The sequence below is a fragment of the Cololabis saira genome, chromosome 4 (genome assembly GCF_033807715.1).
Source record: "Cololabis saira isolate AMF1-May2022 chromosome 4, fColSai1.1, whole genome shotgun sequence".
Classification (NCBI taxonomy): Eukaryota; Metazoa; Chordata; class Actinopteri; order Beloniformes; family Belonidae; genus Cololabis; species Cololabis saira.
Genome location: NC_084590.1, coordinates 19,000,093 through 19,070,701, shown reverse-complemented (window position 1 = coordinate 19,070,701; position 70,609 = coordinate 19,000,093). Strand labels below are relative to the sequence as shown.

General features: G+C 39.7%; 8 protein-coding genes across 8 annotated transcripts; 2 read left to right on the top strand and 6 right to left on the bottom strand.

Annotated features, from left to right (window-relative positions):
* Positions 1-5,224: 5,224 nt before the first annotated feature.
* snrpd2 (small nuclear ribonucleoprotein D2 polypeptide) lies at positions 5,225-8,743 on the bottom strand. The gene is made up of 3 exons (XM_061720262.1): positions 8,634-8,743; positions 7,080-7,259; positions 5,225-5,634 (listed from the first exon to the last, which is right to left on the bottom strand). Coding segments are annotated over exons 1-3 (357 nt in total). The 5' UTR covers positions 8,636-8,743; the 3' UTR covers positions 5,225-5,459.
* A 3,118-nt stretch (positions 8,744-11,861) lies between these two features.
* foxg1c (forkhead box G1c) lies at positions 11,862-13,815 on the bottom strand. The gene has a single exon (XM_061720514.1). The coding sequence runs from the start codon at positions 13,813-13,815 to the stop codon at positions 12,616-12,618; it is 1,200 nt and encodes a 399-aa protein (XP_061576498.1). The 3' UTR covers positions 11,862-12,615.
* A 2,235-nt stretch (positions 13,816-16,050) lies between these two features.
* pglyrp5 (peptidoglycan recognition protein 5) lies at positions 16,051-19,603 on the bottom strand. The gene is made up of 4 exons (XM_061720261.1): positions 19,456-19,603; positions 19,174-19,369; positions 18,927-19,045; positions 16,051-16,885 (listed from the first exon to the last, which is right to left on the bottom strand). Exons 1-4 carry the CDS (start codon positions 19,601-19,603, stop codon positions 16,710-16,712), a joined length of 639 nt encoding a protein of 212 aa, XP_061576245.1. The 3' UTR covers positions 16,051-16,709.
* A 3,880-nt stretch (positions 19,604-23,483) lies between these two features.
* Positions 23,484-28,511, bottom strand: polr2i (RNA polymerase II subunit I). Its single transcript, XM_061720260.1, has 6 exons — positions 28,355-28,511; positions 28,163-28,217; positions 27,138-27,211; positions 26,305-26,379; positions 25,781-25,832; positions 23,484-23,828 (listed from the first exon to the last, which is right to left on the bottom strand). Exons 1-6 carry the CDS (start codon positions 28,414-28,416, stop codon positions 23,766-23,768), a joined length of 381 nt encoding a protein of 126 aa, XP_061576244.1. The 5' UTR covers positions 28,417-28,511; the 3' UTR covers positions 23,484-23,765.
* A 644-nt stretch (positions 28,512-29,155) lies between these two features.
* On the bottom strand, positions 29,156-29,788 carry LOC133442293 (complement C1q tumor necrosis factor-related protein 5-like). The gene is made up of 2 exons (XM_061720259.1): positions 29,730-29,788; positions 29,156-29,646 (listed from the first exon to the last, which is right to left on the bottom strand). The coding sequence occupies exons 1-2, from the start codon at positions 29,770-29,772 to the stop codon at positions 29,252-29,254; spliced, it is 438 nt and encodes a 145-aa protein (XP_061576243.1). The 5' UTR covers positions 29,773-29,788; the 3' UTR covers positions 29,156-29,251.
* Positions 29,789-35,928: 6,140 nt separating this feature from the next.
* Positions 35,929-51,292, top strand: lbhl (LBH regulator of WNT signaling pathway, like). Its single transcript, XM_061719073.1, has 4 exons — positions 35,929-36,346; positions 46,558-46,633; positions 49,245-49,512; positions 50,322-51,292. Exons 2-4 carry the CDS (start codon positions 46,562-46,564, stop codon positions 50,390-50,392), a joined length of 411 nt encoding a protein of 136 aa, XP_061575057.1. The 5' UTR covers positions 35,929-36,346; positions 46,558-46,561; the 3' UTR covers positions 50,393-51,292.
* Positions 51,293-52,305: 1,013 nt separating this feature from the next.
* Positions 52,306-55,060, top strand: c5ar1 (complement C5a receptor 1). Its single transcript, XM_061719071.1, has 2 exons — positions 52,306-52,748; positions 53,317-55,060. Exon 2 carries the CDS (start codon positions 53,329-53,331, stop codon positions 54,391-54,393), a length of 1,065 nt encoding a protein of 354 aa, XP_061575055.1. The 5' UTR covers positions 52,306-52,748; positions 53,317-53,328; the 3' UTR covers positions 54,394-55,060.
* A 252-nt stretch (positions 55,061-55,312) lies between these two features.
* Positions 55,313-70,241, bottom strand: LOC133441600 (dapper homolog 3). Its single transcript, XM_061719070.1, has 4 exons — positions 69,734-70,241; positions 61,033-61,165; positions 60,537-60,647; positions 55,313-59,335 (listed from the first exon to the last, which is right to left on the bottom strand). Exons 1-4 carry the CDS (start codon positions 69,965-69,967, stop codon positions 57,846-57,848), a joined length of 1,968 nt encoding a protein of 655 aa, XP_061575054.1. The 5' UTR covers positions 69,968-70,241; the 3' UTR covers positions 55,313-57,845.
* Between the last annotated feature and the right edge of the window lie 368 nt (positions 70,242-70,609).

Genomic DNA, 70,609 nt, shown 5'->3' with positions numbered 1-70,609 from the left:
CATCTGCCTTCCTGCTCACGGACCCCTCCCCAAACAAAAAGAAAAGAAACGAGTGAAAGTAACACAGGAAGAGTGCGCGATGATGACACACAACAATTGAACTTTCCAAAAGTTGGGCCGCTGCCGGGGATCTATGTCCCAGGATGCTGCAGCTAAGTTTCATTGTTGAGATGTGTCATTTGACCCAAAACAACCTTTGGATGTCCCTCCGAATGTGCCACCCGAGGTTTGGGCTCTTTTCATTTTCAGCAGGATCAGCTGCTATACGCAAATACACATTTTACAAAGTTATTTAGAATGATTAATTATATTTACAGTTTTTTTTTAAGGGAAGGCAAGTTTATTTATAATAGCACACTTCAACACAAGGTAATTGAATGTGGTTTACATCGACATTAAAAGCGGCAAGACATAATTAGACGGTAAATAACAAATAAAATTAAATAAAATTATGAGAAAAGAAGGTAAAATAATAAAAAGCACAAGTTGCTGATTTAAGAGTATGCTTAAATAACAAATAAATGAAATAAAATGATAAGAAAAGAGGTAAAATAATAAAAAGCACAAGCACAAAAATAAGGGCAGTAGAGTACAGCAGGTAAGTATTTAATTTAAGATTAACTTCAGTAAACAGTAATGTTTTTAGGCCTGATTTAAAGGAGCTGACAGTTGCAGCAGACCTCAGGTCTACAGGAAGTTTGTTCCACCGGTGAGGAGCAGAATAACTGAACGCTGCCTCACCTTGCTTGGTTCTGGTTCTTGGGAACCACAACAAACCAGATCCAGATGAACCTCAGGGGTCTGGGAGCTTCATAGGAACCAACAGATCAACCATGTATTTTGGTCCAAGACCATTCAGTGCTTTGTAGACCAGCAGTAAGATTTTAAACTCTATCCTTTGACTCACTGGAAGCCAGTGTAGTGATTTCATGACCGGTGTAATATGGTCCATTTTCCTGGTTGTTGTAAGGACTCTGGCGGCAGCGTTCTGGATCAGCTGCAGCTGCCTGATAGATTTCTTGTTAAGGCCTGTAAAGATGCCATTGTAATAATCCAACCTACTGAAAATGAATGCATGAATACGTTCTTCCATGTCTTGTTTAGACAGAATCCCCTTAATTCTAGCAATGTTTTTCAGGTGGTAATAGGCAGATTTAGTGATAAACTTTAGATGGCTATTTAAGTTCAGGTCTCAGTCAATAATTACACCAAGATTTCTGGCTTGATTCGTAGCTGTCAATGACATGGAGCCAAGGTGAGCGCTGATCTTTTCCCTTTCATTTTTAGGGCCAAAAATGATAACCTCTGTCTTTTCTGCATTTAGCTGGAGAAAATTCCGGCACATCCACTCATTGATTTGATGAATACAGTTACTCAATGAGAATAGGGGACTGCAGTCATGTGGTGACACTGAAATATAGAGTTGTGTGTCATCGGCATAAGTATGGTAGGAAATGTCATGATGTTCCATAATCTGAGCTAGGGGTAGCATATAGATGTTGAATAGAAGCGGTCTGAGAATGGACCCTTGAGGAACCCCACATGTGATCTTGGTTCTCTCAAACTCATGGTTTCCAATTGACACAAAAAAGGCCCTATCTTGCAAGTAAGATTTGAACCATTGAAGCACAGTGCCGGTAAGTCCCACCCACTTTTCCAGTCTGCTGAGTTTTTTTAAAGAGCCTCAACCACTAGAGTTGTTGTTCTGGTAAAGTTCAATGACTTCAAAAAGCCTATTTAGTTTCCCATTCTCCTCAAGGTACAACAGGAAATACCTGAATCCAATTATCTTAAACCCAAATAGAACTCAGTTTTAATTAATATCATTACAAACATCTGTTCGGGAAAGTCACCCTAAAAATACTTGAAATGTGCCTGGTTCTCAGGAGGGTCACGAAACACTGACTTCTGCCAGTAGAGTCCTTTTGTTGTGAGCATTTTGGGACTTTGTTTTTTGTAAGCTGCATAGGGTCTTGAGATGGACTTTTTCTTTGGCTGATGTCAGTTGTCAGACAAATGGCCAATAACTGAATATGTGATTAATTAGCCAACTGCCAATTTGTCTACCTCTTAATTTTACCTTTGGTTCTTCTGTTTGTATCCTAATAAAAAGACTGGAAAATGAATATGGGTAATTATTTAAGACCTGCAGGCGTACACATATGTGGACGTCACATATTTTGTTGTTTAAATCATCATTTGTTAATTCCTTAACGGGCCCAAACAAACAAAAGAAGAAATTTCACCGGGTCTTGCTGGGTTACACAAAAGTGAACCTGATTTATCCCCACATTCAAACACAATCAGCTTTGGAAGATTTTGGTCGATTTCTAAACTGCACTCTCCTCCACCTACACGCAGGACTTCCACAGACACAGGTGACCCACATGTTTGCATCTACGTTTGAATTTAAAACAAAGTTCTGCTTTCTGTTTGTGTTGTGTCTCATTTACACATTGTGCATCATTTCATAACACTTTGTGTGCATTTATCTGTGGTTGTTTTGTGACCAAGCTGGCCTCCATTTTTTGGCCCTTCAGACAGATGCATGTTTCTGTCCCTTCTTTGCAACTTTATATCTCACACTTTTTTTCACATGCTTATGCTGTTCCTTTTACAGCTAATCTCAGTTTTTTGTTTCAGTTTGCCCTCTTTGTGGCATTTATCTCACATCTCCTCCTGAAGGGATCTAATTTTGTATTATTTTGTGGCCTGCCATGACTTGTGTGTGCATGTCATTATGGCTATTTTTCATTTTGGTGCCGCCGTTTTCCCTTTTTAAAAATGTGTTTGTTTTGAGGCTATTACTCCATGGATGGATGGATGGATGGATGGATGGATCGGAATATTTTATTAGACAAGAGTATAATAACAGATTCAGGGCCTGTACTTTACAGGCCTCTTCAGAAAATTATCACTGCATAGCTTTTGACACCTATTTTTGACATACAGGTCCATTCTTGCAGTTTGAAATGTGACATGCGTGGAAAGTAGCCATTTCCCCCAGAGATTACATAAATATGAAAAGGAACATTCGGCATATTCTGCAATATTGTAGATATAAAGAGAGGACTTGTACTGTAACAATACCAAATATCTTTTTTATCAGTCAGGTTTTTTCTTCTTCAGATATAAACTTAGCACAAAAAGTAGGGGAATTTGTGTTTGAAAGAGTATTTCAACAATGCTTCTTGGCAATCATTTTGATACTTTACTTTGAGACAAGTGCAGTCATTTTGTTGGCACTGTGTGTATGGCACGCTACTGAGACTCCTGTTTGATAAACTTCAATCATCCAATCCACCAAACAAAAGTCAAAGTTGTTTGGCTTTGGCAGGGAAGATGTGACAAATTTTTCATGGGAACAACCACCGTACTCAGCTCTGCTGCTCATCCCACAAGTGCATGTTCCTTACAAATGTGTGACCATTTAGAAGGGAAATAAACAGGCATTTCAACAGATTTATTGCCAAGAAACATTGTTACAAGAGATACATAATCTACCAAACTCAAATTTCCTCACTTTTTGTGCTTAGATTAGTTCAGTAAGCAAGTTCAGTGGAGCACTGAACTGGCTCACTGATGTGAGCCCTTGTGTCCAATATCACCTTTAGCACCTCTGCTAAAGTGACTTCTTGAATGTTTGAGGAGCAGCAGCTGGAAAGCAGAAACGATGTTCCACAGGCGGTTTAGGACACGCAACAGCTGCTTATGTGACCAACACGAAGACTTAAATCAGCATGATTTAAGTCCTGCCCTGCCTCGGGCCGCCTCACCTGAGAGCTGTAAATTAGTGGCTAAAGATGTTTTCTCACACTGAAGCTCCACAGGTGGTACGGCCTGATGGACACATCAGAGTTGAGTGTTATGTAAGGAATGAGACATCAGACTTAAAAATGTAATGCCCTAACACTGCAGCAGAGAGAAACACTGGAGGTACGTGTAAGTGAATTCATTTACATACATTAATCTTTTAGTACTTTTTTGAGAAAAAACATGAAGTCATTTGAACATAGTACATCATGGTGCTGGGAAACATTGAACCAGTTTAAACGAGCTTCCCTTGTACGGTAGCTGCTGATGAGAATGAGGTTCAGTGTCGTGGACCTCATTCAACAGAAGAGTCTTTCTTCTGGCAACCCTCCCGAACCGGCCGTAACTGTTCAGTGTTTCACATGCTCATAGAGGCTTGTAAGGTCTGAGGCGGAGGTGCTACAACATCCACTCCTGGTTAGCAACCGTCTTCAATAACTTGTACTTATGAATAATCTTTTTCACTGAAGATCTTTTAATCAGTTTTTAATTTCATGTGCAGCAACAATTCTTTCTCCAAGACCACTATTTGTCTTTACCTGTTTGGCACTGTTAACACGAGTGCTCCAGAACAGCAAAACACCCAAATCTTTGCTTTTAAAAAGGGTTTTCACACATTTATGATCAGTTCATCATGGTTGATGAACAGCTCCTTGCTCAAACTTTCCGTCTTCAGTCCTGTGGAAGCAGCAAATGAGTACTTGGTGTTGCCAAAGTGACTTTTTAAAATTTTAATTAAATAACAGCAGTTTTTTTTAAAAGGAGAAGAAAAAAATAAAGTTACTGTTGTTACAGCCTAGGTAACCTGTAGATACACTCAAAATGTAAAGTCTACAGATAAAACGAGAGGGGAAATAAAGATCCTTTTAGAAATGAACAGGAATTGAGTGTCAAAAACCATAAAACACATTCATTTCCACTTGAGGAATAAATCTGAGAGGGCCAGAGCGCAGAGGTTAGATGCCAACGGCTCAAAAGAAGTAATGTGACACTCACTGTTGAGCTATTAAGACAATTAACAAAGTGGTCTGGAGGGGCTGAGCGGCAGAGAGGAACAGTTTGAAATGAAGAGATGAGGGTGTGAAGTGACAGTCAGCACATCTGGTCTCATCAATAATGCAGTGGACCTTTAAACGGCAGTTTGTCACATATTGAGCGCTTCTGACTGAAATCAAGCCTGACACCCAAGAAGCTGTCAGGGGAGAGTGAAAGGGTGTCGGGGATGAGGGTGAAAGGAGGAGGAAGGAAAGAATATCCGAGACAAAATAACTTCTCCAAGGTGTTCTTATATACGTTTGGTTCAGTGAGCACTGCACGAGAGACAGGAAATACTGTGATTAATCATTAATAGTAAACTAACCTAAAGATTAAAGATGATGATGGGGAAGATACAAGCAGACACATGCAACGCTTTTGGATCTATTCATTTTATTATTAAAATGAAAAAGACAGACAATGCAAAAGAAAACATATCAGCCTGACTGTCTATAAGAAACACTGTTGACAATGTTTTCCATCTCAATAGCAAGCACGGTGATCCCACAACAAATATCAAAACAACAAAGTAAAACAAAAATCTCCAAAATCCAAATTGTAAAAAGGAAAGAAAAAAACTTAGCCACTCAGCTGGGTCACATTTAAAGAGTTCATTTTCCTGAGATCAGAGGATTTCTAAGCACAACGATGACAGAGTCTCCCCTGAGGAACATTTTAGAAATGTAACGGTCTTTATTCACGGGTTTAGACTTCTTCTTTCCCTTTCCACTTTTGGGAACCTCCGTCCACATCTCCTTCACATTCTCCAAGACCATGTTGCAATGCCTGAAACGACAGCAAGGACACAGCTCGTAAAAATATAACTAACAAAAAGACGGTTTATGTTATTACACACATATACACACATATATATATATACATATATATATTATGATGTAACACAAACAGTTAGAGGTCGCTGGTTTAATGCAATAAGTTCTTGATATCAGTATGTTTTTTTTTATCTTAATTTTATTCGTGCATAATTGTATTGCTCGTAACCTTCTCTTAAAACTTTATTCTTTTTTAATTACACATCAGTTCCAAAGTGCTGGTTTTGAATGCAAATCAGATTAGTAAATTAGTGCATCAGAGACTACTGAATGAATAAATAAATAAGCCCTATAGATCAGTGTCAAGAAACTCAAACTTTGAGTAAAACTAGTAAATTAAAAGTTTAGAGGCCTTATGTCCAGCCATCACCACGTGACAGCTCTAGCAATGTAAAAAGTGTAAGGAGACTTGTAGACTTTGTGCAGAAGCATCATCAAATGATATGTGCTACACCCCTTTTTAGGCCTTTTGAGCCCACACGTAGCCTGAAGTGGAAAGCTGGCACAAAAAATAAATAAACCAATTTTACAGATTGTCGATGATCCCTGTCACAGTCCTAATAACGTTCGATATCATCGTAAGTGTTTCTCTTGCAAAATCTCGCAATAAGCAGGAGTCTGCGGAGCTGGTGCCATAGTATACCCCTCAAAGTACCTTCAAATGTTGGCACAGAAGCAAAAAATGTGCACTCACCCATGACTGTCTTCACAGACTACAAACGGTGTTTTCACAAACATTAATTTCTTGCACAAGTGCAGCAGAATTAGAATTCTTCATTTTCAAAAAAGCTGGTTCCAGACAGCTTTTTGTGTTCCCTGTTCCCCAACTATATCCCATTTAATATTAAATGTTATAAAACAGTACGATATTGCAACAAAGATGAAATGATATGGTGGCTATGACAAACATGGCCTCCAGTAAAAATTCACACAGTCCTATTTGCTTAGATTAGAATGAGATTTTGGAAGTCTAATTTGCTTTTAGTGATGTAAACTTCCCCCGTTATCCCATTCTCTGTGCAACTGTAAGCTCGACTACACAGTGCAGACTTTTCCCCCAATTCTTCAAATCAAGAGCACGCTGACAGAAATCTACTGCGGGTAAAACACTTTACTTGATTACTTCACGCAAGCAAATTTAATGAAAAGAAATAATGCATTTTTAACCTAATTTTGTATAACAGTATTGTTACCACAAAACAGGTATGGTCAGATAAATTCTGACTTGCATGAGCAATTATTAGCTCCAATATTATTCTTGTTTTGCCATCTCATTGCAACATGATATATATACATTTCATAACACATATTTAGAAGAACACAAAAACAACCCTGAAAAGTATAATCCAGTCTAAACTCATGTCTTTTCAGTAATAAGTGGGTACATTGAGTGGGTACCTGTCAAAAGCTTTCACTCTTCCAAGCAGCTTCTTATTGTTGCGACAGTTGATGAGGACTTGCGTGTTGTTCTTGACCGACTGGGTGAGCACCGAGAGGGGCCCGGTGTTGAACTCCTCCTCCTCCCGTTTCTGCAGCTCTTCGGGAGTCATCTCTGACTTTGGTTTTGTTAACAGACTCCTGGAAATTAAACCAAATGATCATTGAGTTAACAAAGAATTGACTTCACAAAGAAACATGCAGGTAAAAATGTGCGTGTGTTATCCATCTCTATCACAATGAATGAATGAATACTTTATTACAGACTCAAAAGGTTCCATATAAAATACATAGAAATTACAGGTCACACATTAAAATACATGCAAACATCTGTTCCAATGTTTCCATAGTCCAGACGTGAACCTTGTATCACTTTGTTTGATGTTAGTGAATGCAGTTATTAGACACTTTTCTGACTCATGGAGTCGACACATAAATTTAAACAAAATTCCTCAGCAGAGCATGGAAGGTGAACATAACAATTAACAAATAAAGTGCTTGCACTTGTCCATCTTGGAAGCTTAAGGAGGATCCTGAACGCATCATTACAGGACTGTCTCAGAAAATTTGAATATTGTGATTCTCTGTAATGCAATTACAAAAACAAAAATGTCATACATTCTGGATTCATTACAAATCAACTGAAATATTGCAAGCCTTTTATTATTTTAATATTGCTGATCATGGCTTACAGCTTAAGAAAACTCAAATATCCTATCAAAAAAAATTAGAATATTCTGGGAATCTTAATCTTAAACTGTAAACCATGATCAGCAATATTAAAATAAAAAACGGCTTGCAATATTTCAGTTGATTTGTAATGAATCCAGAATGTATGACATTTTTGTTTTTGTAATTGCATTACAGAAAGTAAATTATCACAATATTCAAATTTTCTGAGACAGTCCTGTATATGCTACCTGCAACTTCTTTAGTGTCAATATGACACGGCTGCACTTCTGCTAAATAGAAATATTAAATAATAATTAAAAAACATATGTTAAATAGAAACCCATCGTGCATTATAGTCGTATCTGTGATGCTTATATTTTTATACAAATTATGATTAAATACTAACAAAACGCATATTGTCCCGGGACGGCAACTAATGAGCAAACGTGGAACAAAAAAGGCAATAAATACCACTAATACACGAAAAGAAAACGCACGAAGTATCGTATTGTTAAACAAAGAAGATAATAGTTTTATTGTGAATATTAAAACATCTCTTTGTTTCTCATTAGCAGTTAGCATGTCTCTATCACTGCTGAGCCAGACTCCACACTAACTCCATTTCGCTTTTCAGACGTATTTGGCAGTTGCGGTGCCGCCACTGGAGCGAAGTTAGTAACTAAAATTACACTAATGTAAGAAACCGCAACACAAGAACTCGTGCGAACGGGACCAGGCTAACTGGATTAGCTTCCTCTTCAGAGCAAAACCCCGCCGTTCAGCTGCTCAACCTGCGAGACCAGAGACAGAGCTAAACACTGGAGAATTATCCAACATACTAACATGGTTTGTTGTCGATGAAAACAGCGTTTTGAGGCGGTGATGAACGCGTGTGCTCCGTCTTCGTCAGAGAAACGAGTGTGTTTGGAAACTACTTCCGGGTCATGCTCAGCGCGCTCCTCGGTGTGGTTATCACTTCCGGGTGAGTGGAGAAGAAAAAGAAGAAGAAAACTGTGTTTCCGTGAAAGGTGTCAAATTGTGGAATTGCTGTGATAAGGATTTAAGAATGTGTACCTCAATTTATGTTTTCAAAAAAATGTTTAAATATAAATATAAAACGATAAACAGTTATAAAGAAATCTGTTAATTATGTTGGTATAGCCTATTATAGATTAACATGAAAATAGCACCACTATATACCCCTTTTTGCATTATTGGTATTACAATTTTTATATAACATAATGCAATGGCAGTTTCTCTTTGTTTTCTTTTTATATATTTCATTTCTTATTTGTGTATTATCATCCACCGGATGCCATATTGTGTGAATGATACACACTGCACAGGATAGGCCATAATAAGCCCTTGGCTTCAGCCTACTCCTTTTTTCTATTTACCTTTTATTTTATTTGTGAAATGAACATGTAAATGTCTCGATGTATTCTGTCCGAAATAAACCATTCATTCATTCATTCATTCATTCATTCATTCAGTGGTTATTTTAAACAATATACCTCTGTTTCAATATCATATTATTATGTTTAATGTGCAAGCACGTTTGTATATTGTGTACACGAGGGTAGATTCTTTTGTAAAAGTGGATCCAACCTGAAAGGCTTTAAAAATGATTCACACATTTTTCTTAAATCTATAAAAAAAGGAAAAACCAAAAAAGATAATACTTTAAGACTCTTTCTTGCTTATATATGACACAATATATGATTTTTCTCTCACAAACAGACAGAGAATGCTTGTCTGTTAATAGACTGAACTTGAATGAAGATGAAAAAAAGTTAATATGGACATAAGATAAGACCACACCATGTTCACGACAAAATGACTTTACATGCAAAAGTCAGTGTTAAGTGTGACCTCTGTCAGAACCAAAGACATAGTACTTTTCAGGGAGGGTCTCCCATGCAAATATTTGCAGTGATATTAATTTTCCACTTCTGATCTGTTCAGATTTATGAGAACCAGGTTCTTCTATGTTGACATTACTTGAAAATCAATTATCATTGTTGCATTACAATAGTACTTTGATAAGACAACGAGATTAAAGCATATGTACATATATATATATATATATATATATATATATATATATATATATATATATATATATATATGTATATATATATATATATATATATATATATATATATATATATATATATATATGTATGTATGAATTTTTTTTTGTTCTAAACCGTTTCTCAAGAAATTGTCAAGGAAAAAATAAGGCTACACTGATACCTTAGACCAAACAGCTAAGTCTTTGTTAGTTCACCTCTTTAACAAAGTAATGCATGTCAGAGAGAGAGAGAGAGAGAGGGAGGGAGAAAGAAAGAAAGAAGGAGGATGTGTGCTACGCAGCAGCAATGAGACACTAAGAGATTGGCTTTCTGGCAAGAGACAGACAGACGCCTATGAGCGCCCAACCCACCCACCTTATTTCAAAGGTCACATCTACCTGTGGAAATCACTTGCCCCAGATAATGGCGGCCTGTGTGCTGCAGAGAGAGGTGAGTGCATGGGATTGATTTCCACAGTGGTGCTATACCTTTATGAAGTACATCTAACCCAGCCAAGAGACATGCATCTTAAACCGTGGAATAAAATGAGCTCAGCGTTATCTTACATGTGATGGAACTGCATTTACTAATCTGAAATCACTTTGCAGATTAAGAGAGCAGCAACTATTATTGAGATGGGCAGCAAGGCATGTGTAGGCCCAGCATACTGAATCAACTTGAATAAGGCTTATGACTAAACATTAAATGCACTTCCTGCATATCAATGGGATTTATCATTCTGTTATCTTTAAGAACTGTGTAGAAATGTTTGGACTAGTTAGAGGTGTTGAATCAAAGGTTATACAAAGAAATTGCATCAAGCAGTTACTATTTTGTATGGTGAGCTAAGAATCAGTCATATATCTTCAAAGACCTAAGGCCAGTTTGTTTCTTTTCATTAGGAAAACTGATCTCTGATAAAAAGACAGTGATCTTTACACATGATCCAATAACCACCTTCTGGACCATAGTGATTCATCTTTTTGGATCAAAAAGACATACAAATGTTTGATGTAAGTGGGCTATGTGATCTGAATAGTTAAAGACTGCTTTTGTAAGACTAATAAACTTATTCGCCTTTGACTTTTTCGTGTTTTGTGTAAAAACATCCAACATATTTATGCCACTTTGAGCACACAATTAGCAACAGATATCAGCGTCAAGTTATGCCAGTGCAAATGGCAAAATCATAATGAAACCAAATCTGTGTGTTTTAGCAGAGCTGTCACAGGAACAGCAAGGCTATCTTCTTACCACTGCCTCAGGATATACAACACATCACACAACAAACCTGTTGATTCACAGCTCTGCCCCTGCTCTCTACTCTGCGATCACAATTACTCATGCCAGAAAAGAAGACATTAGACTACTATCTTTGTATCTTTGTGTAAATATCTAGACAGTGAGTTTGCCAACAGTGAGGTTACCTGATCCAGCCCTGTCTGCTTTAACCACATGCAACTGTGAGCGTGACGGGCTGAGGCCTTCTCATATAAGGGCCCTTTTGTTTAAAAGAAAGGCAACCATCCAAAGAGGTGCTTTAATCTGTTTTCCCATATATATTTTTTTCTTTTGTAATAATTTATATCCTTCGGGGAAAGAGGCTGTGGAGGTGAGGGAAAGTTTAAACAGGCAGCTGTGTCAGTGCTGCGGGAAACACAAGACTGATTAATAAGATGTGCGGAACTGCACGCCAGATACCTGTTTAAGAAACATCACAGTTGCGCACTATTTTAACAGGATGTTTTCCTCAGAAACCTTTGCCTGGCCATGTGAGCTGTTGATCTTGATGCACACCGTGTCCCTTAAAAAGCTCTTACGTCACATATTTCACTTTAAACGTTTAGTTCAGTCCATTTGTGCAAGTTCCAAATCTCCAGAGTGAAACATTTAATAAGACAGCCAAATAAGACCAATCAACAACAGTAAGGCTTTAATGAGGTAAAAAGAAAACACAATTAAAAATGCATTATTTATTGTTTAATTACATGTAAGGTAATTAAAATAGGAATGCAATATTTTTTAGTTGCAACATTAATGAAATTGTAGATAATAAGTGCTGCAAATGAGCTGTTTTAGTGCCATTTAATTTTGTATTTTCGGCTCAGTCGGTAAATGCATATTTTGGAAATATTTAAGGCCTTTGGACAAGAGTAATTCAATTAGAGTATTTTTTTTAAAAAGAAAAGCCACTGGGAATGTTGTCATGCCTACTGCAGCCTTAAAATAAACATCAAGTGTGTTGGTAAACAAGCTGGCTAAAATAAATCACTTCAGACCAAGCAATTGTTTTCTCTTTTTCATTTTTCAAATGGCATCAATCCTAAAACGGGAACATGCATGCAAAGATTACTTCAATATTCCTTATTCATGAGTGCATTATACCTAGAAAAATTGAATGAAAACAGGTTAGATAAGAAATTTGTCTCTAAAAAAGAGGATCAGTTTATCAGTCATTAATTACAGTTTTTTTGAATTATCTATTGTGTCCGTTGCACTGTTAAAATGATCCACTTTTTATTTATTTATTGCATCTTTTGGGAGATGATTGTGTTAGAGGAAGAGTTTGCTTATGATAAGGGTTGGTACTTTATGTGTTTTCTATTATTTTGTTCATTGAAAACAAACTGTATGATAGTATAAGTACAGTAAAACTGCTCATTCATATCCCCCACAATGAAATTATGAACAAGAAAGTTCTCTATGTGAGTTAAGCAGGGTTTTTGGCCCAAGTCACTATTAACAATAGTTTATTTTTCTATATTCCAAGCTGAAGGAGGGCTTGAACTAACTTGAGGACAGTAATTTGGAATGTCATAGCAGCATCCACCGTGGTCAGAGTAACCAGTCTTGGATAAAAACTCTCCGGGCGACGTCTTGGATGTGGCGCACTCCTCTTGACACGGACTGAACGCGGCGGCGCAGGGTATTTGGTGGGAATAAAAATAGCTGGCTTGTCCCGAGATCACGTTAAAAGGGCACGGGTCCGACAGCGGCAGGGTGCAGGCGGGGATGGACGCGGAGAAAGTCTGGTTGCGGCGGGATTGCGCACAGCTGACTCTGATATAAGACATCTTCTGGTGCGTCTGCACCAGCCGCTCTGCGTCTGCGGCCCCTGCGCTCAGCCGGGCCCGCTGGGAGGCGACCGAGGCGGCGTGGCTGGAGAAGCGAGGGTGCGCGCTCAGGTAGGCGCCTGCGCCAAAGTGTGCGCGCACAGGTGTTTGGAGAGGCAGGAACTGCGGCACCGGCCAGTAAAACGAACTGGCTGCAGCCAAAGTGACGCTGGCCGCCGCCGCGCTTGAGGACACCAGTCGACTCCCTCCTCTTCTTACTCCTAGTCTGGACCGGGACGACGCCGTCGTTCTGCGCCGGAGTTTCCCCGAAGTGCCTCCTATGAAGACGTCCTCACTGCAGGGGTCGAGCATCCAGTAGTTGCCCTTACCGGGGTCATCGTAGTGGCGCGGCACTTTAACGAAGCATTTGTTGAGACTCAGGTTGTGCCTGATGGAGTTCTGCCACCCTTGTCTGTTCTGTCGGTAATAGGGGAAGTTGTCCATAATAAACTCGTAGATGCCGTTCAGCGTGAGCCGCCGCTCCGGGCTCTGGCGGATCGCCATCATGATGAGCGCGTTGTAACTGAACGGAGGTTTCTCGGGTTTAACGCTCTGCTCTGCTCCTTCACTTTTATCCGAATCCCCCTTATTTTCCTCTCTCTTCACCGCTTTAACATCCATTTTAGCGCGCTGCTTTGAGTTTTCACAGCTTTCCTCCTTGGCAAAGTTTTCCTCTTGACCTGTCTTCCCAGCTGGGTGAGATGAGCGCACTTTCCGTGGAGGAGACGCACATTCTCGGTCATCCATCACCTCTTCTCTTCTCCACAACAGGCTGCTGATGCTGAAAGAAGACTTGTGGAAGATCCGGTCAGGAGTTTTCAAATCCTCCGCGTCCATCTCCAAAGCGCAAAGTCACTCCTACTACAATTCCTCGAAGTTGTCCAGAGTGGAGCTCGCAGGAGAGCGCGTCACTGAGCGCACGGAGCAAGGCTGATTCAAAGTAGTGAGGAGCAAAAGACGCGCTGGCCGAGCTGCGTGCCAACGAATGCGCATGATCACAGCAGCGCAGGAGTCTTTATGCAAAACGTTATGCATTAGTCTGCAGGCTACGGGGTTCAAAAGTGAATTGTTCCAGATATAATTGGCGCATTTTACAGTATTAGACAGATTGTATTCATTTCAGGAAGAAGAATTCAAAACCACCAATCAACCACACAAGTGGCTATAACTCACATGGTATGTAGGCTATTTATACTTTTTTTGTTGCATTTTTGTAACATAGAAAAACTCCAAATATATAATATGCCAATATGAGGCAACCAAGCACACGTGCTTCCCCCGCCGAGACCCTTGAAACCGGTGTTGTGCACAACACCGGGATGAATGAGGGTGAAGTCAGTCTGACGAATCAGCGGCTCTCAGGTGCAAATATTACACGTGAACCGCAAGCTGCAGCATGCACTCTGCACTTTGTATTGTAGTATTGTTCATTCAGGATGGATTAGTGATCAGTTATTGCATACAAACAACTCTCCTCCAAACAGCAGACCAAAAGCCTTTTTTTCTTTCTTTTTTTAAATATGACGGAATGAAATGAATTTGATTCATTTATATTTTTATTGCATGAGGGCGGATAGAGGGACAAGGTCTTCATTAGATCAAATATGTCAATATTTTGATTATGTTCCATTAAATATGTTCAAGAATGTTTGAAAATAGAAATAAAAAACTGTCAATCAACCTTAAAGGCAACTATGCTGAAGGCACAGAGGTATTTTGCATGATGTAATTGTTGTAGTCAAGCTTTAAAGTGAATCACAGCCTGTTGTGGTGAATTGTACATGTTGCAGAAAAGACTCAGAGGTCACAACACAGTTTTGTTCTGTTTTATGTTTGAAATGACTCTTCAACTGAAGGTTTTTAAGTAGAAGCTGCTGTTTTCATTTCTGCTGCCATCCATCCATCAATCCATTTGTGCATCCATCCATCCATCCATCCATCCATCCATCCATCCATCCATCCATCCATCCATCCATCCATCCATCCATCCATCCATCCATCCATCCATCCATCCATCCATCCATCCACCCAGTATACATATAAAACAAGATTTTAAAATACATTGTTTACAACTTAAGAGGAACAAAGAAAATAAGAGGATGGGTTTAACATCTGTTCTGATACTGATATTGACGAGTATATGCCTTTTCAATGTTCCCTTTTATTGAAAAGCATAGATGATTTCCTTTTCTGACTGATCACAGAGGAGAGTGATCCTTTTGAGCTGACTGATCTAAAAAAGTTGCAGCTTTAACCACAGCAGCCATGAGACCACATTTTCAAAACAAGCACAAGATTCTTTCTTTTCTTTAGCTGTTATTCATAAAATCCCCTGTTTAAGTTGGCATTTGATTTATGAGACACAAGAAATGGCATTTTCATAATCTGTCATATGCATAGAAAAGTCAGTGTGACAGGCAGCTTCTCGAAAATCACTCACAAGTCAGTACTTGTTGGGAATACTTTCAGCTGTGCATGCAGCAGATACCGCTTTCTCAACAACTGCAGCTCATTTTTCCAAACTTTCCTCGGTTCAGCATTAGATTCCAGTACATGTGTTGTTTACTACAACCTCGTAATGGCTCCTGGAAACACCTGCACAAGGACACCGCTCCGGAAACACGCTTTCATTATTTAGCTGTTTAAAACAAATAATGAAACTTAAACAAGAGTGCCATTGACCCATCCTCCATCAGAGAAGGGCTTAAAGACCCCCGTCAGCTAAAACTTTTCGGCAGACAAGGGTTTATTCACCTTTTTAACATGTGCATTAGATCTTTTTTTAATCTTATGAGACTTATCATGAGAAAAATCAAAAATTAGTAGTATAGATGGAGATTTATTCTGTGGATCTGCAGAGGACAACGTGCAATCTAAAAACATTGAGGTCAGCCAGTCAACATATGTGATTTAGTTACTGTAGGAGATAATACTGACTACTTGCAGGAGGGGCTTAGCAGATATTTTTTATACAGTGTGAGAAATCTTTCAAATGAAAAGCTAACAAACAACAACAGTGATTTAGTCAGGCTGAGTGTGCTAGCCGCTGCACTCACAGTGAGATTACCATATTCTAGCCCCTATTTCAAGGCCATGATACCCTTTCCTTTTTTTAAATTCTTTCCAGAATATCCAATTGATGTGATTTTAGGGAAGTAAAGGAGTGTGACTTAAACTATTTCTATAATCAAGTATCATAATAATCGCTCATAATCGAAATGTTCTTACTGAAAATACTGGAGTACATGATTAGAAGAAATGCAGTTCATAAATCTTTATTTACAATATAACATCAAGTCCTTTCCATTAAAAAAATACGGTAATATTGCACTCCATAAGCATATTGCAGCTTGACCAAGTTAACTTAAAAATTGAATAACAACAATTTACAAGACCATATTCAATTCAAAAGCGGATTGAGATGCCACATGAAAGTGCTTCTCATTTGCAGACAGCTGGAGGCAGTTGGCATAATCCCCTGTAATGGCTCCCTCTGCTGAAAGATACAACCTGACAGAGTTCATGGGTAGTGCAACACAATCCTTATTTTAAAAGAGCTCCAAGTTGAAATTTTGAGATAAAGAAAAATATAAAAGAAAAAAAAACAATTAGTGAGTGTTTTGATTATTCTTTCTTCTTCCTAACACCCTTTTTGTTCCATAAATGGGATGAAACAAGAGGTAATGAGGGCATGGGTGCCGATTTCTCTGGAGAAAAATCCACTGCAAACGTTACGTTGTGCCTCTCAGTTGTGGTAGAGCAGCGTAAAGATTTTCTCCTGGGCATTCTGTGGCTCCCAAATCTCGGTGCCCACACAGGACAAAGTGTGCTTCTAAAAATCCCTGGGAAACTCCGAATTGGAGCAGCTGTTTGACCGACAATATCGCCTCTTCTCTTGGTGTGTCATCTGAAATCACAAGAAGTAGGAGGACTATTATTTTTGGCAGCATAATGTTTGTCACAGACATCATAAAACCATTAATCTGATTTATACAACCTGGAGTCTTAAAAAAAAAGAAGTTGGTACAGTATGGAATATGTAAATTAGAAAAATCGATAACATTTACAGAAGAGAATGTTAAGTTTTCTTGTTATTTTAATTTCATTTCCTAATATGAATTAGTTTTTAAGGAGCAAGGATGGGCAGAGAATCCCAACTTTGTCAAATGCATGAACTATACAGCGCAATATGATTAAATAGTTCAAGAAATCTGGAGTATTTTAGAGTGCAAAGTGTGCAAATCTAAGCTGGACATCCATGGTCTCTGGTGGCACTTCATCAAAACAGGGATTCATTAATGAAACAAAATAAATAAGTATTACTAAGTGAAACTTTGTCAAGCACTACATCATGAATGTGCCTTTCCTATACTTAAAGCTTTACTGTGGAAGAAAGAGGCCTCATGTTACCGTTGTTCAGAGCCAGCACCCATGTCTCTGAGGTCCATGTGAGATGGACCACCACACAGTGGAAATGTTTATTGTAGTCACACCAATCAATATGCAGGATCTTTGATAGTATGGAGCCGTAATGGCACCCTTGACAAAGGTGTTTACACTTTTGTGACACCAGCCATATCTCTTCTGTAGCAACATTACTTCTGAATACGACGGAGTATTAGGGCCAAACAAAAAAAATAAAAAAAGGAAATTACGAGAATAAAGTCATAATGTAATGAGAATAAAGTCGTAAAATTATGAGAATAAAGTCATAATATTACGAGAATAAAGTCGTAATATATTATAAATATATCAATATAACTTCACAAGATGCTCAATATTCTTCATTTTAACACAGGGAGAAGACTGCTCTTCCTGTTAGAGTTCTCATAAATTACCACTTTATTTTCATAATATTATGACTTTATTCTCATAAATTACCACTTTATTCATTACGACTTTATTCTCGTAATGTCACAACTTTATTCTCGGAATTTTACGACTTTATTCTCGGAATTTTACGACTTTATTCTCGTAATATTACGACTTTATTCTCATAATATTATGACTTTATTCTCATAATATTACGACTTTATTCTATTACGACTTTATTCTCGTAATGTTACGACTTTATTCTCGTAATTTTACTACTTTATTCTCGTAATATTACGACTTTATTCTCATAATATTACGACTTTATTCTATTACGACTTTATTCTCGTAATGTTACGACTTTATTCTCGTAATTTTACGACTTTATTCTCGTAATATTACGACTTTATTCTCGTAATTTTACGACTTTATTCTCATTATATTATGACTTTATTCTCGTAATTTCCAAATTTTTTTGTCTTAGTTTGGCCCTAATACTCCGTCGTATCTGAACACATTATTGATCACTGCTGTTTTGACTAAAGAGCCACTGACAATACTGTGGTAACGAGTGGGGATGGACGGACACATCTTGTAATGGCATTTTGTCCCAGAGGTGGTATTGCCACATAGAGTGAACTAATTACAGAAAAGCAGAATGAGCTTCTTGTACTAATTTTGCCATATTTTCCTGGGATACATTGCACACATTGGAAAGTCACGGCCGAGGAAGATAAGGGTATGAGTACTGTATTGTACCAGTTAGAGAATGTGTGAAAAGATTTTGATAAAAACATGTGACAATGACTCCATACTGTTCTTCTTGCACATCTTAAAACACATTTGTCAGAAGAATGGGACAATATTACAAATTAAATCTTTGCTACTTGCTTTCCTCAATGCAAGAGCATCTTTTTAGGGTTTGTGAAAAGGAATGCAACAATAAAAAAATAATAACCTGTTTCTGCGCTACCCTTTTTTTGTTTTAAATGTGTTGCTGGTTTGAAATACAAAAATGGACATGCATTGAGACGTGAAATTAAATTGCACATCATCCTTTTTCTGATTTGAGGTTGCACATGATACAGTCTTGTGTTTCTGTGGTGTTGTTGTACTAGTACAAACAGAGTGCTTACTGTTGAAATTCCCCATGAAGGCAATGCCCAGAGAGTCATTGTTGTGGCCTTTGGTATGTGCTCCAACCACACCCCAGCCACGGCCCTCAAACACAGTGCCGTCTGCTGAAACAAGAAAACTGGAACATAAAGAAAGTATTTTAAGAATCTAACAAGTTATTTTATCCAATGTTTCTCCTTTGTAGATTCAAATTTCCAAAATTAGCCCAAAATTGAAACATTTTCCTTTTGCAAAAGTAGTACTCACTTGTATCCGATATCGTCAAAGTGTCTTTGGTTCATATGCATTCTCTGAATGCTGACAACATGATCTTTACATTCTCCAAAGTCTTTGTAGCTTGGAAGGGCGGTGTGGTGTATTACAACTCTTTGCGCTTGACCTCTAAGCTTCTCCTTTTGTTTTGGGGCCACCGCTCCCCACTGCAGTCTTGAAATCATATTCACTGAAATTGAAGACAAACAAAAGCATGTATTAATAATTCTTCATAAGTGAAAACCAATTAGTAAAGATCATTATCTGCTTTCATACCCGTTTGCTCCGTCAGTCTGCAGGCAGCGTTGACTGTGATGACTGACCAGAGGCAGATTATGTAACCTCCCTTATCACAATTGGTTTTAGTGGGTGTGGTCTTGGAAAGTACACCTTCCTTGTTCTCCGTTGTTGCACGTGGATACATGCAAACCAGTTATTTTCCAACTGGTTCGGCCTGCAGAGTTATAGTTTTCGATTGCCCAACCGGCTGCTAGGAATATATGTTTGAAAAAAGAGGAAGTAGAATTGAATAATACCCAAATATTGCTCACCCCGGAGGAAACTCAGTGGAAGTTTGTTTCACACACTCCAAACATGGCTTCTTCACAACAAATGAAAAAGTCCTTGGAGTTTTACCAGGAAATTAGCTGGTACTGTTTTGCAATACTGTTAATCATAGGCTGGCAAGAAAAAGTATGTTAACCCCTTGGAATGAATGTGTTCTCTGCAGTAATTTCCCACAAAAGGCATATCAAGTGGCTAGCTGTCATCACTTTTGCGACTTAGTACTGTCTTGACCTCTGAGGATAGCTTCAGAGCTGTGAATGAAGACCTAACAGAGAACTATCATGCATATTTTACAGGGAACATGTTTTGATGTGTTGCTAATTCGAGGACGAGGCTTGACTTAGCACCAGTTAGTTTGTGCTGATCCTGAGTCAGCTCAAATACAGCGATACTTTCCGATGTTCCCACCTGAAATAACATTTTAAATGTTAAAATGTTTATGTAAAATAATAGCATAATTGGTGTCCAGTGTTCAGGTGTTTTGTTATACAGTTTAAAGCCACAATGCAGACCCTCTCAGTCAGGTAAAGAAGACACTAGAAATAACTAAAGGTTTAAGACACCACTGGGATGGACAACAGACATTGCTGACCAGGAAGGTGACAATACCAAACCCGGGCCACCGAACAAGTTGGGAATCATAACAGAGCACCTTTGAGGAGGCTGCTGATCTAACTGACCTACATCCAGATGACCTACATCTTCGGAACGGTGAAGCATGGTGGGGCAGCATCATGATTTGGGCTTGCATCTCTGCCACAGGTCCTGGACTGCTTACTGCAGTTGAGGAGAGATTATCTCCTAAAATATCCTACAGGGTAATAATAATCTACCAAATTATCCTACAGGATAATGTTGGCATGGATGTCCACCAGCTACAGTTTACAAGCTGGCGGATGCAGCAAGAGATTGACCCTAAGCATGAAAGTACATTTCTGTTATAAGAAATGTTCGAAAGATTCCTCCAGAACTTTGCGCAGGTTTGAACCAGAGCTAAAAGCACTTGCTTATAGCCGAAGGATGTTAAACTTTGATTCCAAGGGTTCACTTACTACTTACCTCCAGCACTGTGAATGTTTAAAAAACATGTTTAACAAAGATGCAGTGTCTTGATAAAGACAGTTCTGGTTGTTTGTATTATCGGCTTAAGTACACTGAGTTGGTGTATCACTTTAATTCTGATGATCCTCAGATATCATTTTACTGCAAATGAATGCAGAAAAACTATTAATTATAAAAGATTCACATACTTTTTCTCATCCCTGCAGCACCTCAGTCTACGGAAACCAGAGAGCAGGTGGTGTGACCTTCAAATGAATAAGGAGCCTGAAAACCTGCACCTTCTGTATTATTAAAAACACATACAATCTGAATTACTTATATATATGGTAATGATAAAATGTCATAAAACTTTCAAAACAAAAATGATGCATAATGATAGTAAAAGGGGTATGTTCACCACTGTATTTATTTAGTCGTGTTGCTCAAGTAAAAACTGTCAGTAAAAACAATTAACTCATGAATGAAAGAGAATAACGGAGTAAATATTAAAAATAGTACATTTCCATCACATTTTGTTTCCGTTACTGCTTAATTTAGTATAACAGCAACTCAGCAGTCTACGGCCATCGTTGTCTGAATCGTCAGTTGAGTCATCCAGTTGCAGCAGGAGGGGGATTGGACTGTAGGCAGGCCATTCAACCACTCATTCTCGGTGTTTATGAAAGCATATCGTCATAAGTCATGCAGAATGATTGCCTACATGAATCATCACACTGAATCATCACACCGCGATGGAAAAGATGTCAGTTTGATTGTACCACACGGGTCCAAAATACCAGTCTACTCTAATGCGAGTCAGAAGTCCTGACGCATCAATATTCCCCCGTACCACCATAGATGCTGGCTGGCTTTTGCAACATTTGTTGACTTCATTTGATTTCTTTGTCATTTTTTTGGCAAATAGAACACAATCTTCACTTTTCAAAATAAAATAAATAAAATACCTGAGTTTATTTATGGCTTCTTCCTTGCATAGCATAGTTTCAGGTTACATTTCAGGATGAAGCACTTAATTGTGTTGTGACACTGGTTTTCTGAGGTAGGTCGAAAAAGCTTTCATTTCTAAGAAACGTACATTTTGTTGTTGTGTTTTACAAAAAAATAAGAATTTGTATCCTGTGCTTTACCAAAGCTGCAGCAAAGAGTTAATGCATATATTTAAAGAAAACAACAATTGCCAGAGTTGTCCAGAGCTTTTGTTTACAATTTTTTTCTCAGAACAAAAAAACGTGTAGCTGGGATTTTGTGTCTGCATCCGTCTGTTTGGTCAAGTTTCAGGGGCAGTTTGGTGCTGCATCTGATTTAGTGGGACAGGACTTCATTGATGTCGGTAAGAAGTCATGCTGCTGACGCCAGAAAGGAAAATACATTGTCACATACAGTAAATTATATAAAGACCTAATTACATGACTTCAGCATTTCTACCGTGAGAAAGGAAGAACCCAGTCTCGCTATGAACACAATTAGGAAGTTGCCCAGTCTCAACGCTGGAATCTATCTAGTTTCTGGGACTGTTGACATGAAGTTACAATCCAAAAAGGATCACAAGACACATCATTGACCTCTTCTTTTGTATGCATTTGACAACCAGTTATAACTGCACCAAGTAAACATTGTGCCAATACTGACAACACTAAGGAAGGAGATATGATGGTAATCGTTTGGATGGTGCCTGCTTAGTGTGAGTGGCCATGGTTGTCAGGACGGCCTGTGTGCAGCCCTGTGATGCACAGACACCTTGAACCTCACTCAGCAACAGGTGGGATAGGCTCAAGCCCTATGAAATGGGTATAGCAAATGAATAAATGTAATAATAAAATTACAGACCTTTGGCACGACAAAGCTTAGAATTTTCCTATTAAAGAAGCTCTTGGTTTATTTCTCTTCTCCATTAGTGGTGGGAACACCTCTGAACAAGTCAACACAACAAAGAAGAATCTGCCAAACTTGTCCACCTGAGGGTTTTATGTGTTTTTTGAGGAATTACTATAATGTGTTGGAAACTACTGAAGAAATATTGTTGAGGCTCTATAGAGTGTACCGCACCAGATCTGATAAACAGTTTAAAGTGAATGAAAAATACCTTGTTTATCCCCAAAGGGAAATTCTGCAACATCAAAACTACAAAATTCAGAAAGGGATTTATAGATAAAAAAAAGATAGAACTTCTATCACCTGAATATGTTGAAGCTGTCAGGTGAAACACCTTGTGTTTACTGTGCAGAATCTTTTAGGGTGGTGTGCATGTGGATAATTTGATTTCTAATAAAGACACTTTACATGACGTTTACATGACTCTTTGATTTCACCATAATTTCCAACATATACAGGAATGTTGAGTTTTTCCAAAAGTTTCCCTTGAGGTGATCTGTACAGTAACACTTTTATAAGGAGACTACCGAAAAAAAACAAGGAACAAAAATAAAATAAAGACAAAAATACCCTTGTTATTGTAGCAAAGATGACTTTCCAGTCAGGAAAGTACTTAGATTCTGTTTTTTCCTTCAGGTATCCTACATGTTGCCCATTTTCTTTGCCTATCAAATAAACTATTTGAATTAAGTAATTTGGTTATGAACAACTAGCCTAAATCACTACCAAGCTAAATAATATACATTGTTTTAAAGTGATTGCTGAACTACAATTGACAGAATTAAGAGCCCAACATTTTTTTTAAGTAAAACAAGAAAAATCTGGTTTATTGCAATAATACAATTTTATCAAAATGACAACTGCTAAACACATTATATTCACAATTTAAAAAAAATAGGAGTATCACAATACAATGATATCAGAGACTTTAGCAGTGCAGCTTTTTTACAAAACCTCACTCGGCTCCTACACAGACTGGAAAAGGGAGGAGTAAAACACAACTGACTGAGAAGTAGCTTGAAATACTATTTGCAAAGAGCAAAACTATAGATCCAGATGCTCAACCCTGTCATCATCACCAGCTTTCACTCAGTCCATCGGTGTCCACAGTGAGGGGCCGTGCAGACGTAGTACAGTCGCATAGCGTCCTAACAGAAAAGACAGAAAATAACAGATGTCACAACATGTATTTAACTTTTGGCTTTAAGTAAGTTCAAAATGCCAATCATAACGCCACAATCCACATAGAGCTTTCAGAACTCACGAATGGGAGCGTGTTGTAGTGTCAAACGGCTTCTTCTTTTGCTGCTGCTTCTGAGCTTTATTGTGTTGAAACCATTATTTTTGAATCATTTGGTTTGGATGTTTTTCTGACCTGGAGGTTTTATACTAGTAATTCTGGCCATTTTTAAACATTAGTTTTAATGCCACGACCAAGGAAAGTTGTTTACATGTGGAAGCAGAAGATAAGGTTTCCAAAGACCAGCTGATTATCAAAAAAATATCTCAAATGCAATGAGTTGAAAAGGATAAGTTATGGATGTTGAGCACAAGAAAAATGGAGAGCAAAAAGAAATATATTTTTTGACTCCCCTCCCCTCAAAAATCATCAAATGGAGCGTCAGATCCCCGGGATGGGACGGATGATCCTGATAGGAGTCAGGAGAAACCCCCCTTTTTTTCCTAGGTGTGGCTGCAGGGGCATATCCTCGACCCTGAATCTCTACATGGATTTTGGATGATACAGGAGGACTAAAAATGTGACACAGGCAAGCAGAAGAAGGCCAGGAGAGCTTGCAGTGTTTGCTGAAATCCTGGACATGCAACTGCGAAGGAGCACCAAATGCCCCCACCTTTAGGAACTGAGGTCCAGATATGTGTATATTTAAAAAACAAACTATGGAAAAAAAAAACACCACCATACCAGAGTTGTATTATACCCATGAGAGACCGATAACAGATAAGTTACAGATAATTACAGTATGGTAGGAGTATTTGTGTGTTTCATAGTAGAACTTCCAGTTAAATCCCTCCAGATGGTAAAACTACACCACCTGCTGATGTATATCGGTAGCTGCACTGCCACTTTGCTTTTAATGTTTAAAAAACATTTTGATACTTTGATACCACCAATATGTGTATCAATACTGTATAGCCCATCTTAATATCTTCTCAGATAAGATACAAAGCGCATCTAATTCCATCTGTGTTACATGTTACTCTCTTTCACTGCAGAACATATTCACTCCACAAATCATACATTTGTCATTAGGTAACACATTTGTGAGGAACATGCATTTGTGGAATGAGCAGCAGAGCTGAGTATGTGGGCTGTGCCCAAGAAAAAAATGCCAAATCTTCTCTGCCAATGACAAACAGCTTATTTTCCTGTTGCTATTGACTCTTACGTTGGTCTCTGCAACACGTGCACTGGAACCTGAACATGTGCAAAAACATAGTGTTCAGTGATGAGTCCAGATTCGGGCCAGAGTCACCAACACAACCACGTTGGCTGACTTGTGACAAACTGGTTGAAGAATGGGATGCACTCCCACAGCAGTGTGTGTCCAGACCTGTGACCAGCACGAGGTTTCCAGGTTATTGTATATGGTTCTTCCACACGCTACTGTGGCTCCTGTTTGTTAAATGGATAAAATGTTAAATTGCCAATACGTGTTCTTTCTTCAAACTTCAGTTATTCAATTCACCCAACAAGAGTCAAAGTTGTTTGTCATTGGCAGAGATGATTTGGCTAATTTTTTTTTTTTTTTTTTTAAATTGAATTAACTCGAACCATCATACTGCTGTCAGACTACACCATCTCCTGGAGAAACTTCATAAGTGCAAATCTGGTTTTAAACAATAGTTTATCATAATAACCACCATAGACAACAATGTATGATGATGTACATGCTTAACTAGTGAGTGGAACACCATTTTTAATGACGGATTTTGAAATATATCGAGTTCGCAATGAAGGTTTAACAATTTTCCCTACATGTTTGGATACTACTATAAAATGACAACAACATATCTCAATCGTGCCTGGGATTGGCACCATACAACTTAGCTTATGTGAATGTATCCTTTTTTTCATTACCTCAGCCTTCATACTGTGCGACTGGAAGAACACTGCCTCCTTGTGACCACACCTGAGGAGAGAAAAGGAACGGCACAATGTTAAAAACTCATACAAGTATTGAGAATCACAACATTTCCAGGATGGTGTTCAACAAGAGGGGCACATGCTGTCACTTCTGTCAAAAAATATTATTTAACCAAGAATAACGAGTAAAACCAAACAATGAACAGGTAATAAGCAATGGACAACTCTACATGAGCTGTGACTGCCACAAAATGTAACAATTTTAATTCTAGGTCCTGAAAGAGCTACAGGTTGTTGATCCTACTGTGATTTAGCATAAAAATGCATGTGGCTGTTTTAAATATATTTAACTACAGATACAGATTTTAGGTTAAACTCTCTTCTTTCTTGTGTGGATGGTCAAACCTGTTAAACCTACTATGAGCTGGACGTTACAAAATTCCATTACACTGAGCACTGAACCAAGGTAAAATAAAATAAATCCATAAAAAGTTCAAGCGGATGTGGTAAAACCTTACTTTGGACAGGGGTGATCCTCTGTTCTCGGTAGTGTTGGATCCTGGGCTATATCAGCGATGATCTGAGTCAGTTCACTGGGGAAAAAAACAAAAAAGAAGACAATGATTGGGACTTGGCTAGTCATTAATTTGAGACTCTTATAAAGAATTTACATATAAATCCAACTGTCAACCTGATGCTGTAGTCTACATGCACATGAAGGGGATCTATTTAGCAACCAAAGTGTGTCAGATTAGGTGAAATTAGTGGCTCAAGCTCAGTTGACCTATTACAACACACACTAAAACATATGATAAATCTTTGGTTAAACTGGGTGCAGAAAATTAGGAAATATGACCCACTGTAAATTGGAGAGACGTACAGCTCTGCACATTTCATACATCCAGTAAATTTTAGATTTTATTTTGTTTCCTATAGTGGTCTGTATTGATTTATTCCAATACTCTTCCAGCGGAGCACGTGCAGAGCATGTAGACCAGTTGCTGTCCCTTTGAACATTTACATGCACGGATTAGCTTGTGTCCTTCCACCACATTATCTTGGCGCGTCAGTCCGACTATGAGAAGTTTGATCCCCCTCAATCTCAGTGGGACTAACACAATAAAACAATAGTTTTTTTTCACTAAATTCATGAAAGTGTACCAAGTGTTCTTCTGAAAGAGCCAGAAAGAGTCTACCTGTTCCTTCTTAATTTATACCAAAAGTGTTGCAGGTACAGAAGTAAAATTAAAACAGTAATCAATTCTCAGTGACTGATGTATGAATATGTCATTTCATGTATTGATTCATTCCAGACATGTCAAAACCATTGTGTAGATCTGTGTTTACTTACTCAACCTCATGGGTGATCTTGTTTACATAGATGCAGCTGTTGTCTGCCTCTTGCTGGTAGTCACAGTTTCTGCACTGGAGGTGCAAAATAAATACAATAAATAAATCGGTAAAAATGTTTTTACACATACATTGTAAAGGACGGCAGTGATATTCTGGTTTCACTGTAAAGCAGAGTCTGATGACTGGCTGACAGCACACTGCTCATGGAAAGAGACATGCAAACTTGGGTTTGGAAAGAAGGAAGGAAGGAAGGAAGGAAGGAAGGAAGGAAGGAAGGAAGGAAGGAAGGAAGGAAGGAAGGAAGGAAGGAAGGAAGGAAGGAAAGAAAAGGACGGAAAGACAGACAGACAGAAAGAAAGACAGAAAGAAAGAGAGAAATAAAGAAAGAGAGAAAGAAAGAAAGAAAGACAGAAAGAAAGGAAGGACGGAAAGACAGACAGACAGAAATAAAGAAAGAGAGAAAGGACGGAAAGACAGACAGACAGACAGAAAGAAAGAAAAAGAGAAAGAAAGAAAGAAAGAGAAAGAAAAAGAGAAAGAGAGAAAAAGAGAAAGAAAGAAAGAAAGAGAGAAAGAAGGTAAGGAAGGAAGAAAGGAAGGACGGAAAGACAGACAGGCAGACAGAAAGAAAAAGAGAAAGAGAGAAATAAAGAAAGAGAGAAAGAAAGAAAGAAAGAAAGAAAGAAAGAAAGAAAGAAAGAAAGAAAGAAAGAAAAAAAAAGAGAGAAAGAAGCGTTGTCGTTTACCACCTGTCAATACTTTCGGTAGTGTGGCAGGTTTAACTTATAAGTAGCTTATAAACATGTAATTTAAGTTTCAGGTTTCACGATACATTTAATTTTCTGGACAAACTCTTAACAGATCAGGTAAAATATTCAAAACTAATTTCTTAAAATCTCACCAGATTCAACAAAACAAATGACAAAACAGAGTTTTTGAATTATTTCCAGAGCAGTCCTGATGTTAAACTCATATCCTTAAGGAGCTAACGAGGCTAAGCTCGGGTTTACTGCAGACACTCACCGCGTACAGCAGGATGCGGTTTTCTTTGTCTTCTTTAGGGTACAACATGTTATTACTGTGGAGAAAAGAGTCAACGTGGTGAAAATGTCTTTATTCTGTAAGTAAGTGCGTGATTAAGAAAGACACAACACGTTGACATGCAGCGATGGATGGCGACTCACTTCTCCAACGATTATACGGTTAAAGACTCACCATTCTTGACAAAAACGGATCCCAACAAACCCTGGCTCGTATGTACCGCTCTCTAAATCCATTGGAAATTGTATTTAATAAAGAAAAGTCTGTTAAATTTAATAGAAGTGATACTCTGTACTCAAGCGTTTCACACACAATCTCTCTGCGCATGCGCGTAATATTCTGGATGTTGGTTTTAGCCACAGCGCCCCCACGTGTTGGGGAAATATAAAAAAATAAAAATAAATAAATAAATAAATAAATAAATAAATAAAATAAAATAAAATAAAATAAAATAAAATAAAATAAAATAAAATAAAATAAAATAAAATAAAATAAAATAAAATAAAATAAAATAAAAAATACAATACAATACAATACAATACAATACAATAAAATACAATAAAATAAAATAAAATAAAATACAATACAATACAATACAATAAAATAAAATAAAATAAAATAAAATTAAATAAAATTAAATTAAATTAAATTAAAAATAAAATTAAAAATTAAATTAAAATAATAAAAAAATACAAAATAAAATAAAATATAAAATAAAATAAAATACAATACAATAAAATACAATAAAATACAATACAATACAATACAATACAATTCAATTACAAATAAAATTAAAATAATAAAAAAATACAAAATCAAATAAAATAAAATATAAAATAAAATAAAATAAATACAAAAAGGCTCCCTATCAAAAGAAAAAAGAAATACAAGAAAGCTCCCCACCCCAGCCCACACAAACAGAACACAAACACTAACAATTGCATGACCATAGCAGCATATTGCTTTTATTGATGTTTCTGGGCAAACACAACTGTCAAGTTGCTTCACCTTGTTGTAACACAGGGGAAAAACCCATTCAAGAATCACTCTGATGTTTTCACTCTCATGCCATTAACCCAGACGAAACCCGCTGAAGATGGTGTCACTATCTCCTGTTGAAAAAATATAATTTCTACCAGGCCCCCAAACATTCACAGATACCTTGTTGTTTTTTCCCAGCTTAACCACACTGCTGATACTGGCCACTTGGCTACATTTGTCAGGAAAGGATGGGTGATACAGAGACACTACTTCGTCTCCATTCTTGAATATAGCACACTGCCCTCTGCCACACACAGACGCATGCACAGTAAAGTTGTAGAAACCATCCACAGGACAGGTGAAGATGCCAGTTTCATGGTCATAACCTCCTCCCTCGTTGATCAGCACGGTGCGAAACTTCAGGACCCCAGAGTGGCATGGGTAGCTGTCACACGGGTGTAACTTTGCTGTGAAGGCTGTAATCCCTAAAGTGGGTGACATAATAATAATTAAAACCATGTCCTGTGTTTTCACAACTGACAACTACACAATAATTTTTGATTTCTACCTGATGAAGAGATGTTGTCTCCACGACCTGGAATAGCAGTCATCGTTTCTCTCTGAAGTACACCTTTAACAAATATAATGATATAAAACTTTGACGCTTTGAACATAAATTATGTAAGTGATGATGTCATATCTAGTGAGTCGGGTAACATTCAAGATAGTCAATTGTGTAATAGATATTTTTATTTCAAAAGATAATGCACCAAGTGCCATGACATTATTGTAAAAATACTCAAAATATCAACAGTCGTGTTTCCTTCCTTGTGCTTGAATTCTTGAGCATTCCCTGGATCAGTGCAAATCAAGGGTCCTCTCATAAATTAACAGAAATTATATAAGAGTCATTTACACACACTTCTAATTATCTTTGGTAATTGAGACAGGTATAAAATAAATCTAACTTTGGAGAAAAGAGCTTCTTACCTGTTGTTGTCTGGCAAGAGAATGCTGCAAATGTAGACTAGACAAGCACAAGCACACCCTTGAGTTGTTTATCCAGTTTTCTAGTACAACTGGTTCAAGAATTTAAATCACATATTAGATTTTACCTTCCATAGGTCCATGTATACCAAGACATCTTAGTTCATTGTTAATGTAAATGAAAGCTGTGGAAGCTTTGGAATAATAGTGTGATTATAAACCAATCACTTTTGAAATACATTTTTTTTCAGTGCACAGGATCACTTTTTCTTGTGTTTTTTCTTCCCCTCAGTCCCCCTTTTTAAAAAGAGGGACCACCACCTCGGTTTGCCACTCCAGCGGTACTGTCCCCTTCCTCCATGCGATGTCGCAGAGGCGTGTCAACCGCGACAGCCCTACAACATCCAGAGACCTGAGGCACTCAGGGCGAATCCCATCCACCCCCGGTGCCACTGAGGAGCTTATGAACCACCTCAGTGACCTCGGCTTGGGTGATGGATGGAGTCCTCACCCTCTGCTTCCTCAATGGAAGGCATGTCAGTCGGGTTGAGGAGATCCTCGAAGTATTTCTTCCACCGACCAACAATGTCCCCAGTCGAGGTCAATAGCTCCCCACCCACACCATAAACAGTGCCGGCAGAGTACTGCTTCCCCCTTCTGAGGCGCCGAACGGTCCGCCAGAAAAAATGGCACTTCATTTTAGAAAAATTCTTAGAAGTTCCAGAAATACAGGAACTAAGTCCTCAACTAAATGAAATGAAACTATAACATTTAAGCAACTTAAAATGATCCCACAATGCACTTTCATTTACAACATAAATACTCTTCAAATTGGTTGCAGGATACAGAAAAGAACGGTTGACTATTGCAACTATTTGTATATTTGTTTTTTAAATTTCAAAAAATCAGTTTCTACTTGTGCAAGTCTCAAACTAACTATCTTGCTCATGCCATGATGCAAGATCAACCACTGACTTGGTGATGTTGACATTCGGCGCTTCTGTCTCTTGCTGCAATAGTGGTTAATGCCTCCCCACTGGTATGTGAACACTTATGTGACAAGTCACAAAGCAGTGGACAACAAATTCCATAATATGATATATGAATGATGCCAAATTTAGATTTGGAGGACGAGCCTTCTGCTATCAGGCACCATTACTATGGAACCAACTTCCAGTTTGGATTAAAGAGGACCTATTATGAAAAACACGTTTTTTCTTGCTTTAACATGTATAAAGTGGTCTCCCCTCAGCCTGACAACTCAGAGAAGGAGGAAAGAAACCAAATTCTGCAGTGTCTGTACACCCCGCCCAGATGATCCTTCTAGTGTCATGTGACTTCTACGAGCCGTTCAGATTCTGCTCCCGTCGTTACGCAACGACGGGAGCGATTTCCATAGGTCGGCTTCCGCTGCTGAAACCATGCCCACAACTAACTCCACCGGGACAAGAACGCCGCCATTGTTTCGAAGCATATAAGTGTATCGTGTGGCTGTTTCAACAACGAGGGACAGTAAAAATTAGGTTTTGCATCGACACTTACCCTCATAAAAGGATCAGTACCAACAGTACGGACCCGGCAACTGCACACGAGTCAGCGGTAAGTGACATTAATTTTTTATGTTATTTATATTTGTCTACGGGTAACACCAGAGCTCCGGTGAGTGGCTCTGGTGGCTCCAGTGTTACCTAACGGAGCCACTCACCAGAGCTCCGGTGTTACCCGTTAGGTAACACCGGAGCTCCATTAGTAATACATATTTTTCTGTCGATGGTTTCAGATCTTCCAAGCAATGCACCTGAAGCTGTTCAACGACACCTTCAGAAGAAATGCACGGTCCTTCCTTGAGCCAGCAATAGTGCATAAATGTTATTTATATACAACTTGGTGTATATAAACAGTGTATGGTGTATATAAGTGGTGTATATAATGTGTACAAATGTTATTTTATTTTTTTTAACCATAAAGTTGCCATTTGTGAACTTTCAGTGTTGTGATTTCTTTACAGTTAACTGATTTATTTGTCTTGTAACATAAGAAATGAAATGATGAGGAATCGGAGTAAAGAACTGTGGTGTACCACAGAATTCAATTAAATCTTCCTGTGTGAATTAGTGTGAAGACGAGGTGACTCGTTCCCCCCTTCAGGTAACTAAAGGCTGATTTATGGTTCCGCGTTACACCAACGCAGAGCCTACGGCGTAGGGTACGTACGCGTCGATTTAACGCAGAACCGTAATTCAGGCTTTAAGATCCCAGGGAGTCGTTTACACCGTGTCTTACTGCATGCGAGTGTCCGACTATCGCGTCAAGCTGCGTGACATCGGACGCTCTCTGTCCACACTGAAACCGTTAAACTCGCGGCCAGTTAGGACAGTCCAATACAAAAAAAATAAAGCAATGGAATCGATTTTGTCGCTGAAGCTCGCTTGCATGGGACACGCTTTAATAGTGTACGCAGCCGCTGCTCTTCTGCCCGGAGCAAGGCTTTGTGCCCTCCCTTGCTACATGTCATTCAGGCAGCCAATCAGCGCAGAGCCTCATTATCATAGCCTCCCCTCCCCTCAGAATCCCTCATAGAGAAGGAGGTTAGAAGCGGTAAAAATAAAGACATGGCCCAGAGGCTGAATTTCTAATTTCTGTAGAAAAAAAACAACCAAAAGCTTGTTTTTAAGACATTCAAGGCCTGTTTAAAATATACATTAAATGCCATAATAGGTCACCTTTAAGGAGGCTGACAAAACACCTCAACCTTTAAAATCAAACTTAAAACATTTGTGTTTAGTAAACCTTTAGTCAGTGGCCAGTAGTCATAGCTGCAGCTACAGGACAAGACTAAAACAGTTTGTTTTAAACATAGCTTCATCCTAGATATGTTGTTAAAGGTATTGTGACATCATTTTTAACATGCTTTTAACACTATTAAAAGTCTTGGCCAACATCCCTCAAATGTGTCTAAAAGAGTGTAACAAGAAAAACTTCACTCTAGTAATCTTTTCCTGGCTTTCTATTACAGTGTTTTTTTGCGCCGTGAAAAATGCTTCCTTTACCCCCTTTCCTGTCAATCATTGCTCCGCTCCTCCTCCCAACCTCCTCCTCCTCCAGCCATACGCTCACAGCGGCGTCGGGAGCGACAGGCGAAGCACGGAAAAGCAGGAGGGCGAACCACAGCAAACAATCATAAAAATAAAGGCATGTAAATAAAGTGTCCCCTTATCTTAAGTCCAGTCAGTGGCCGCGGGTCTTCCTAGCAGTTTTCCTCCGCTGATGAGAACAGAAGAGGCTGTAAACAGCTCCGTGTTAAGCCTGATTTATGGTCCGCGTTAAATCGACGCAGGCAATACGCCGTAGGGTTCAGCGTACGGTGCGCGTCGCCGCGTAACCCTTCGCCGTAGGTTCTGCGTCGGTGTAACGCGGAACCATAAATCAGCCTTTATGGTGCACTGGAGAGGAGAGGAGGCAGGAGCTGGGTGGAGGGGGCGGTGATTTAGCGGGCCGTTACGTAACGGCCCGCCAGCAAACCAGGTGCGCTGTTTTTGCACAGTTATGCGGAAAATCCCAGAAAGCACACAATACACTGAATGTTAAAAGTTCGTTGTTTTTTGGGTGTAATTGATGTCAAGACACCCAACAAAACACAAAAAATCAAGAAAAATGTGTTTTTCATGTCACAATCCCTTTAAAGGCCTATGGTGCAGGGGGACTCCAACATGATCCACTGATCCACTGGTGCCCATCACCCCTCCTTCTCTCTTTACATACATCACCGATCAACCTTCAGTTATTAATTTATTAAGTTATTAAGTATCTCAAAACCAACATTGTTCTTGTAGTTTATTGTGCTTGTTTTGCCCCCCCCGTTCCTTTTCTCTTCTGTGCATGTTTGCAGGCCAGAGCTTCCAGAGCTGCATGCTGACCTGCAGTTCCCCCCCCCCCCCCCCCCCCCCCCACCTCAGTGTCTGCTGTCTACATCTGTTTATATAGTCATCTCTATAGTGCACCAACTGTGGAACTTGTGGAAATACTACTAAACTAAACTACTAAACACCTATGTATAATATGTCAACACTAGTCACTAGTCACCACTAGGTGACTATCTGGACTGAAACTGAATGCATCTAGATTACCAGAAATAAAAACTTGAGAAAGTATTCAAGTTTCAGGAGATTTAATTAATAATCATTTGCATGCAAATGGATCAAAATGTTCATCAGGCATCTTGATGCATGAATGACACAGAATAAGAGATGCATAGTCATTTTGAACACCACAAAATAAACAGGTCATTGTGACACAAGAGCATATCTTTTCAGGAACAAAAATATGAGCTTGCATTCTCTCTACCCAGACCAAGGCGGATATTTTATGATCGCAAATAGCCAAGGCTAATATTTCCCTCACACAAACTACTGTAACTATGTATCTGTCAAACTATTTGTTCTCCCGCTCTACCCAGATAGTTAATACTAACATATCTTGTCTTTTGTACCTTTGACAGTGTGTCAGTGTCTGTTTCTCTCCTTTCTCTGTTCTTCATTTTTTTCTGTCTGATCTCTCTTTTCCTGCTCTGCCCAGCTGGCCTTCAGCAGAACGGTCCCCCCTTATGATCCAGGTCCTGGTCCAGGTTTTGTTCCCTCCTAAAGGGGAGTTTTTACCTGCCACTGTTTGGCTTAAGGTTTCTCCCACTAGGTGAGCTTTTACCTGTCGTGGTTTATGTTATGTTTATGTAATAATTGCTCGGGGTCATGTTCCGGGTCTAGAGACAACTTCTGTTGTGATAGACGCTATATAAATAAAATTGAATTGAATTGAATTGAATTGAATTAAATGACATGATTGAGCGTTGTGCAAAAACTGCAAATACTGTATACAATTAACGGCCAACAACTTAACTTGTTGCAGAATACATGTTTTACATATTACAGCAGAACAAATATAGATGTAACTTGAAAAGGGTTTTGAGAAAACTCCAGTCCATATTAAATTAGCAGGGTCTAGACCCTGTACAGTAATAAAGCAATTGTCGTTATCAAGAATGCTGCTGCTCTGGAAGTGTCATTTCCAATTCCAATTGCTCAACAATTTGGATGAAATGCTGTTTTAATATTTTTCAACTTCATACTCCTTTATACTGCAATATTAGATGAGAAATTCAAAAGCAAATTAAGCATTAAGCAAATTAACGGAAAGATAAGACCACATATTTCTTAACTCAGAGAAAGGGAGACTACAGTCCTGAACGTCAAGAACAGGCTGAAAAAAGTCCTTCAGGTTCTGCAGAAGAGTGAGATCGTTTGAACCTCACTGGCACCATCCCTGCTTTGTGCCATAGAGAGGCGATTGGCTTGGCCCTCAGAGAGGATTACTTGCTGCTGTCAGTAGTGCTCTGTCTGTTAGCAATAGTTGCTGCCTGTTATATATCCCCTCCCCACCCCTGAGCCCTTGATCCCCCGAGCTAATTCCATGAATCGGCCAAATCTAAATCCATGGATGGAGTGACAGCACTCACACAGCTGGTAATGTAGTGAAAGGGAGTAATGATGATGTATAGACGTTTAAAATAACATGCAAACTTCCCAATGTGCATCTTCTTGTTATCCCTCTTGACTCCATCAACAGCAGAGCATGCATCATAGGTGTTGCGCTCTCCTTGCATTGCATCAGTGACCCACTGTTCCGACTCATCAGAGGAGACAGTCAAGCCTCTCTGACGTCACCCATCTAGCCTCTGTAATCGAAAGAGACGCTAATCCTGCTCCGCTCCAAAGCCTTGCAATCGGGTGGGTTAGAACGGGAAAAGAAACTGAGGGAGCCACTAGAAAGGAACCTGGATGCGGGAGACAAAGGTGCGAATGTACAGGTAGGCTTTGGGCAGGCAGACGGAACCGGCACTCACCTTGAATAATTAGACAAGGTGCTACCTTGACTATCAAAGGAAGCCAGGCACACCTTGACCTCTCACCATCTTCTAAACTCCTGGGATCCCTGAGTGTTTGGGACTCCACCCACCCGTCCAGGCTTCGCCCTGGAGGCCATAAACTCTAGTGGGGGCTCTGCGGAGGGGGAATGCTGTGGGAGCTGCTTGCCTCCTCCTGCACCCCCTCTTGTGTCACCAGAGCTGACTGTGGAGGAGTCAAGCTTCCCTGCTGAGGAACTGTGCCAAGATGGAGAAGTCCCATGCCTGAATGTAACAGATGGGTAAGAGGCTCTGCAGACTGCAGTGTGTGTGTGTGTGTGTGTGTGTGTGTGTGTGTGTGTGTGTGTGTGTGTGTGTGTGTGTGTGTGTGTGTGTGTGTGTGTGTGTGTGTGTGTGTGTGTGTGTGTGTGTGTGTGTGTGTGTTTCCGGCACAAGTTATAGTTAATTTAGCAAGAAGCATACCGGTATATAAATTTACCATTCATGATGTTATCATCATGACTCATGACGTTAAACTCGACAGAGAGAGGTGTCATGAAGATATGAGCTTGTAAAGGCAAACACTGCAGTATCAGATGAGAGTAACATTTTCCATCAAAGATTTTAGATACAGTATAACCTAGTTGACAAAAACCCTCCATATCACGTTTCCTTTTGACAACAGTTTTTCATTTCTATTCACACATTCATCCTCAGGAAAAAAGTTATACAGATATAAATGCAAAGGCTACAACTTCATGCATAACTTCTCATGCATGCAGCACAATTAATACCTAAAGCTTTTTTTTTTTAATATTGAATATTTGAATATTGGATATTTGAATATTGCAACCAGTGTTCAGTAGAATCAGACTAAAAGGAAAATCAAATTGATTTGCCATCTTTATTCTCGTGATGGAAAATAAAGGGAAAAGAAAAGTACTTTAATTCCAACTGAGATACAGGACTTGTGGAGAATTATGTTAAAGAACAAGACATAATTTGATTATGTTACTGTAAGAGGAATGCATGGAAAAGATACAGAAAAGCTATACATATTGTTTATGTTAAAAAAACCCTCACAAACATATATACATCTAGCACTGGAGATACCCTGGAGGTGTGACAGGAAACTCTCAGGAAATGTTGAAAAAAAACTTCACAATTTCTTTATCATGATTTTGGTTATTACATAACCAGAGCACATTGCAAAGAAAAGCACCTTGATCATGAAGATGTGGCATGTTCACATGTTGATTCATGGCATTAATGGATAATGATTGTTGGAGGATGTTTCAAAAAGGAGGAGAGAGGAACACAGGACACACTTAAAATAGCTGTTCCACGACATCAATGAGGAAGTTAAACAAGAAAAATATATTTAGCTCTTACACTTGAGAAGTGAGCTTTTTTTTTTTTCATCTTTCACACTTTCATTTCCGTCAACACTGATCAGTTGAGCTCCAAATTCGGTCCAAACATCTGCCCTGAGGCACTATAAGTTAGTGATAAAACTCTAGTCCTGGTTTTCATCATGTGGATTGCACACCTAAAGAAAAAAAGAAGCAAGACTGACCGCTGACTGAGTTGAGTTGTGTTTGCTTGGAGCTGGTACATATGAGAGGGCTTATACATAGGTTAAGCTTCTTCATAATAATAGCCGCTGAAAGTTTCTATCCCAGGTGTCACACACAGACAGATTAGTGTGGGACACTTGTCCTCAGGAGAATATCAGAAATTAAATTGTAAGCCTGCACACATTCACAATTGGGTCAAAAATGATAGCATCCTCGGCTGATCCTATTTAGATAAGAACAGGATGTCCTCATTCGGACAGTTGTGCAAACTCGCTCAGTGTTTCTTTGTTTGTTGCACTGGACAATAAACTTGACTATATTGTTTAGAAAGATAACCCTAATTTCTGTAAAATTAGGCCCAAAGATAAATAAAAGATTCAACAGAATTTTCATTTCTGAAATAGAAACTGGATTGTACTTTGAAAAGATACAATTTTTGGAAATTCTCAAAGCTGTTATGATATATTCTCCTTTCTTTCCCAAATATGTTTATTGTGGTTTTTTTTTTTTTTTACATTAACATAAGCACAACAATAAAACAAAAAAAAAAAAAAAAAAAAAAAACAGCAATGCTCAGTGTAACGTTGGTCTATACAGTACATATTTGAATTATACCTTCACTTAACCAGTACAGTAAAAGGAAACCCCTTCTTTATAGAAAAACAAATAATAAAAATAATAAGAAAGTCAGGCCGTAGATACATCAATCTACATTAGCTAGTCAAGAATAACATTTGCGAGCATTGAAGCCACTGTAGAGTTAGAGAAGTGAAGATACGGAGTCCAAATGTCCTTAAACCGTCCTTCTGACGAATGAAGCAAACAGGTTAAGTACTCCAGAGGAAAACATTCCATAATTATCTTGTGCCAGTTCGATTTAGTGGGGGGTTTGTCGCTTATCCAGGATAGGAAGATGTTTTTCCTTGCTGCATACGTAAGAATATTATACAGTCTGGTAGAGTTGACATCCACAATAGAGCGTTGATTGGGGTAACCCAGGATTAAAGAAAGAGGGTCCATATGTAACACAACACCAAATATATTTTCCAGATCTTGCAGAACATCCATCCAGTATGCTTGGATTTTAGTACAAGACCAAACACAATGAGTATAGGTGCCCACTGCAATTTTACACTTTAAACATAAAGGTGAGAGTTGTGGATTCATTTGATGTCTTCTATTAGAAGAGATCTGCAAACGGTGCAAAATTTTGAATTGCAACAACCTGGCACGGTTACATACAGATATTTTCTTTGTTTGAGTCCATATCTTAGTCCATTTATCCTCATCAATATCCACACCAAGTTCTCCCTGCCACGTCCGCATAGTATCCTGTACATTTATAGCTTCAGTCTGGCTTAAAACATTGTAAAAGCGAGTAATGGATTTTTTAGCTGGGCCAAGGAGGAGTAATTGCTCAACTGCAGATGTAGCAGCATCAGTATTAAGAGTAGTTTCCCTGTTTATGTAATCTCGAATCTGTAGGTATTTGAAAAAATCATGTCTGGGGAGATTATACTTTTCTTGCAGTTCTGCAAACGAAAACATGGTTGCGCCTTGAAATAAATCACACAATCGCTTTATTCCTTGAGATGTCCAAGCGTTATATCCACCATTCTTCATGCCTGGTAAGAAATTAGGGTTGCCCTGAACCGGGACCAAAGGAGATGTTAGTCCAGATCTCCCTTCAAGCTTTTGTGTAATAAACCATGCTTTTAGTGTATTACAGATTATAGGATTATTATTGCAGTGATTCCTGGCAGATTTTAAATCTTTGAAGGCCAGGAGGCCGGGTAGGGAGCCTGAGGTCTGTGACTTTTCTAAATTTAGCAAATCAGAAGTCATGTCTTCCTTGACCCACTCTGCAACAAATCTTAAATGGGATGCCAGCTGATACCATCTGACGTTAGGGAGATCCAGACCCCCTTTAGAGCTAGGGAGTTGTAGTTTTGTAATTTTTAACCTGGGTTTCCTCTTGTTCCATATGAAGTCACTCAGCCAGCCATTAAGCAGCTTCAGTACCTTGCCTGACAAAAGTATAGGGATCATCTGTAGGGGGTATAATATTCTAGGCAAAATATTCATTTTAATGATAGAAACTCTGCCAAGTAATGATAAGGGGAGAGGAGTCCATCTGTTCAGGTCTTTTCTTATGGAGTCAAAGAGGGGGCCGAAATTAGCCTTAAACATTTCATGAAACAATGGTGTGATATGAATACCGAGGTAGACAAAACCCGTAATAGACCATTTAAATGGGAATGAGGGTAATGTATCAGTTCTAAGATTTCCCATTGGCATAGCCAAAGATTTCGAGAAATTTATTTTGTAACCTGAAAATTGCCCAAACAGAGTGATTACATCAACAAGACGTGAAACAGATTTTTCAGGCTCTAGCACATAAAGCAAGACGTCGTCGGCATAGAGAGAAATTTTATGTTGGGTCCCACCCACATTTATACCAACTATTTCAGCATCCCTCCTTATGGCCTCAGCGAGAGGCTCTATCGAAAGGGCAAAAAGGGCGGGGCTGAGAGGACAGCCCTGGCGTGTTGAGCGTTGAAGTGGGAAGTAGTCAGATCTGTAACCATTGGTAATGACTGCAGCCATTGGATTATTATATAATAATTTGATCCATCTAATGAAATTATCTCCCAAATTAAATTTTTGTAAGACATTAAACAGGTATTTCCATTCAACATGGTCAAAAGCTTTTTGAGCATCCAATGAAATTACCATGCTATCAATTTTCTGTGTTTGACAAATGTTGATAATATGCAGCAGCCTCCTAACATTGTGACTAGAACTTCTACCCTTGATGAATCCTGTCTGATCCTCTTTGATAAGAAAAGGTAGGACTTTCTCGAGACGTAATGCCAATATTTTAGATAATATTTTAATGTCCTGATTCAAAAGAGCAATAGGCCTATATCCTGAGCAGTCTTCAGAGGATTTTCCTTTTTTTAAAATTAAGGTAATGTCGGCTTCCCTTAGCGAGTTGGGGAGGCTACCAGTATTGAAAGAATGTTCCAGCATGTCTAGGAGTGGGTCTATAAGCACATCTTGAAATTCCCGATAAAATTCGCTGCTCAGCCCATCAGGCCCTGGTGCCTTGCCTGACTGCAGGCTTTTTAGTGCTGATAGAGCCTCTTCCCTGGAGATGGGAGCATCTAATTCACATTTTTGGGAATCAGAGATGGTTGGAAGGGTTAATCTGTCCAAAAAGGATGCCATCTTATCTGAGACACCTGGTGGTTGATCTGATTCATACAGCCTAGTGTAAAACCGCTTAAAGGTGTTGTTAATGTTTTTGTTATCAAAGTGGCGGGTGCCATTTTCATCCTGAATGGAAGGAATCACTTGAGGGTCCCTTTTAATTTTGGTCAGGTGAGATAGATACTTACTGGGTTTATCCCCATACTCATATAACCTTTGCTTTGAGAAGAGAAGAGCACTCTTAGCCTGTTGTGTTAGTAAAGTATCCAGAGCAGCCTGTGCAGCACATTTCTTTTGCAAGAGTAACGGGTCTGATGTAGAGCAAAGTGCATTTTTAATATCGTCCAGTTCTTTTTCAAGTTTTCGCTGTTGTTCCAACTGTTTTTTCTTTTTTGAAGCTGAGAAGGCTATAACTAAACCCCTAATATATGCTTTTGATGTCTCCCACAGCAAGGATGGGTTATTGGTAGATTGTGAGTTAATAGACAAAAATATCCTAAATTCTCTTTTTAGATAAGAAATGAATTTGTCATCCTTCAGGAGACGCGTGTCCAATCTCCAACGTTTACTTTTTGGGGATTCTATGTCAAGAGACAATTCAAGGAACATATACGCATGGTCGCTAACCACAATATTGCCTATTGAGCAGGAGGACACAAATTGTAACACAGACTGGGGTACTAAAAAATAATCAATACGTGTGTGGCACTTATGAGGAGGGGAGTAAAAGGTGAATTCCCTATCAGATGGATGTAGCATACGCCATGTATCAACCAAGTTGATTTCCCCACAAGTCGACAAAAGGGCTCTAGCCTGGGCTGTCAGAGAAGAATTTCGTGGGGGGTGTCTATCAAGTTGAGAATTAAATAGACAATTAAAATCACCTCCCACCAAGGCCAGTGGTGAAGATATTTCAGCAAATTCTGAAAATGCTTTAGTTAATAGGTCCGGGGAATAATTAGGTGGGCAATAGAGATTCATAATAGTAATTTCTTTGCTGTTTAACACACCATTTATAATTACAAACCTTCCGTACTTGTCTTTTATACACTTTTTTAATTGAAATGGCAAATTCTTGTGTATCAATATAACAACCCCCCTGCTGCTGGTGGTAAAAGAGGAAAAGTACGCCTGGCCAACCCAACTGTATTCAAGTTTGAGATGCTCGTTGTCTTCTAAGTGGGATTCCTGTAGTAGAGCCACATCAACCCTCTCCCTCCTCAACAAAGAGTAAACCTTCCTACGTTTCACATTACCTCTCAGACCCCTTACATTCCATGAGCAAAATTTTAGTTTATAAGGTGGCATCTTTTTTTAGGCAGTCTATCCAAATGTGTTGACATTGTATACTGAATATGAAAGACCAATACTGAGCATGAACTAACACAAAACCAGAACAAATGGAACAAATACAGTAAAACACTGTGCATGTTGAAAAAAAAAAAGTGGGGGGGGGCGGGTGGGGGGGGCGCAAGAGAGAAAGAGAAAGGAAAAAAAAAGAAAAATGTGTTGGGATCTCTCCCCAGATGGAGAGGGGATTGCTGTTCTACAATACCTCCACTAGGGGGGGAAGACGTGCTTCTCACACTATGTAAACAGGAAAAAAAAGCAAAAAACAAAGCAAGTGACATTACCTAGTCGGCAGGGGCTCACAGCAACACCCAATTAAACAAAAGTTTTAAACTTATTAGTCTTAGTATTTAAATAGTTACTTGTACAAAAACCAGCTGTACTTCGACTGAATAAATATCAGCGATCAGTAACTATGGCGACATCTTAGTGAATATTATAATAAGGAATAACCATACACATGAATGCAACTTAAGATGCGTCATAATAGAACATTATGATCAGTGCATGACCAAGATTTCAGACTTAGCTCTCAGTGGGCGGAGTATCTGTCATTTCTGACGACCTGCGCTGTTTTGCAAAGGTAAGAGCCTCTGCAGGGGAGAGGAAGGTTTTCTTCTTGCCGTTCAGTGACACCTGCAGCTTTGCAGGGAAAAGCATTGAGTAAACAGCACCGATCTGCCGGAGATGTTGTTTGGCTTCGTTAAACTCCTTTCGTTTACGAAGCACTTCGGCGGACAGGTCGTTGTAAAAGGATATTTTCTTCCCCTCCAGTGTAATATCCCCGCCCGCTGCCTTACGTCGGGCTGCTGCCATCACTCTCTGCTTCTCCGGAAAGGCGTGGAACCGAATGATGACCGGGCGCGGGCGTTGTTCGGGCGCGGGCTTGGGCATTAGAGAGCGGTGAGCCCGTTCCAGCTTCACTCGTCCCCCCTTAGCATCCATGTCGAGAAAATCTGGTAGCCAATGTTCAAAAAAGTCCAAAGCATTTTTTCCCTCCACATCCTCTGGCAGGTTGAAGATGCGGATATTTTTCCGTCGCCCCCTGTTTTCCAGGTCGTCTACATGGTCGATGAGGACCTCCACTTTTTTCTCCAGGGCTGTTATAGAATTACCTTGCGACTCGTTAGCTGTCTCGAGCTGTAGGACCCTGGCCTCTGCTTCATCCAAGCGGTCTTTAGTCTTCTTCAGCTCGGTAGTGTGAGAGAGGACTGTTTGAGCCAGAGGTTCAAGCTTTTCGTTGATAGCCACCATTAGCTTGTTGGTCATCAAGTCCAAAGCTTTAGCGAGACCCGGGTCCAGCTCTGCCTCGTCATTTTCTTCCTCATCATGCTCGCCGCCATGATGAGCCAGCAGCGTAGCTGCGTTATCCGTTGGCTGTCGCGATTTATCTCTCTTTCGGCCCGGCATTGTTTGGTGTTCCTTGGACCAGAATAGTTCTAGAGTCATACTACTGCACTGGCATTATAAAATGACAACGTGGTTTAAGAGAGAATGCAAAATATAAAGGGTGTTGGCGGAGCTCCCGAAAAGCCGACCGTCTCCTAGGCCGTCATCACGTGACCCCTATATTCTCCTTTCTAACATATGACTAAAAGAATCTCGATCCGACATAAGTGTAAAACGTTAACGTGGGATGCTTGTTGAACGGGATACGTGCAGAGTTAAAAATGAACTGGAAAACCTCTCATTGTCAGATTCAAGCCGTAACAAAGAATTGATTCTGAAACACATCCTCTTCTTTGTGTTAGATACAACCCATTCACACATTGAAAAAAATAAATAAATCAATGACTTTTGCTAAAAGAGACCACAGAATGTGATTTTCAAAAGTTTTAAAAAACAAACTTTTCTGATTCTCCACACGCTTGTGTTCTGTTCCATTTAACTCGGAGGTTGTGAACCAGAACCGGGACTGAGCTGATCATATTTCATCTGGAAGGCAGAAAAAAACATGGATACCTGCAAAAAGTCAAATTGTTCGTGTTGGCCATACTTAATAATACAGATCCACTGATATAAATGCACTATACTCCTAAAATGATTTGTCTCATGATTAAAAAAAATAAAATAAAAAATAATCACAACAAAAACAATAATAATAATAAATACAAATAATATATATATATATATATATATATATATATATATATATATATATATATATATATATATATATATATATATATATATATATATATATATATGATACTATATATTAATATAAAGCCAATAAAAATAACAATAATAATAATAATCACAACAGTAACATCACAACAATAATAATAAATACAAATAATATATATATATATATATATATATATATATATATATATATATATATATATATATATATATATGATACTATATTTTAATATAAAGCCAATAAAAATAACAATAATAATAATTGCCTACCAAAGGAAACCAACAGATTGCATCTTTCATACAGTCCTCTGTCCTGAGCAAGCACCAGGCGACTGTGGAAAGGAAAAACCTCCCTTTAACAGTAAGAAACCTCTGGCACAGCCAGACTCAGGAAGGACAGCTATCTGCCTCGGCTGGTTGGAGGTTGAGAAGAGGGGAAAGCGGAGAAAACAACAACAGATCAGTAGCACCTGCTGGGAAGAGGGAACATAAGTAAACAACAAGAACAATGTCACAAATAAAGCTGAGGGGAAAGACTTTTTGAAAAAAATTAAATGTATTAATCAGAGGATACCACGATTATAATCTAATCTGACCAAATCTGACAAGGCATGCTTGTTATTTGTATATTTTATTCAGTTCCATTCACATTACATGTGTAGTGCCCATTAACATTAAGAGTCACCTCAAGGCACTTCATAGAGAAAGGAAACAGGTTCAACGCAGTCAAAAAACACTCTAAAACATTCCAATTAAATGCAATCTGTTGTAATCCTTTCATAATCCAATTTCTTCCGTTCAAATTCATATAATACCACTTCATAAAAACAATCCGTCAACCCAGTTGCACTGCATTGCATATTCACTTTGATCCCCTGACACCCCAGCACGCATGAGGCAATGGTGGAAAGGATAATTTCCTTGTTACCAGGAAGTAATGACTGAAAAACAGATTTGCTCAGTGTAAGCAAGATTTAGCAGCTTGTACCATTACATCAGTCAGGAAACCATGAGTGGTATTTAAGGCAAAAGGAAAGGATAAACACTAAAGTGCAGCGAGAAAAAGAGAGAAGGTGCAGGAGAGAGATGCAGACAGAATCTCGGTCTTTCTTAATCCTCTGCCAGCTATTCTGGAAGCAATAAACAGATTGAAGCTGGGTATTCACTCAGATTCAGCTAACTGGAAAAACAGACTTGAGTGTGTGAGGTTTTATTTCCTCATCACAACAGGTTATTAATGACCACAGAGGCCTTTACAGTGATAGCACAGGCTGAAACACACCATTTGTACTCTCTGTCAGAAATAAAAATATGAGATCCAAACTACAAGACATAATCCATTTTAGTGTCAACCCCTGTTTAGCTGTGGACTAATCTGTGGTGTGTGTGTATGTGTGTGGGAGGCACACATGTTTGCACACAGCTTCATAATTCAAATAGTCTGACCAGCATTGGCCTTTGAGATGTAGGCCAGGAAATCCCTGACCAATGAAAAGGCAAGGATCATGGACACCGTGATCCTGCTGAAATTCTGTTATGAAGTATGAAAGGGCAGAGAGGTAGTTTTATGGAAAATCAGCTGATGTGATTTCATCCAGCGCAGCTCAACACGAAACTACCTAGACCCGGACGGACGGCTGTCCCACCTGGGCAGAGTTGCCCTTACTCTTTATGGCAGTGCCTTGGGCTTTAATGTGATTTAAATACTAGGGATGTAATAGTCCAAAGATCTGTGTTGCAGAATGAAAATATTGTTTACACATTACCAAATGTAATCCTCATTAATACAAGTAATCAAGGGACTTTTGTTGTCTATTTTGATTAATGGAACATATATTTTTTCATGAAAATGTCCATCTGAACTTAGAAATAAAAAATGTGAAATTATGTTTTAGTTACTTAGTATTTGATATAAATGGAACTGATTGTGTCCAATCAACATATGATATGGGGTCATATCCAATCAAATCAAACTCCTGTTGCCACAGGCTTGATATCAGCAAACATTAATTCATCATTTGGTTGATTCATGCACTTGGTTGCTATGTTGAAACTTGTGATTTACACCCCTAGTAAATACATTTTGGGTAAAAAAAAGTCTTCTAAGCGCTAAATTTCCCAGGTTACGAAATTGCTTCCCTCTTTGGATAGTGTTTGATCCTTGTTTTTTTAATGCTTGCATGGTCTTCCTCATTTCTGTTTGAACCTCATTACAACTTTATCTGCAGATGTATGGAGGAGATGAGCGGTGAGGACCCAAATTGTAAAAGCATGGAGAAGATGGAGCATAGACTACCTTTCCAGGTAAGCTCCATCATCAGCCCGGGAGCCAAACTCCTGCAGCTCGGTCTGGTGGGGTTTCAGATAAAATGGCAATTTAATGTTATTATTCCATGAAAAGTTTATCACAAAGAGCTTAGCAGGAGAGGCACAGTTGCATAAGCATTAGGCACCATCAGCACACAAACGGTCCAGACGTTGCGTAGGTGTATGTGAATAGCGGAGAGAGGGATCTGTTATCTGGATTATCAGTCAATACAATTCAATTCAATTCAATTTTATTTATAATGCATCTATTACGGTACAACAGAAGTTGTCCTAATATACAATATACATTGGTGCTTGAAGCTTCACAATTGCTTTCTGATGAGACACACAGGAGCTTTATTTCTGTGTATTGTTAGGTTTCTCACAAGAATTGTTCATATTGGGTTTATTGAACACTTTGCTATTAAGTGTATGCCTTTAACATAGGGCGTTCATTCATCTTCAACCATCCTTAGGAAGGTTGTTTTGCTAAATGACTCACATTCTTTTGCAACTCAGTTCATGAACTACCATGTTTCACAGATAGGGGTCATTTGTTTTCCTCGCCAAAATAAAACACTTATTCTAAGTTAAAATAGGATGTCCAACTCTGGGCCCATCTACCCACAAAACAGCTTCCCGGTTTGTGCATCTCATTTTCATCAACCGCAGACAAACAATGCAATTTTTGGAAGAGAAGTGGCTTTCCCCTCAGAGTCTTACCACACACACTACTGTTTCACATTGTCCTTCTTTTCTTTTCTTTCCTAACTTTTCTTCTAGCCTATAAAACCAACTTCGTCTCCTCATACTTAAGTAAACATTTAGGCTTGACCAGACTTTGACAAATTACTCTGCTAATCATAGATTTTCAAATAGTACTGACTGATTTTCCTTTAGACGTTAATAGCCGATGACGTTTCATTAATAGGTTTCTCTATATTTAGTCAGATGTCAGATGTGATTAATTTTATATTGAGAGGCAGACGATTGTAACAAAGTACATGCTTCAAACCATTTCAAACTTACAGATTACACAAAGGCCGAGGGTATTTTACGGAAGCAAAACTGCACCATAAATCAAATGAATATGGATTAACAGAAAGGCTCTTTCATTTTCAGAATACAGCAGCATTTTTTGACTCATAAATAAAATCAATAATAAATCCAAACTGCATTTTCATTTTCATCTTCAAGACTGCTCATTCTATGATGTGATTAAAATGGTAAGGATGTTGGATGTAAGGATCCATTTAGGATGTTGCTTTTTCGTTTTCCTATCTGCTCCGCAAACGTGTTTCGTAATTTAAATGGAATTGACAATCCCAAGCTGGACAGAAAGGTGACGTCAGTGGTCGCTCTTCTTCAGTCCTTAGCCTGACCCTTAGTCTGACCCAGGTGCCAACCATCTTAATTTGCATTGACACCCATGCAGAACTAACGGTGCGTCCAAAATCCCATACTAAACAGTATATACTAAAAAGTATACTTAAGTTCGGCAAACTTTTGAGTAAATATCAATAGTATGCATTAATTCGGACGTACTATTCAGAGCGCACACGTCACTTCCTGCCGTTGGGAGGAAGTGACGTGTCACAGCAGCAGTAGCAGCACCGCTCCGCTCTTTCTCGTTTATTCTGGCCGAAACAAGATGACATTATATAATATTATTATATATACGAATATTATAATATTAATATTATATAATAATATTATTATACATAATATTATACTTATGACATATATCACTTAGCAACAAAACACCGCTGCATTGCATTGTGGGAAGTTTCTGCTTAGCTAGTGTCCATCAATCCACACTAATAGATAACGCATACTATTGAGTACGTTCTAATGTTTCAGACGCACTAAAAAATCTCGCATACTCATTTTGCATACTCATTAAGGTGGAAGTATGCAATTTCGGACGGAGCCTAAGTTTCGTTGCAGTTCCTCGACTGACTGATAGGATGAATGAGCTAGGAGCAAAGCTGACTTTGATTGACATGCAGTGGGTGTGTCCCCCTCAGGTTGCTTAGCAACATGGCTGTGCTCTGTACGAAGGAAAATGGGCTTCAAAAGTGGTCAGAAACTAATGGGTCGCGTGACCGCATGCATCGTCCATTGTTTTGTACGGTCTAAAGTCTAAAGGTCTGACTGTGCTACGCATCCAATACGCTAGGGGCCGTTGTGCAAGTTTGACCTTATGGTCGAATCCTGATGTTTCTGGCTGGTTTCGCTGTAATTTTATTACCGTAATGCAGCTGTATTCTGAAAGTGAAAAAGCATTTTTACTAATGCAATTAACTTTTAAATTTGACATTTCAAATTGAATTATGTTAATGATTTGCTAGAGGATTTTTTTGAAAATGAAATCCTAAATGTCTGTTTCGTTATCATTTTAATTAAGTCACAGAATGAGCAGTGTTAAAGAAGAAAATAAAAAGTAGTTTGGAAGATTTACTATTAATTTTATTCATGAATCAAAAAATGCAGCTGCATCCTATTAATTCATTTTAATTCGAATTATAGTCCAGATTTGCTTCCATAGAATTTGGGGTTAACAGAAGTTGAATCAAATATGACCCATTTTTCCCACCTTTCCCTGCAGATCTTCCCTGAGACGTCTTTGCACAGCCTGGACCACGACCGTGAAAAGGAACGTCTTCCCTCTATTGTTGTGGAGCCCACCGAGCTGAGTGAAGTGGAGAGCGGAGAGCTGCGCTGGCCTCCGGAGAACATAGACATGGAGGACGATGAGGAGGACCTGTTCTTGGAGCAGTGCATCCCCCCAGCAAACATTGCAGACTGGGGAGACGAGGAGGAGGAAGAGGAGACGTCACTTATACTGAGCCAGCAGCCAGGCTTGACCCTCATCGGTGAGCTGGACATGTTAATGTTACACTTCCTCTTAGTTTTATAAGTTGCTGTAAACAGATGCATTCAGTTTTGTGGGAATATGGACAGACAGAGAAAAGATTTCTGAATAATTTGGAGTGACTGATCAGCAGGAGCTAAACACTTCCTGTTGCTCCTTGTTTGCATTTTAAGATGTTTTTTTTTTCACATATCTTCACACACCTCACCACATACAGATTCTTGCAGTATGTACATTTCACATGATCATACCTCCTTAGCTGCATCTAGATGTTTGCACATGGGTCTGTTGAGAATTGCTCGTCCCAGAGAAAATGATAAATATACCTTACTTGAGGACAGAAGTTGTTGAAAGAATGAGTTGGCCTTCACTCTGTCAGCCATATCAGTTTCAAACAGATCTTCGTTGTCATAAGGAACAATTAGGACTGTGAGAAATAAAACTTTTGGAACTTGGGACTTTTGGAACTCATGCATTTATTTATTTGGCCAGATGGTTTCTGCTTCCGATGAAAAACTGTTGTTGCATTACAACCACAAACCAAGTGTCTGGCAAAGTCACACAGTCAGCATCACAAGAGGTCCGAAACCACCACAGTAGCACTGAAGCTACCACTGCTGCTTTCCAAGTAATCTCACAGTATTATCAATACGAAACAAAAGTGTGGTGACAGAGTGCAGTCCTAGTCCTGTGCGTATCTCAATGACTCTAAGATGTTTTGAGTGCAAAAAATTCAAATTCAGCATTATTGTTTTCCTAATCCCAATGTAAGCACAGCATTTAACTTTTATTTATTAATTTATTTTGCAGACCTACAGTCTGAGGCATTTATAGACGATACTCCAACGCTCCCACCAAGCAGCACTCCAGCTTTCAACTGACCTCTCCTCCAGGAGTTCACCACCTCAGCAGATGATGAAACATCCTGACCTGAACTGTGACAAAAGATTACGCACGGGTAACCAATGGCAACATATCGCAATATGTTAAATTATAAATTACTACATGCTGATATCGACGTGTGCAGCAACATTGATGCCGTGATGTGAACATGAGCACACTTACACAGATGTACACAGTCGGCTTGCTGACATCTGTGATTTAAGCAACTTTGTTTTATTTTTAAGGGGACATTTGCTGACGTTTTGATTTAAGTTTCATTTCCCTTTTTATTTTCCAACTTTTCAAAAGCTCACTAACGTCACAACCCAAGATAAAGGAACATCCTGTCACGGCAACAATCTGTTCTTGCATTGAAGTTATACTCCTTTTCTTTACTTGGTCACGGTATCTTTTGCAGAAATCAGCCTGCACTTCAAAAAACCTTTTGCCGGTAGACAACATTGGAGGCGTTTTAGGAGATTAACCTGGTTGTTTGATTCAGTATGTAGTTTTTTTAAAAGCAACGTAAAAAATGAAAGAAAGAAAAAATAGATTCAGTTGCTCGCTGGATTTATGAGGCTTAGATGTCCACATGAATTTCCTCTTAGACACTACCTTCTAAACTAAATTTGTCGATGCGGCATGACAAATAGAATGTTACTGTGTCCATCGTGGGAATTACAGATCTTGACGAATGTGTATTTTCTGCAAAGTTGCGAAAATCAACCAAAATGAACTTTAAAATGAGGCATCATTTTGCTCTTTCTGCATTTTATGACAACAAAGGAAGCCAGCGAGAACCACAGTTGTTCAGTTAAACTACTGCACGTGTGTGTTGCCTGAATTGTGAATGACTTGTATATATAGAAAAAACGGAAATGTTATAAAATGAATATTATGAATCTAACAATGAATTAAAAATCTGTTCCCCTTCCACATGAGAAGAGTTTTATTCCGATGCTGTTTAGTTATGTCAAAAGCAGCCTCTTTCGGCTTTTCTTTTTAAGACGTTGATACACTGTTCCATATATTGATTTTGTCTGACATCAATGCCCTTTCTGACACGACCTTCCTCACCCTAGGCTGGAACCAGAACTATGAAAACATTAGTTTCTGACCCCTTAATGGCTGACAGGAGAGGGGATCAATCCAGTGACTGGGAGAATAAAACCTCCATTGATCATGAAATGTGCTCCTATTTGCAATAATCTTTAAATTAAGGAGCAGGAAAGCCAGGGTTATTATATATCCTCCTGCAAAGGATTTACAAATAATTTTTTTAATGATCAAAGCTGAATTATTATGATAAAAGAATAGAATAAATGCTTACATAAAACTGACGGGTGATAGTGGACTTTTAGAAAAAAAAGAAGACCTACACCTGCATTCGAAGACCTACACTTTAAGCTGATTCCCAAATCCCATGGCATCGGACCCCTGTGGCCCCTCTTGTAGATGGTAAGCCCAAGGTTTTTTTGGCTAGCATTCCTCCTGAACGTCTCCGTAGGGAGGTGTTTTTGGGAATGTCCAACTGGAAGAAGGCCCTGAGACACACCCAGGACACACTTCTGTTTTTACTGGAGACAATTCTCTGCCAGCATGGGAGCTACCTTGTATCTTTGACCTGAGCCTGAATAAGCAGAAGTTGGTGGCTGGGTGGTTTACTGGTAGGAATAATTGCAAGCCACTGAAAAAAAACGCCCCACAATTCTGAGAAAAAAGTCAGAACTCTTGACTTTTTTTTCTTTAGTGGTCCCAATAAGCTCTCATAGTAAACAGCCAGGAGGGAGCCTCTAATGTCATGTTTATAATCAACAGCATGGTTGAAAGTGAACCAGATAAGAGGGTAGAGGAAGCAGATTCACACCAGAAGGGGTTTCTTTTTGTCTTTTTTCTTGATGTCCTACTCTCTTCATTGCATAATTCTTTGAAAGTTTTGACTGTTGAGCATGATTCTTGGTTAAGGTCAAAGACTTTTCATTTTCTATAATACACATCCATATTATACATAATGCATTAAAAATGTGATCTTCCTGTGACCATCCACTTTTCACTTTAATTTCTTTTTCCCAATCTCTGTGCTTAAATAGATAATTGATAATATGTGTGCACTGCATACTTCTGTTTGTGTGTGTGTGTGTGTGTGTGTGTGTGTGTGTGTGTGTGTGTGTGTGTGTGTGTGTGTGTGTGTGTGTGTGTGTGTGTGTGTGTGTGTGTGTGTGTCGTAAGGGGTGTAGTGTAGCCTACTGCAGCACACAGAGGGTGGGGATATAAAACCTCTGTTTTTAAAGCGCAGCAACAGTTCTGTAACTTCCTGTAAACTGTGGGAGGGCAACATCGACAGGTCACTCAAACGTAAGTGTACTATTACCAAAATCTAAATTAAGATGTACACATTTGTAAGTTATAGTATGCCATTATGCAAATGAAGCATATATTTATTTTAGATAAAACTTACTGGTCTTACTGGTTGTTTTTTTTAAATGTATACAGGACTGTCTCAGAAAATTAGAATATTGTGATTTTTCTGTAATGCAATTACAAAAACAAAAATGTCATACATTCTGGATTCATTACAAATCAACTGAAATATCGCAAGCCTTTTATTATTTTAATATTGCTGATCATGGTTTACAGCTTAAGAAAACTCAAATATCCTATCTCAAAAAATTTGAATATTCTGGGAATATTAATCTTAAACTGTAAGCCATAATCAGCAATATTAAAATAATAAAAGGCTTGCAATATTTCAGTTGATTTGTAATGAATCCAGAATGTATGACATTTTTGTTTTTTAATTGCATTACAGAAAATAAAGAACTTTATCACAATATTCTAATTTTTTAAGACAGTCCTGTATATTGTTTTTTCTCCAATGTTATTCAGGTATTGATGTTGTTAATGTTATACTTTCCTTCTACAGTTATACAGAGAAATGGATTATCTTTCCGTGTTGGATGACAATAATTCCACCAACTACGACTATAACTATACACTACCTGTGTTTCCTGACACTTTGGTTCCTGAGATCCAGCCCATCCAGATTGTGGCTCTGGTCCTCTATGGCCTGGTGGTTTTGCTGGGAGTCCCTGGGAATGCGGTGGTGGTGTGGGTGACGGGGTTCTGCATGAAACGCTCTGTCACCTCCCTCTGGTTTCTCAACCTAGCGCTGGCGGACCTCCTGTGCTGCCTCTCCCTTCCTTTGCTCATGGTGCCGCTGGCCCATGACGACCACTGGCACTTTGGCCCACTGGCCTGCAGGCTGGTCAAAGGCCTGTTCTACCTGGTGATGTACTGCAGTGTGCTGCAGCTCGTTTTGATCAGTGTGGACCGCTTGATCCTGGTGAAAAAACCCATCTGGTGTCAGAACAACAGGAGACCCAGACAGGCAACATATGGCTGCGTGGCTTTGTGGTTCCTGGCCCTGATTGGCAGCATCCCGTACTTCGTCTACGCCAAGGAAAGGACCGCAGGTATTGAAAAGAGAGAGTGCCTGATGGAATACACTCAAGACAACGCCTGGGTTATCATGACTTTTCGCTTCATGGTAGGATTCATCATCCCTTTCCTGGTTATTTTAATCTGCCACCTTGTGGTGTTCTGCAGCACACAGAGAGGAATATCTCGTGGCCGAAACCGCTCCAAGAGAACTCTTAGGGTCATCATTGGTGTGGTGCTGAGTTTCTTCTTGTGCTGGCTACCCCTACACGTCATGGACTTCGTCGTGTTGTCCACCCCGAGAGACTCACCTCACAGTCCAAAAGTGTACATGGGACACGTGTTGGCGCTCTGCCTGGCATATTTCAACAGCTGCCTTAACCCTCTGCTCTACGTGTGCCTGGGCCGAGGCTTCAAGCAAAGTATGAGTCGCTCCCTTCGCAACGTCCTCCACTTTATCAGTGAGGAGCAGAACACGAAATTCAGCACCACCAATTATGACACCAAGAGCAGTACCACTGTGAGCGGTGGGAAGGAAACCATCAAAGTGGTGGCTTGTTAGTTTATTTTAATACTCATCAGGTCATCTGCACATCAGTATGGTTGTTTGTTGTGACCGATGCAGTATTATCTCTATTTATTTATCACCCTAAAGCCGTCATGAAGACAGCCCCGGCACTGTGGACAGGATGACTTCTGTAAAGACACTTGAGTTGTGTTACGAATCAGGAACTATTACCTAATCTGCTGTTTTCCAAAGAGTCATGTCTTGCTCACGTGTGTCTTGCTTGCAAAAACCCTTGACACTTCTCCTTTCTCCTGTTGTTTTTTTCCATACATCCTATACATTTTTTGTAGATTTTTTGTAATTATATTCATTTGTTTTCTTTTTCTTTTTAATTTTAAGGATATTAGAAATGATACTGTTAACAGAATATATATTTCTTGTAACACAGATTAGATCACATGTACCTCATGAGTTAAACTACTGTGGTGTTATGAAGAAGATAAAATCTTTTAATCAATGTTGCAGTTCTTTTGAAAGACCACCAGAGAGACACGCTCTGAATGTCTGACGCTCAGAGATCAGCGTGTTTCTCGACTCAACTGTCATTATCAGGCACATGTATTGTTCATATTTAAGATTATGCACTATTTTTTTTATAAATAAAATGTCTTTCTTCAGACCAGAAAAACAAAAAAACAAACATACAAAATACAAATTTAATTCTTGTCTTTTTTTTTTTTTTTTTACATTTATGGGGAAAACATGCATAGTATATAATATTTAATGAGAGTTGAATCTATACTTTTGAAAGCCATTGTGTAGCACTACCACTTCTGACCATGTGGGGGGAGTGCCAACAATCTTCTGCGGTGAGGCCAACTGACGTAATAAAAACTGCAGTTCATTGGCTGACCACTAGGGGGCTAGCTCCAAAAGTGAGTCAATATCCTGACTCCATTTTTAACAAGGCCCTACAGTACAAGGGAAAATAATATCAAAACCAGGGGGTGATGTCAAAAAAGGTTTGTACATTTATTTCTACAGTCTAGTAAGTCATACTGAAGTGTACCTCTAGTGCAGGGGTGTCCAAAGTCGGTCCTTTGAGGGCTGCAGTCTCGCAGGTTTTAGACGTTTCCCTCCTTCAACACACCATGACTGTGTCATTATCAGACTTGTGCAGACCTTGATGATGAGCTGATGACAACCTTTAATCACAATCAGGTGTATTGAAGGAGGGAAACATCTAAAACCTGCAGGGCTGCGGCCCTCGAGGCCTGACTTTGGACACACCTGCTCTTGTGGGACAAAGCAACAAGATGCATCAGATCATTTGCACAGTATTATCAGTCTTTTTTTTTTCAACACAAATGATCTTAATGCCCCTATGTGGTTACAAGTAGCATTGATACATAGAGTAGCTTAAACATAACATGTTTGATTGGTGTGGATTTCATAGTTGCAGCCAATGCATAATATTTGACATGTTTCCAAGAAATAAATGTTCATATTCATAGACCAGTTTAATTATACATTCCTACAGGTTTTTACAAAGGTGACATTTACAATACCAATAATATATATTGTTGTTTCTGGTTCTGTGAAAAATCCTGCAACCTTTATACTGGATAAGAATCCAGTATAAGAATGTTCAAACTGGCTCTATGAGTGTGGTGGTGTGTGGTTTCTGCACTGCTGTAGGGGGAGATGTGAGCCAATGTTTCATGAAAGAATCCCAAGACAATCAATTTAGCACAGCTGTAGTCGATTTCTAATTAGCTACTTCATTTCTTTATGCAAAGCAAAACAAATAAAAAACTTTCTTTCTTTCTTTTTTTTATTTACAAACTACATTCATTCCAAACAAGGCCACATAATGGCATATGCACAAAAACATCTATGTACAATGTGTGTGTTTTTTAAAGATCCTGTGCACTGCAACATTCTAAACACACATGCATGAATGTACACTGTCTGTGAGCGTGAACTATGCTGAATGCATATCTGATCATGGATGCTACTGGTCCCATTAACTGCTGCCTGCTGGGGAGTGATGGTCGACAGGTAACATCAGTGTGAATCCATCGAGAAGCAGAGCTGATGCCTGGACTGCTAAAAGTAAAAGGACATACATTCATTCCATGTTCAGAAAATCACAATCAGCCTGTGAATTTTGAGTCTGCATGAAAACCAACAACGCAAACACCTTTGTTCTCTGCTGCACAAATGACAACTGTTTCCAGAAGATGTTGGCTAAGTGCAACCCACATTTTTTGCTTGTTTTAGTTATAACATTAATATGAAATTTCTATGTCAGATAACTCAAATCGTTTCAAATGAACTCCGGTGAGTTTCCTGAAAAGAACTGCACATTTTTCATCCAGACAATCTGTTCACTTCACTTCAATTAAGTGGCAAGATTTTGAGTCAGCACAGCACAAACCAGCTAATCATGCAAAATGTGACATTTCAGGAATTAATTTTCAAAGAATAAATGAATATGTCAAGAACATTTACACGCAGCTCTTTATGATTAGTATGCAAATACGTATTCCTATAACGGTGTAATGCATCAAATTTTAACTGTTATTTCAATGTTGGCTCCAAGTGATCACCAAAGTTATGCAATCAAGAAGAAAAACATTTTTTTGCAGCATAATTTATCCGGTAATCTAAATGACATGTATAGACTAATTTGACTGTAAATGATTCTGAACCAATACTGATGTCAAACTGGTGTTTCTGACCAAAGCATTTAAAGGTTTATTTGAACAGATCTCAGATCTACCAGCGTTTTCTCTGCTCGTCTGAGTTCGGTTTAGTCTGATTTTTTTTACATGTCCACAATGTAAGTTTATCATGAAAATGTCAACATTTTTATATTAAATTTGTTAAATACAAGATGTTTCAAATGTCATAATCCTTTCAAATAATAGTGATATTAGCATTTACCAAAATATTGTGATTAGGATTGTTGTTTTTCAGTTGTCTAGAGCACTCACAACTTAAAAAAAGTCAAAAGTCAGTTGATATATCAGTGGAAGATACTTGTACGTGGCCATTTTTATATTCTAGTGATTCATTGACAACGATGCTCAGATTTATGAACTTAATGAGCAACACACATAAACAACCACTGGAAGCCAATGCTGTCAGTTATAATGCACTGTCACTGTCAGTGCATTATAACTTGGCATCAATTATAATGCAGCAGAGAGAGAAAATGCACATCAGTTTAGTGTCTGATGGTTGTCTGTTAAAAAATAAATTAAACCAGACACTTTAGACAGACTATCTCTAACTACATTTAATCGTGCTCATTAAAGTAGAAGCATCTCATCAGGAACAAAGTGTGGACAGAGGTAGGTTGAAAAAAAAGACAGGATATGGCATTTGGCACATGGTTTTTGACCGAAACTAAGAGCCAAGACGCTGATCTCTCTCAGAACGAGATTACACCACAGCACACAGAGCAACTGTGCAGGTTTAAAACAGATCAGAATATTTGCTCATACAGTGGTCATGACTTTGAGAGACCCGGAGCGGAATCTGAGAATCTTCTTTTTGAGAGCGTGAGAGGCTTTGATCTTGACAAAGGCTTTTGGGTGAGAGGAGGCATTGGCTTGTGGTGAAGGAGAGGATGATGAGGAGGTAGAAGCAAGGCGAGGGGGCAGCTGCTGAGGCCAAACCAGCCCCCCGCTCTCATCTGAGTCACTGGACAGTGAGCTGGAGGCCGGGGAGTAGACCTCACTCATACTTGACTCAGACTCTGCGGGGTGGTGACCGGCGTAGCCCTCCTCTCCCTGACAGAGCGGCGCTCTTCCGTGGGAGTCCGGCTGCCAGCGCTGGCTCTGCTGCTGTTGGGGATGGGAACAAGAGTGGCCGTGGCGAGCTTTTCGAGGCAGTCGTCGATGTCCCTGAGCCGATGTCTGGTTCTCACCCTCGTCCTGGCTGAGCTCCAGGTTGGAGCACCAGCGCCGGCTCCCGTTGTTGCCGCCGTGGCTCACCTGCGGTACAGACACCTGGCTTTTGTTCAGAACAGGATTGGCCCTGTCTTGGCGCCTCTCCGTGGTGCTGTACCTCCTCTCAGGGAGCACCCTCTGCCCCAGCAAGCTGTTTTCAGACTGGGATCGATTTGTTTTACTGCTTGCTTTCTTGGATCTCTGTCGATCATTGTGAGCTTTTTTAGATACTTTGGACTTGTGGTTGGGGTGTTCAGGAGAGGCCACAGCCCTGTTGGACTTTGACTGCTCTGGTTTGTAGTGTCTTGGGGAGCGCACGGGAGCATGACAGGCTTGCGAAGGGATAAATTGAGCACTTACTAAATTGTGCATTTGATGAATAGGGGGTTGTGGATGTAGATAATGCTGGGGGGATGGGGGTTCACAGCAAAGGTTAAGAGCCCCGACGCCACAGTTTGGGTCCTGAGAGGGAAGGGGTGATGGTAGCCTCCCAGTTAGGGAGGATGGCCTGGACTGGGGGTAGGGGAGAGCCAAATAGCAGTTCTCCTCAAAAGATGGAGCCTCCCCTCCACAGACCTCCCCCTCTAGAAGGTCACAACCCAAACCCTGACCTTTGGAGCTTGCCATTAGGTCAAGGTGGGGCTGAAGATTGGGGTCAGGAAGGCGCTGCTCCGCTGTTAGAGAAGGGGTTCTCCTGTGTTGAGAACTGTGTCCAGAGGCGCCGCAGTACGGGGGGTCAGGGCTCAGGGTGGTGCGAGGCTGACATGGTCGGGGTGACAGGGTGTGGCGCTGGATGAGACCCAGGATGTAACCCTCCACCCTCAGAGCCTGCTGGTAGTCCTCCTCGGTGACCTGATCCTCTGCAGACTGTTGTTGCCAGGAGTGGCTGGCTCCAATGAGGTCCCATTCCCAGGACTCCACGGCTGATCCCTCCTCAGCGATGCCCTCTAGAGGCGGGTGAGGGGCAGAGAAAGACCGGGGGAGACCCAGGCGCAGAACTGGCACTTCAAATTCCCCATTCATGATGAGAGGGTCTCCTAATTACACAAAGCAACACTGAAGTGGGTCAACATGCAATGACATGAGTAATATGAGTAACAACAAATGTGTGAGACTATATATATTTGCAGAGGTGCTTTTTGATAAATGCCAGACAAAAAAAGTGCTATATAAATTAAGTTAGTTCTGTCATTTGTAGTGCACTTCATTTGTACTTGGAAGTCGAAATTTCCAATTTCCAAGTCAGAAGTTTCAACCGGAACACAACCTGAAGTTGGGGTTCCAAAAGTCGAAGAAAGCTCAGCTCCCGAGGCCACCACGGCTGCTACCCAAATCAACAGAGTAAACCCTCAACTACTTTTACTGTTTATAACAGTTGTGTCTCATTTCATGCACAGTAAGTCAGACATAAACATGCTCACATTTAATCGGTGGAGGGGTTTCTACGCCGTTTGCTCTAAATGTCATGTACAGTGTTATGAATTAGAATTGCTAATGTTGGATTGCAGCTGCAACAGCTAGTCCCACATTTAGAAAGAGACACATTCTCCGACGTTGCAACTGTTCGACTCGGCTGTGACATCATTCTGGAATCTGACTTCTGAGGAACATGGAGGGCACGGTTAGTTAGCTCATAGTGAAGCTGAGACTGATTAAATCTGTCTTTTGTTTTGATGGGTGGAACAGCATTTTAAAAATTGTCAACAGCTCTGGATTGGTGGTACTAGACTTATTTCTAGGTTACTAACTTAAATATTAAAATCCAAACAAAAAACATTTTATGAACCAGTGATAGAGTCACATCTTCAACTTTGGGTAATTTTTCTTGTTTTGCATTTAATAATTTTTCATATTTTCCCACTCAAAAATGCTTCTGAGGGGGGTGAAGCAAATGCTATGAACTTAATTTCAGTCTTCAAACCCATCGGTGGACGTTATACTTACAAAATCGACTTTTTTTTCCATTAATTCTTATCTAAGCAGTTTGAAACATTAACCGTCTACAGTATATCCAAGTGTAAATATTGCATTTGTATGTATGTTTTAACTTATCAGGCCACATCTCTGACTTCTCTTTCACAGAACTTTTGAGATGACGTCAGAGGCCGGGTCTATGGTTTTTTTTCTCCATGAAAGATAAAGGATGAATGCTCTGACGATGCAAAAATATGTCAAAATGTTTTGTAAGCTTATTCTATGACATTCCCCCCCCCCCCCCCCTCTGCTCATTTTTCTCACCTATAGACTTCGGCCTGTCGTTGGTGTAAGCCCAAGAGGAAACGCTCTCTGTGAGCTCGGCAGAGGAAGGTTTTCTTTTTGGTGACTGACCCTCGCTTGATTCATAAAAACCTGGGACAAAGGGAGAGCAGAGAACCAGAAGAGATATGGCTCATTCATCATACCTCACTGGTCATGTCATTTCTCTACAAAACAGTCTTGCTTGAAGCAGGAAAACCCTGTGTGAATTTAGCAAACAACCACAAAGACAACTCAGAAGCAACTGGACCATGAGCAAACAAGATTAGCAGACATAAATGACAAACCCGTTGCCAAAATGTTTTGAAATACATCGGGAGGCCAGCTGTTGTTAGACAGCTACAATTTTACACCGAAACATACTTTGTTGAATTACTAAAAGAGAATAAATCACAAAGTGCATTTGCATTTATAAAAATTTTAATTACACGCCTGACAGAGCTGTGATGAAAGAGAAGCTTTTAAGCAGCGGGAGTACCAGAACTGGGCTGACTGTCGCCAGCGTCTCCTTGAGCTCCATCGCAGCAGCCATCATGGATGTCAATCCTCAGCTCTCCCACCTGCTGCTCCAGCGCCTGCATCAGCCCCCATGGAGAACTCTGAAGGGCACTCTGCAAAGCAAACACACTAAAACTGTTGTCCTGCTCTCTGTACTTCACTCAGATCTGATAAGTAATCTCTGAACAGATGGTAAGAAGAAACAGGTTGTGAATTCAAATACAAAGAAAGAGGCTTGAAGATTAATCACAATCACAAAAGTTATTTCCAGTAATGCGGCACAGCTGCATCCATCACTGCTTGTTTCTCCAGCTGCAGCTCTTATTTTGATCGGCATGCAGATATTTACCTCTGTTAGTATCTGTTTCCAAACAGACAGCATATACATCCATTAACATGAGAAAAGAAATGATCTTTCATAAGCTGCATAAACAAACTACTTCACTATAATAATTTTGAAGTAATAACTGTCATTTTAATTTGTGCACCATTTTTCTTTGCACAACAGGGATTAAAATATCCAAAATGAATTAAGACCAAATGTCAAACCCACAAAAGTACAACTTAACGTATAGATGCGTTTTGAGCTAGTTACTAAATTACAAAGATGGACACTGCAGGTCAGGAGGCGTTACTGAAGCGCATCCTCACACAGCATTCATATCTGTCACTGGGGTCTAATATGCAAGCTAGTCAGTCAGAAAAATGAATAATTCAAGACTTGTGGAAGGATAGGGGGATGCTCTTTAATGTAGCTGGGGTTGCTCTCTCTCTCTCTCTCTCTCTCTCTCTCTCTCTCTCTCTCTCTCTCTCTCCCCCACACACACAAATGCAGATAAAGGCTATCCACATAAACAGACCAATTTGCTTACTCATCCTGGATACACTGAGAAAAGAATGTAATGTAAGAAGCGATTAAAAAAAGAGACACTTTGAAAAAATAAAATAAAAAAGAGACGCTTTTATTCTGCCCTCCACACAGACACACTTCAGTTCTCTAAAGGCCATACTACTTACTGCACTCCGGTCTCATTAAAGAAGCGTCGTTGCCAGAACATTGAGCATGCCCATACACCAGGGTGGCACTTCTTTTCCATTGCAAACCTGTGATGAAGTGCCTGTCAGACAATTGCACCAAAGCTTTTCTGCACTTGCATGGGCACTGTGCAAGTGCAAATCCAACCCTGACTTACAGATATGTACTGGCAATGTACTGGGAATTCTATTTAAAAGCTCATTAAATACAAGGATTAAGAGCATTTTTGTTTGTGGTCCAGAGCAAAACATCTCAACTTGGATTTGATCAGTTTTCCGCAAAATCCTTACAGACATGGATCTCCTTTTAGGTGACACATCTCGACTCGGTGTGTTTTTAAAGATCAGACAACTGCCTGAACTTTTTTTTTTTTTAGTGAATAAAAAATAAATTTAAGATGCATGATTACAATGATCCAGAATAAAAACTTAAACACTCTCGTTTCTATGAGCATGATTTATTTGACAGCTCACTGATGCTCAGTGATCTAAAGGTCAATGGGGTTTTTTCTCCCTGTTCTTAGCTCTTTGTCCCGCTTTGTCCTAAATGTGATCATAATGCAAATAAACTGCTATTAAGGGTCATATAATCCGAGCTATGGCTCCAAGACGACCTCATTCCTCCAGCCGTTGTCCATTCTTTTGTCTCGACAAGCCGGCTTATTGTCTTAATATAAACAAAGCGTTAGCATCAACGCATCAATACGTTTTGAGTAGGGAGGTTTGTTTCAGCTGCTGGCGGGATGGTGGGAGGGAGATGGAGGAGGGGAGATTGCTAGAAATCAATGAATCAATGATGCTGTTTCACAAAATCAATTGCATGTCATCTCTTTGTGGTCACACACACACACACACACACACACACACACACACACACACACACACACACACACACACACACACACACACACACACACACACACACACACAAACATACTCCTCTGGCTATTAAATGAAGAGAAATTGCAGAAAAAAGCAAAAAGCAACTCAATGTGAATGAGGTAAACATCTGGATCATATTGCAGACAGATCTTTTACTCTCACTGGTTTCATACTGGTTCCCTAAGACCGTGTGCACCGGTACCACTGCCGAGTGACTGCATCCTGTACTTCAGCCGGGTGGGGGATGGGAGGGACAGTGGACGCGGTGCAGCCAGACTACCTTTGCCTTGGAGTCGTTACGCAGGGGATGAACAAAACATTAGGGTCTTCTACATTTCAAATGAAACGGAATGAGCTTTAATAATCCAGCTTTAACCACAACTAGATCATGATTTAGTCGGATTTAAATGTTGCACATTCCTTTTAGGCCAATCAATGTGTCAGAAAAAATACAAGACGGAAGAATTTAAACCCAAGTGATAAATAAAAGTGGGGTGACTCGTCAGTGGCTACATAAGGACCCAAATGTCAATATGAGATGTGAAAGGGTTTGTGGAGGACAGTAAAGATTGGCAAGAGAGGGTTGTTTGGCTGGTTTGAACAGGCTGTGGGACTGACCTGCAACCAGCTAACAGCTGGGACTGTTTAGAAACAACATTCCCAGAATACAGACATCCAGGGAACAGCACACACCACAACACCATAACAACACATGTTCAACTCTACTGTTGTGAAAAAGAACCTACATGTACTCTCTATTCTGAATTAGATGTTTTACATATTAGGACATAATTAAAAAAAAAAAAAAAAATCCTCTGGTCTTCACCAGTGCTTAAAATTATGCAACTACAACTTAAGACCAACTCATGACATGTTTCATCATTTTATTACTTAACAGGACTAATATAGAATAAAAACATGAAAACAATGGTTTTATGTCCATTAGTCTCTTACAGAAGAGTTTTGGGGCCATCAAAGGAAAAAATATATACTATTCTGAGCTTAAAGTCAGAATTCTGACCTGAATACTCTTCTGTAGTGTTTTATGTTGTTGCTGTTGAAGGATTTAAAAAAAAGTCTTGTGTGTTCTTGTGCCAGACCAAGAAACTGCCCAGACCTGTGCTTTTAGAGAACTGCATACCTATTGATGGTCATTTAATCAATGCATTTGATTAGCAGCACCAGGCAGCTACTTACCCTCTTAACTCCTGCAGAAGGATCATAAAAAAAGAACCTACTTAGGTTTTTACACACAGTCTTGCATTAAGGTTGAGCTTTTGTTGAATAAAAAATTACGCAGATGTGTTGTTAATCTGAAGTTGTATTTAAATCATTTTAAGACCTTTCCTTTGGAACCTTTTGTTTTGATAGATTGAATACTGAAAGATTGGGTACTTTCTTTTGAATGTGAGTGTATATAATCACAACAACGTTGTGACAAGAGCCACACAGAGAAGAAGGCTCAGGGAGGCCGGATACCAACACACACACACACACACACACACACACACACACACACACACACACACACACACACACACACACACACACACACACCATCACCCCACCCCCAACATTCAGCTGCTTGACCTAACTACTGATCCCCCTATTTCTTCAAGCACATGGCCACATTTTAAAGGCCTTATTTCAACAAAGTCAATATTTCCTTTATGGTTATTTTAGTCTTGTCTGACAAAGGAGCTATTCTGCATGTGCAATGTTTACGTAAGTGAAAGTCATAAGCGGCATGAAATGAAAAGAATCCCCAAACAGACCTGCCCCAGGGATCTGCTGCTGACGTGAAAGCAGCTCAGTCCACGTTTCAAGCTATTTCTATGTTGATATGATTTATGTATTTCTCAAAAAGGTTAATTTGCCTGCATGTGCACCAGAGCAACGTGAAGTACACCAAACATATGATCCGTCACCAATTACACGCTGTCGTCTTAACACACATACTCTGATGGATGGTGTTAACAGTTTGCCGAATCACTGCCTTCATGCTCTGATAATTTCATATATCTACAAAATCAGTGTTTTATCTACTGATGGATGCAAGTAAGTGTTGACCCTGTAAACGGGTACAGAAAATGGATGGATGGATAGATGCATGTGTGTCATACATTCATGGACAACTCATACAGTCCCTTCCGCCTCTCCAAACACTCAGCAGGGTTGCTGCTAGAGAGGTCAGGGTTTCATGCTTTCTCAGCTGCTGTCTGGCGTCCTGCAGCTGTCAACACCTTCAGCACCACACACACTGTATCCAGGGGGAAAAGAAGGCCCCTAGGCGGCTCTGGGGGCCACAAGGCAGCTACATGCATGCAATAACAAACATACACGCATACACACACGTGCTCTCCTGGGTCAGATGTTTCTGTGTCACACCGTCAACTAAAAGTACACTTTACAGACTTGAACCGAAGTGGAAGATGAGACTGGGGGATTTGTCTCGGATGCAGACGGTGACCTGATATTACAAAGACTCAATCCCAGACTTCCACTGGAGCCGCGCCGGGCAGAAAATACTCTCCGAGGAATTTAAAGTGTAATTACTCACACGCATGGATGACGCAGTTAATAAACATCCACGCAGAAATGCCTTGTGCAATAACAATGAAATCAGGGGAAATGTGCTCAGCACTGGATATGTTTCTTCTTCTCTGAATCAGCACCTATTGGCTTCCTCCTGTACTTTCGCCCCCCACCCCCAAAAAATGTACAAAAAAATGTAAAAAAAGATTTTATGAAAAATATATTACGCCCTTAATTTATAATTTATTTATTTATTTCATAACAGGGACAGTGCACAATAAGACATTAATCTTTTACAAGAGAATATGCATTGAAAAGGGGCATATGAGTTTATATCTTAAAGGGGACCTATTATGGCATCTAATACCTATTTTAAACAGGATTTGAATGTCTTAAAAACAAGCTTTTGATTGTTTTTTGCTAAATAAATTAGAAATTCAGCCTCTGAGTCATGTCTTTATCATCCCATTCTCTAACCTCATTATCTATGCAGGATTCTGAGTGGGGAGGCTATGATAATGAGGCTCTGTGCTGATTGGCTGCCTGAATGACGCGATACACCGCTACGAAGAAATGGCGGAAGCTCCGACCGGCGGAGTTAGTTGTGGGCGTGGTTTCACGCATCGGAGGCCAACCGATGTAAATCTCATTTTGGTTACGTAACGACGGGAGCAGAATCTGAACGGCTCGTAGAAGCCACATCACACTGGATGGCTCATCCGGGCGGCTGTACAGACACTGCATAATTTGGTTGCTTTCTTCCTTCTCTGAGTTGGCAGGCTGAGGGGAGACCACTTTATATAGACGAATCCGGCGAAACCCGGAAGTCGAGCGGGCCGCCATTACTGCGGTGGCGGCTCCGCTCCTCCGCTCCAGCCCATAGACATATATATATATATATGTCTATGGGAGTAATAGATCCATACGTATACGTATGGATCTATTACTCCGCTCCCTGCCAGGCTCTCTTAATGTATTTGTATAATCGGAAAACTCCTGTCCCGTCACGTGCATTTGTTTTGATAGTGAATGAAGACGGGACGGACTGTCAAAACCACTTTTCTGTTTCACCAAGTGAACAGACGGAACGCAAAAAAAAGATGTTAAACTGCTGGAAAGGAACTGGAATTTACCTGGATACCTTAAACAAGGAAGCCAGGGAGCGGTATATGGAGAAAATAATGATTATTAACGGTTTGATCCATATGAAATCACTAGTGGAGCTCCGATGAGGATTTACTGCCGCAGTTCTGCAGAACCACCGTCTTACTACCTTGTTTAGTGTTTGACAGCTGCTTTGGTAGATGTTTGACTCGCCATGTGTTTCAATAAATTAGTATAATAGTACAACATACAGTACATCTTTTTTATTACTCTTACTTCTCTTTTCCTTTTTTTTATGCTGAAGAGGCTCCGAGACATGAGCAATATTTTTGTTTTCCTCGTGAGATTATTTTTTTCTTCTGCAGCTACAAATAGAGTTAATATTTTTTCCTCAACAAACTAGTTTTATCTGCAGATTGGGGTTATGTATGTATGTATTCTGTATCATCCGGAGCTGAGATAGTTCTGCCCTTCAATTAGAGACCTGTAATTGCGTTTTTTTTCGTCATCGGACGCCAGGCGATCAATAAAATATTCTTGGATACCTAAAATTAAACAAAACATACACAGGTAATATTTAATTGTGCAGACATGCCTCGTAAGGAGAGGAGGTGGAGAGAGCTATATTACAGTGTTTAATCATACACTCCCTTATCTCCCTATTCCTCTATTCTTTCCTGCTTATCGCTCAAACAAATCATTATTTATAAATTAACATCAGCATTAATTTAAGATACCTTCATTATTTATGGAAGGCCACTGTCTAACATCATCAATCCAGCTATAATGATGCTGTAGAGCGTCAGGTTACAATGACAGCGCTGCGGTGGCAGATTGACACCTGCCACCGCAGCAATGGCGCCGCCGCAAGATGGCAGCGCACACAAACCGGTCGCCGGATTCGTCTATATGTTAAAGCAAGAAAAAACGTGTTTTTCATAATAGGTCCCCTTTAAATCACTACAATTTAGCTGATTTTTAAGTCACTCTGTCACATGGTGTGGGACCTATCAAAAAGGTACTGCAAAAGAAAGTGAATCCAGTTTGCATATCCAACCTGACACTCACTTCCTCACGGTGCTTCCACGGCTCTGGAAACCTCTGTTCTCTGCAAGTGTTGAGGTGGAAGCGCGTGTGGCAACAATCAAACCACGTGACCATCATGTATCTACCCAGGGGCGAAAATCCCCTTTCATAGTTGGGGGGGACAATAAACAGTAACATTTTAGAGAATAAATCCAGGGGGGGACAAGGAATAAAAGTTTTAGCCTTCCTTTAATACAGCATTTTGACATTTTCATCTCTATCTCGCAAACAGGCAGAAGACCTTTCTTAGAATAATACAAAACAATGGTATTAGGTGGAAGGTGGCAATAATACAGCACATCTGACATAATACACTGCAAAAACCCAAAATCTTAACAAGAATATTTGTCTTATTTCTAGTTAAAATGTCTCATTTTAGTAAAAAAAAAATCTCATTACATTTAAAACAAGACTCATCACTGGAAAAAAACAACAATTTTCACCTGTTTCAAGTAGATTTTCACTTAAAATAAGTAGAAAAATCTGCCAGTGGAACAAGATTGTTTTGCTTATAAGATAAATCTTGTCGCACTGGCAGATTTTTCTACTTATTTCAAGTGAAAAATTTACTTGAAACAGGTGAAAATTGTCAAATAACAAGTTATTTTTCTGGTGATGACTCTTGTTTTAAGTGTAATGAGATTTTACTGTTTATTATTATTTTCGATTTCGGTTTCGGCCACAAATTTTCATTTTGGTCCATCACTACTAAATACTACTGCATTGTTCCAAAATTATTAATTCTGTCTCAAATTATTCTAGGGGGGGACAGCTTTACTAATGGGGGGGACTTGTCCCCCCTGTCCCCCCCGGGATTTTCGCCCCTGTATCTACCAATAATTATTTAAAAGCCAATTTTACTTATATCAGACAAACTACAACGTGGAGTCAGACAAATCCCAGCGCCCACACCAGGCCACCTATGCGCCCCATCCTCTCGCTGAAGCCTCGGACGGCATCATTAGTATTCTGCTCCATATGCGTCTTTTGTTAGACCCCCGGCGGAGGAGCGGAGGGAAGGAGGTGTGAGGAGGAGGCGGCTGATTTAATTTCTCTTTCACCCTATTTAATAAAGGCTTGTTCCTGTCGCGGCGGTGCCGGGACTGTCTTGCTGGCTGCCCGGGCGCAGACGGCCAGAAAGACAACTCCAAGACGCACAAAAAAACTTCAGCAACACAAACTAAAGAGATTGAATACAGGCCGCAGACGACGTCATCTACACATACATGGAGGTTCACTGGTGCAAGACGCTGATTGCAGTCATCGAAAGTTTGAATCGCCTTAATTCATGTTTTTGTTGCTGTTATTTTTGTCATTCTTCGGGGCATTGTGGCACCGCTGCGTATCGGAGCCTGATATGGGGCGCAACTTTGGTTCCCCATTAAAAAAAAGGGAAAGAAAACAGATAGAAAACATCTGGAATTTGGTCATCACACTGAAACTCTTGCTGTAACAGCAACACGCACGCTTGGAGTATAATTCAGTCTTTGGTGGTGTGCGTGGTAAGCACAAATGAGAGCTTGTTATGGGAAAAAATGTACAAACGCCGAAAACGGGGGGGAACAATGGACCATTAAATAGTCTGTCTGTGCCACAAGCGACGACTGCTCCTCCCCCAGATTTCATTATCCACATGCACAAATCTCAGGCCAAAAGCATGAAACCCTTTTCATAAAGAGACCCTATTAATCAAGTTAAGTAACTTTTCTTTTCAGATGAAGGTCATTCCAATACAAAGGGGCGCAGCCCAAACCGAGAGTCCATCCAACGGTCAAGCAGCTTAAGGCTGATTTATGGTTCCGCGTTACACCAACGCAGAGCGCCGCGTACCCTACGCCGTAGTTCTACGGCGTAGGCTCTGCGTCGGTTTAGGCTTAAAGCCTAAATTATGGTACAATGAGCAAACGCAGCAGGGCCATTAGATCTTTAAAAAGTATGGAGGACGCTGGTACATGACAGAGGTGCAGAGGGTCTAAAAATGAGAAGAGCAGCTGGAATCCCATCATGCGCTAAAGGAGTCCCAGTCTAAAACTTCTTACCAGCTGACGCCTGAGCGTTAAGTTGTGCTGCCCCCAGCTGCCCAGGCTCTCCAGCTCTCCGCTGGAGCCTTCTCGGGCCCCGGGCTCCCCCAGAGCCAGCGCCCCCAGCACCAGGCGCTCCTGCCTGTGCCGGCGGAGCTCCAGCTCACACAGCCCGGCCAGACTCGCCTCCAGCCGCTCCGCGCTCCGGCTGCGCTCCGCCGCCGCTGCTGGGAACGAGAAGGCGCGCTGCATCCCCGCCCGAAATCCCGGGATAAAGTGTGCAATTGAAAGCTAATTATCCTCCTTTAGATCGTATTTAAGTGCTGTCCAAGCTGAGCCAGATTTACGAGGATAGGTCGCGGGTTATTAAGGACCACACTCCATCCATCCACTCCAGCATGCTTTCACCCGACTCTGTGCGCGCTGGCTGCGCAGTTTTCTGTTCCGCAGCTGTCAAAATGCAGCCACGGAGCTCCACCCTCTCCCACAGACCACGGAGGGGAGAGAGGGGAGTCGTCCTCTGCTATGCAAGTCCAGCCAGTCGCCGTCATTGGAGAAGAGAGGATTGTCGGTGTCCCATCCCCCTTTGATTGAATACGGTGACGCGTCGACCTCACCCATGCTGGCCGCCCTGACCCGGGAGCGTCTACTCACCACGTAGAAACTGGAGAAAGACAGAAATATGGATGAAAACAGCTGTAAAAGTGAGGAGCAATTATTCAAGAAATATCAAGACTGCAATAACACCATTGTAGTAAAAATAAAGTAAAAGATAATCCCACCACCATAATAATAATAATAATAATAATAATAATAATAATAATAATAATAATAATAATAATAATAATAATAATAATCAGAGTTGGACAAAGTACTCGACCCCAGTACTTGAGT

Excerpts from the sequence above, each read along its gene's own strand:
- snrpd2 (XM_061720262.1), bottom strand. Across the intron at positions 5,635-7,079 it reads AGAGTGAAAGCTTTTGACAG|GCATTGCAACATGGTCTTGG; the intron begins GTACCCACTCAA and ends CTGTCGTTTCAG.
- foxg1c (XM_061720514.1), bottom strand. The coding sequence starts at position 13,815 with ATGGACGCGGAGGATTTGAAAACTCCTGACCGGATCTTCCACAAGTCT.
- pglyrp5 (XM_061720261.1), bottom strand. The coding sequence starts at position 19,603 with ATGTATCCACGTGCAACAACGGAGAACAAGGAAGGTGTACTTTCCAAG. Across the intron at positions 19,370-19,455 it reads CAGACTGACGGAGCAAACGG|TGAATATGATTTCAAGACTG; the intron begins GTATGAAAGCAG and ends CTTCAATTTCAG. Across the intron at positions 16,886-18,926 it reads CTTCATGGGGAATTTCAACA|ATGACACACCAAGAGAAGAG; the intron begins GTAAGCACTCTG and ends TTGTGATTTCAG.
- polr2i (XM_061720260.1), bottom strand. The coding sequence starts at position 28,416 with ATGGATTTAGAGAGCGGTACATACGAGCCAGGGTTTGTTGGGATCCGT. Across the intron at positions 27,212-28,162 it reads ACCGCATCCTGCTGTACGCG|TGCAGAAACTGTGACTACCA; the intron begins GTGAGTGTCTGC and ends TTGCACCTCCAG. Across the intron at positions 25,833-26,304 it reads GAGGATCACCCCTGTCCAAA|GTGTGGTCACAAGGAGGCAG; the intron begins GTAAGGTTTTAC and ends TTCTCTCCTCAG.
- LOC133442293 (XM_061720259.1), bottom strand. The coding sequence starts at position 29,772 with ATGACTGCTATTCCAGGTCGTGGAGACAACATCTCTTCATCAG. Across the intron at positions 29,647-29,729 it reads AGACAACATCTCTTCATCAG|GGATTACAGCCTTCACAGCA; the intron begins GTAGAAATCAAA and ends CACCCACTTTAG.
- lbhl (XM_061719073.1), top strand. The coding sequence starts at position 46,562 with ATGGAGGAGATGAGCGGTGAGGACCCAAATTGTAAAAGCATGGAGAAG. Across the intron at positions 46,634-49,244 it reads AGCATAGACTACCTTTCCAG|ATCTTCCCTGAGACGTCTTT; the intron begins GTAAGCTCCATC and ends CTTTCCCTGCAG. Across the intron at positions 49,513-50,321 it reads GCCAGGCTTGACCCTCATCG|ACCTACAGTCTGAGGCATTT; the intron begins GTGAGCTGGACA and ends TTTATTTTGCAG.
- c5ar1 (XM_061719071.1), top strand. The coding sequence starts at position 53,329 with ATGGATTATCTTTCCGTGTTGGATGACAATAATTCCACCAACTACGAC.
- LOC133441600 (XM_061719070.1), bottom strand. The coding sequence starts at position 69,967 with ATGCAGCGCGCCTTCTCGTTCCCAGCAGCGGCGGCGGAGCGCAGCCGG. Across the intron at positions 61,166-69,733 it reads TAACGCTCAGGCGTCAGCTG|AGTGCCCTTCAGAGTTCTCC; the intron begins GTAAGAAGTTTT and ends TTTGCTTTGCAG. Across the intron at positions 60,648-61,032 it reads CGACAGTCAGCCCAGTTCTG|GTTTTTATGAATCAAGCGAG; the intron begins GTACTCCCGCTG and ends CCTTTGTCCCAG.